We start from the raw sequence: 72,089 nt of genomic DNA, 5'->3' as shown, positions 1-72,089 counted from the left end.
CCGGCGCGCGCAGTGCTCTACGTGAGAGATCACTCTCTTGACTCCTCTCTTGTGTCCGTGTTTGCACGTCGTGTCTTTTTAGCTATATATATCTACCAGCTATAGCTCAGCTATATGTTATTCTAAGTTTTTCATTGCCTTTACTCCTATATATTTATTTATCGATTTACTCGAGTAAAAATGAAAGAAAACAGTATACTAACGCATCGATATATTTTACTTATCTATGTTATTTATCAATGCAAGTGCACTAGGTCCAAGACTCCACGAATCCAGCGAGTTTTCAGCAACATTTCTTTCTGTAGCCCTATCGCCTCTATATAGTCAAACCTGGTAACACTGTGTCCATTTGGACAGAGCGTATTCAGTTACTCGAAAAAGCGGTGAGCCGTGATGTCACCTCGCCCTTGACCAGGTCGACGCACCGAAACAGCCAGCACATTCCCAGTGTAAGAAGAAAGTGGACGGAATGTACAGAAACAGGAACTTGTCAAGTGTGAACTTGCATTTGAATGTGTACAAGATGTTTGAGAACGATGCAGGGAATGCGTACCGACCTTCACAGATGCGTTAGACGGGCGGCCGCATTAAGCCTAATTCGATGGCTAACGCGATCAGAGTTCATGCACGGCCTCCGAGATGTGCGCCCAAAAACGGATCTCTTGGGGCTGCGCTCGTTGCGTTGAAGCGCATTCCATCCTTCTCACTTGTGTCGAGACCTGTGAAAGCATCGTGACGTCAGAATGGCATTGGAGAAGAAACGGGAAGAGCGGGCGCGCTGCTCGCCGAGCTCCGGACAATCAGCGGCAGCTGAAATTGACAGTCCATTACATGGACACATCGAAAAGAGCACTCCCGCTTAAGAGGTGTATTTCATGTTCAGATTCCCCGTTCATGTTTAAAGAAAAGAGAAACGCCGGCGCGCCCTAGTTATTGCGTGGCGGCGGGATCACTCTCGGGCCTTTTTGCGGCGTGCGCAAAAACAGGCGGCGGCGGCGGCGGCGCGCAGGTCTAGGTTGGAGTAGAGTCACTGGAAAATTTCAGAGTACCGCAAAGGTAGGCTGCACGCGGGCAACATTGGGCGGCGGCGGCCATATCCCTTCCGGACCGTCCGGAGCGTTGGTAGCGTGTGTTGAGAAGTGACCGATCTTTTCCCCTCGATGCCGTGTTACGCTCGGCGTAACTGCAATATGTGTGTGTGTGTTTCTTCAAAAGGATATCAGAAGTGATTTCGAGTCATCGACAGTCATGAATTGACTGCGCGGTAAGCGGTGTAGCTAATGAAACGTGCGGCGAATGTTGCCATGCGCTCGCGAACTCTCTTCGTGGCTTCATCGGTCTCTTTTCGTTTCACGGCCGGGTGTGTTCGAAAGGTCCGGAGCTGTATGGTTGCATTAGCGTAATGACCGTACGAGATGCCCTTTATTTCGACACTCGGTAAACGTTGACTGTTTGCGCTAGCTTTGCAGTCGGTGTTCAGGTTCACTTCATAGCGCATTCGAGAACATTATCGAACATCGAGAACATTCAGCAATCTGATCGCTGACGCATGCCTTACTTGCGCACCATGCTTGCTGTTCAGCTGGGTGTTATCTGTAATAGAAGTGGTGTGTGTAAGGTAAGTGGAAGTTGTGCGTGAAGTATTTGTCTCAGTTCGAAACGCCAGCAGCCGAACGCACGGGCGAATCGGCGTGTGGTAGGTAAGGTGCATTTTATTTTGCGAATACATTGTCATTTCCTAACAGATACGTAGAAAATAGGCCATCAAAAATGCTTGACGTCGCTACTCAGTTGTTTCATTTCCTATTTTCTGTCTCCTTAATATTCCCAACGTTACAGTGCATTTGCAAATATTTTGCCGTGTTCCGACAAAGTTTTTTTTGGGCGTTGCCAGCGCGTAAACAGCTAGGGTTCGGTTTCTGCACTGCTTTTAGTTTCATAATGCACTCTTGTTAAAACTTCCTCGGCACAGTGCTTTATGTTATTTTGATCAGAAATAGCACATGCCAAAAAATTTTGAACGCGCATGCTACTGCAACACAGTATATACGAGCTAGGGCTCGCATGAAATTGATTCCCTCAATACGTGGGAGGATAAGTCGTTTTTTTTTTCTTTTTTACTGTGACCATTTCTCACCCACTAAACAGTATTGTAAGGGTGTGCTCGGCGCAATGCAGCATTAGCAACATTTTTTTAAAATAAAATACGCTTAATAACATTGCTTTATATCAAGTTTATCAACAGAGTTCCACGCTTCAGTTTTGCGCAGTGGCAAATGATCACGCGACAATTGCCTTCAAGGTATACAGGAAACAGTTATTATTTTAATAAGTCTTCGATTTCGCTCTCGCGCGTGACACACTTATAACTCGACATGTATGCACAATCTGTTCAACAGATCGAGATATAAACAGCCAAGCAAATAGAAAGGTATGTAGTATGTAGTTTTCAATATCGCTGAACATAGCGAACCGTAAAGGTGAAGTATCCTGTTGCATGGCATCTTTTCCAGCAAAGTTTGTGTAGTTCACTGCAGAAAGGAGTGTTCTTCGAGGGGGGCGAATTCATTCCGCGGCCAACTATGCAGTCACGTACAACGACGCTCTTTGACGTTAATGTTTCCCACACGGAATTCAAAAATATACGAAATTCCCGGAGTTGCTCACCAGAAACGTTCGGTTACTGGTGAGCTACTCTCTGGCATCTGCATGAGGCGTTCAAAAAGCGACGAAGTACTTCTAGGGACCGTGGCACTGCTAAATGTCCGGCCGCGCTCTGCATTCAACGCGCCTGCACCCAAAGCGCTTGGAAGGGATATGGCGGCGAGAGGTCTCGTGATGCGAGTAAGCCAATCGCGTCGGCGGCGGCGCGCGGAAAACAGATGCGATACTCTGAAATTTTTCTAGTTACTCTAGGTTGGAGGGGCGGGACTCTTTAGGATGGAGTATGCGTGTCTTGAGATATGGCCCGCGTCAAAATTTCAGATGATACTATCACCTTGATTGTAGGGCCGGACATTACCAAAGCAATGGCAACCTCTTCAGCAACTCTAATATCGGTAGAGTGAATGCCGTGCTCCAGCCGCGGTGTGGGGCCAGGGCCGCCAGTGTAGATTGATGCGGGATGCCGGGAGGCGTCGGTGTCGGAGGTACCTGCGAAACGTTTCTGTAGTTGGCGCGCACGGTCGGCCCTGCGATTCGCGTGACGTTCAGCGTGCATGCGTTTGGGAAGTGAAGGAATACGGAGGCTGAGCCGTCGAGCTGTCGGTAGGTCATGGCAAGTGGTGGCTGCCCGCGAAGGAATGAGCCCAATTTGGTGCAATACAGCGCGCGCGTGAGTGAAAGGCACTGGTACTGGGTCGTAAGGGTAGCTTCGATTAGCTCCTTAATCGTGTTAGACACCCAAAGGGCCATAAGTTTGGGGGTAGAAGTGGACATATATAGGGGGTCCTGAGGTGGCGTCGTACGCTTTACGAAGAGAAGCATCGAGGCGATCGAGATCAGCGCATGCAACGCGGAGGTCCACGTGAGTCATGCGTGGTGCAGACGAAGGCCTGCACCAGCCGAAGAAGGTTGGATCAGCGCATGGCTGCATGTTTGGCGGCAACCTGCTAGTGGAGGCGCCTAATTTGGCTGGCAGATTGGTCGATCCGCTGAAGAGCGGTCAAGTTGCCACCGTTGGCCTGTAAATGCAGTCCGAGGATGTGGATCTGATCCGTGTGAGGTATTTGCATCCACTGTACTTGGAGGCTGAGAGAGACCTCTTTAGATTTGCGTCCCGATGGTGGAATAACAATGTGCTCCGACTTGGTTGCCGAGCAGGACAGGCCAACCGTAGAGCCATAGCTGCCCACGCGGTCGATGCTTATTTGTAGGATTTCTTCGATTTGGCCGTCACTAGCTAGGTAATTCACAAGGTGAGGTCATCAGCATATATTTGGAATGTCAGGCAGCACGACGCTTTCACGCTTTCCAGGCCCAAACTACCAACTGCGCCTCTCGCTCTCACGAATCTGAGCGCGACGCAACTTAGCGGATTGCCAAGGACTCAACGGAGTCGGATCAAAATGCTAGGCGGACGTATGAGTGTCAATACGGGTGCATCAATTTAGAAAGCTCTCGCCGCGGCCCAATAGCAATACACCCTGCGTGAATTGCATTTCTTACCATCCAACACTGCCGCAGCTTTTTCTGTGGAGGCACGTTTCACTTTCGTGTTTAAAGAAGGAATGAATGATTACTTTTGTAAATGTTATGAAATATGAGCTAGTCAATGCGTAAATAATTATAATCAACAGAATTGCTACAGTGAGCCAAGTAAGTATTTAATCTGTAGTGCAACTTATTCTACATGTGCGTTAACAGGTTCTGTGTGTGAGAGGGAAGCTAAAGGCAGAGCCATTTGCCTAGGTTCAGGAATCAAAGAGAGACGTCGTGTGCCGCATACGAGGTTTCACATACGCATTGGTTGTCGTCATCCTCAGAATCGTCCATGGGGACGACCACTTTCTCGTTTTTACTACAAACTAAACAGTTCAGTGTATTGTAGCCACGCTGAATATCGCAGAAGGTTCATCGGTTAGAAAAAAGACGTTTGTGTGGGAACGTACCGCCATAGGGATGAGACCTGTAGCTTGGCATATGTGTACACTTACAAAATATGACGACCGGCGGCTTAAACGCGAGGCATCCAGTTCTTGTATACCCCTTCGAGTGTCTGCAACATAGTAGTAAGAGCACACCAAGAGCGTCAACCAGTCTCGGCAATTTGCCGGTCAAGCATTCGATATTCTCGCCCTAGCGGATGCGATGTCACGGAGAAAAAAACGATGGTTCCTTCCAAGTTCCCCCGGAACAGCTGTCTTCGAACTTCTTTGGGGGGAGGGGGATGAACCTGAACCGCGAATTGAGAAAGAGTTTGAGCGTGCGCTCATTTGAAGGGTCTATCGAAGGAAACGGCGCTGAGGAAAGAGGAATGCTAAACACCAGCAACTGGTTTTATTATGCGTGCACAAATATATATCTTGGAAATACGGTTAAGCACAGACTGAATAGCAACAACGCGGCTTACCTCATTCGCGTGCAATTCATCGAGTTACATGCATGCGGGGCGAAGCATGCATCTCGAGATGAACGAGAGAGGCCAGACTGCAGCGCCACACGTCGTCGCGAGAAAGTATTTATAAATCGGACCTTCCCTTCGTCTATAAAAGGACACAGCGCCGCATGCGAGGAGGAGAACACCTGGTTCCCTTCGAAGCGAGGTTGAACAAGCGAGGCGCTTTCTAAAATAAGCGTCTTGATAAGCGCGCCTCATGCAGTCGACGGCGCGAGTGTACACAGGTGCACCGCAACTGGCGTAGTACATCGCAAGCTCATTCGCATTGGTTTGTCCAATTTAATCTGCTGTTCGTGACCCTGGCCTCGGCCAATCGAGGCCCACGGTTGCGCTTTGCCAAAAGACACCTCCTGGCGTAATGCATGACGTAAAAGCCGAGCTTGCTTCCAATTTATCCTATATCAAATTGAGATAATTCGCCTGATCGTTGCCTGGCTTCTTGATGAACATTTCTGAAGAATACTGGCAGTACTTAGACTCAACCGTGTCAGATATTCGTTGCCTCGTCGATGATGCGCTAAAAGCCGCTAACCAGTTTCTTTTCTGCAGTTACACATAGCGGAATTGCGAATTGATGAAAGAGTTATTAACAAATAATTTATTGGTACGCTCGAAGTTTATACGTTGCCGAGAAAAGGACATTTAGCAGAAATGCCAAGGATGTATACAACAGCATAAATAATAAGGTAATACGTGTAATACAAAGCAAGATGCAAGCGTGACGGAGTGCTGGAATGACTGAACATTTTGTGAAAAAGACAAAGGTGAGCGGTTCCATGACAAGTGCAAAGCATGCAAACATCTTGGTCAGTTTGAAATACTGCCAGTGCGTTGGTAATTCCATGCCATAACTGCCATTGCCTCAAGAATTTAGGCATATGCGCATTGGGGGGCAGTCCTCCCCCGCTTATCATCTGGGGAGGGGGGGTGGGTGCGCCACTTCTGCCGCCTACCTTTGCTTGATGTAGCCTTTCACGCCGGTGTTTAATGTGCAGGGTTATGGCCATGCATGTTTTTTGACGATAATGCCTGCCGCAGAACCCTTGTCACAGATCTTGGAGGCTCGCATGAAGGAGCTGGAATGAGACGATGATATGGCGCACAAAGCTTTGTCACACTCAGAAAACCATATAAAAACGTACACCACACTTCGAATGTAGCTTAACACAAGAAATACAAGTTGCTAATAATAATAATAATTGTTGGGGCTTAATGTCCCAAAACAACGATATTATTATGAGGGACGCCGTAGTAGAGGGCTCCTGGGGTTCTTAACCGAGCACCTAAACACGGGCCTCAAGCATTTTCGCCTCCATCGAAAATGCGGCCGCCGCAGCCGGGATTCGACCCCGCGATCTTCGGGTCGGCGGGCGAGCACAAATACATATTTCTAAATGCGGACTTGTATAAAACCAACAATCGGTCCTATAACGCTAATCTAGCCACTGTGTGGCAACGCCCTCCTCACAATCGCGGGTCGGATCGAATACGCTTACGTCCGACTGTGTCCTCGATGAAGCCCGGTATGGGCCGCGTCTCGTTCGCGGCCGCTGTTTCTGGCAATCCTGACGACGTCGTCGTCCGTGTCCCAGCCCAACAAACTGCCTGTAATGTCGCCGAAGCGTGTCTCCCGGAAATCGATGACGTGGCCTTAGGCTCAGTCAGTTAGGCCTAGCGACTGGTTTGGCCGCCGCTTCCATCGAGTGCCTTTGCTTAAGCCACAACGTGGCGCTCCGGGGACTGTCGCTGGCCGGACTCTGAAGGGGGTCTCTGCTGCTGGGGAACTGCCGCGCGTGGTTGCAGCACATCTGAGGAGCCACGCCCGAGCGTCGTCGAGACTGACGCCTCGAGAGCGCCAGCGTCACGGCCTCCGGCACCGAGCACCCGTTGCTCCCGTCGCCAGTCCAGGGACCAGATTCCTTGACGGGAGCCGCGCAGACAATTTTCTTTACTCCCGGTCAAGGCGCGGGTCGCGTACCCCAAGCGATGGTGATGATGATTTCCTCACTCTGAAAGGGGGATGGGCCAAGAACCGGGTGGCAGGATCTTCAATTAAAGACCTATGAAGCTAAAAACAAACACTGGGACTTTAGACTAAAATAAGACATAGCGCATAAATGAAAATGCTAAACGAGCAAACGGCGAGACTGTATCAGATGTGGTTTAGGACGAATATAATGACGGGTTCGGAACCAGTGAATAAATAAACATACACTAACATAGTAATCTTTTTGTTTCATTTATCTAATGAAACACAGCAGAGCAGACATCCCTGTGACTATAATCTAATCTAGTGCCGCCAAATAATAAAATTACTGCAACAATTATTTGCAATCCTAACTTTTGAAGTGGAGCGACAAGGTATGTTTTTCTCTGATTAGAATAACGGCGACAGAATAAAAGGAAATGGTCTATTGTTTCTATTTCCTTGCAAAACTAACACAACGGTGACGCCTTGAGTCCAGCTTTATGTAAACAATAATTCAATTGCGGAATTCTACAGCGTCATGTGGTATCAGTAACTTCTAACTGCCGAAATACACACCATTGTTTATTTCAGCAAAATCTTGGATCTATGAAATCTCTGACTTTGTCCAATGATAATTTGCCTATTTCATTGTGCAACCAAGTATTTCTAAACCTTAATGCTGTCGCGCAAGCCGTATGAGATAAAATTGGGATAAGGGGTCCGCTTAGAAATAATGTGGCCAGAGAGTGGCTAATGAGTCCGCCATCTTATTTATATATATTCCGAGGTGGCCTGCTACCCATAGCAACTGAATTTTACTGGCGAATCACCTTAGGGTCTCGGCGTATCGCCGGGCATCGTCGTCTCCTGTCCATTTGCTTGAGCGCAAGAGAAGGCGGCACCGCCTCAGCGCTCGCCGTGTGACGAGAGAGAGCGAACGGCGCGCGTTGACTATGGAAACGCTCTTTCTGCGATGAACGCTGAACTACCAGCTCGCGAGGAACGAGAACATGCTCTCGCCCTCGAGAGACAACGCCGACGCAGGCAGCGTCTGCCAGCGAGTTTCTTGATCGAAAAAACCGACTGCTCGCGCTGCGCAACCGTTCACCGGCCACCCCGTTTGTATAGGCACTGGATCTTGACCTGCAATGCAGTGCAGGTGGGGAGATTTCCCTTGTGCGTAGTCGAACAATAAAGATTCGCAGCATGCACGTTAACTAAAAGCGAGCTGCTGGTCTCTGTGTCTAACCTTTCGTCTGTCTCTCATTGCCCATTGGCAGTGATCTTTCTGTGGGAAACACCGGCGCACACCGCATGGCTCGCCCCTCCACAGGTTTCACGTTAGTGGAGCTGAATATTTCTTTACGCTCTAGCGTTTAAGTTACCAATGCCTGTTGTAGCCATTCCTAGGAAGACATAAACTGCCAGTCACCTGTGGCGCACACCCGCTTACCGTGGCCCGTGGTCGTGGCGCATGTCGCTTACCGTGGCCTGTGGTATACGGGTATGTGCCACAAATGTCTGAAGGAAAGGGTTTGAAGACGTACGCGACAGGATTTCTTGATCAGTGCGCACGCGCGCTGTTCGACTGCTTCTTCTTTTTTGCAAGGTTGCCGGTATGAGATGAAACATGCTAATGAGTGGTAAATTTGTTGCTGTATAGAGTGCAGAACATACTGAAAGAGAATCTGTTGTTATAACTGCTTCTGATTCGCTTGAAGGAAGTTTGCGTAGTGCTAGAACAATAGCAAATAATTCTGCTATATGAATACATTGTGTATAATCTGGAAGTCGAACCGAAAAAGACCAGTCAAGGGAAGAAAATGCCTACCCCAGCCTTTTCGTTTGATAGGGATGCATCACTCGCAATTATATTTTTTATTGTCAGGTACCAAAGTAATGTTGTAACTGATCATTTAAATATCGAAATTGCATTTGTTTCGCGTTAGAAGAGTAAATATTATCAAATTATATGTGAAGGTTTGAATTAAGTGTACTTGTTGAGCCAATATGTTTGACTTTTACGTTCAGTAATTCTAGCAGCGCTTGAACGAATATAATCTGTGAGGTGTGTAATCGCGTATCCCGGCCGCGGCGGCTGCATTTTCGATGGAGGCGAAAATGTTTGAGGCCCGTGTACTTAGATTTAGGTGCACGTTAAAGAACCCCAGGTGGTCGAAATTTCCGGAGCCCTCCACTACGGCGTCTCTCATAATCATATCGTGGCTTTGGGACGTTAAACCCCAGATATTATTATTATTATTATTAGGTGTGCAATCGCGACCAATGTCTTTCAAAAAAAAATCTGAGTTCCGCCGCAACGGCTAAGCAATGAATGCGATACCAACAAATTGGAATGTAACGCGAAGAACAGAAAGCAGCTCGAAATTTCCAGCAAAAAGAACAACGAAAAGAACACACACAGGACGAGCGCGAACTATCATGCGTCGCAGCTCGACACTTGAAGCGCGCTGCTCAAACATAAAGCAGGACTCACGAAACGAACGCACAGGTACACACAGCACGAGCGCGAACTAACAACTGTCACATTTGTTACTTATTTCTGTTTGAACAGCGCGCTCCTTTCGCAAACGCGGCCTCTGCAGTGAGCGTAGTGACCTTCGTACGCTCTGTAATTTCAGCGCGGACATCGCGAGGAAAGCACAAGACATAGAACCCACCCCCATCCCCCGAGATAAGCGCGCGCGCAGGCGACCATGCCCTATAGGGCGAAGAGCATAGGAGTGGCGGGAAGCGCGCATGCAACGCCTTGAGCGGGGCGACGACCTTTAAAGCGCGCCCCGCGCGCACTTCGCGCGATATCGCTGGTGACCAAGAAAGCATGCTGAAGTAAATGGTGTATATAAATAACTCGCCGTTAGCATGCTGAAGGACGCATTTCTCGTGGCCGAGCCGTCTAACGCCACGCGCTGCGGAGGTCGTCCGTTTTATTCGTCGCTTCGGAAAAAAATTTTTGTGAATTATATATATATATATATATATATATATATATATATATATATATATATATATATATATATATATATATATATATATATATATATATATATATATATATATATATATATATATATATATATATATATATACGGGCCCTGACGCAGACGGGAAAAACCAGCTGAGAAAGAGTGTCATATAACTGCTATCGCAATAAGATAACCTCGGTATTTTAATACAAAACTTAAAAATGATTGTCCCTGAGGCGAATTGTATATCTTTAAGAATGTTCGAGCGGTATTTCTAATCTATTTTACAAAGATGGTATTCGCGTTTCCATATGCAACGCATTGTTTGCAACAGACTTGGGAAGTCCAAGGTACATGCGGGAAGCTTCCCCGTCTTCCTCGTGCCACACTTTTCGTCCTTCTGCGCATGTTGTATTCCAAGGACTGTTTACTCCGAGAACAGCCTTCGACGGCAGCTGCCCTATTGTGGGTGAGCGCCATCTACGTGGACAGCGGAGAATGCGTCGAAGATCCGTGCATCCGAGCAAGAACGTCACCGTCTGCAGGCCGGACATGCGTGCAGAGCAGATACACCTTCGCTGCTAACCCTGTCCCCGTGTGAACGCCCCAAGAGATTTTATAGAATTGTGTACTCCGAGCTAGACCGAACATGTTCCAGTGCGGTGTTGTTATTCGGGAATTTTTTCTGTCGTAGTGGGAAAGCGCCGGGAGGAATAACAGTCGCTACGGGCAGATATGGGACGATAGTTTCTTTTACAACATTTTCACTAAGACGGTGAACGGGGTCACGAGAACACAAGTGGCGAACCAGTAAGAACTATAGCGGAGTATAACGTTGGGCGAGTTGGCGCGTAGCCTAGGAGGAAGAGGACGAGTAAGAAGTCGTGCTCCTCCCGTTCTGTAAGGTTCATACCGTCACCCTCGGGCGGAGAAAGCACCGTCTCGGTGCGGCGTCCGGTACGGGCTTCGAGTGGACTGCATGAACGATGTCGGTGCGGATGAATACAGTGGTGCGACTTGATAGGCTACGTCGGTCACCTGGCCGTATACACAGTATAGGCCGGTGTAAGGGAATAGCAGCTTTCGGGAAAGTCCAACATGGAGCAATCTGCATGTTCAAGCTACTTGGTAATTCACGATTTCCCCGTTAACGCAAGAAACTTCCAAAACAAGGGATGAAACGAATGCGACACACACAAGGGCTAACTTCCAACTAAATTTAATGTTCGGACAGTTCATTGTAATGGTAACCGCGCGCCTGCGCCCCTCCGCTTCCAACAATCACGAAACCTTAAAGTGATAACTAGTCAGCTAACAAGATAAAGGAAGCAGCTACATTCAAAACTGAAAACGTATGCAGAATATTTCACCGGTCGCTATCACATGCTACACCTAGATCGACAGTGACAACTTCGGCAACGCACCGCCACGTAGCTTTGCGAACCCTGCCCCCCTCATCCCCCCCCCCCTTCCCTCGAACATTATAAGAATGCTCCTTGAGGCGGTCGTTCAGGCAACGCTCGGTCGTTAGGAATGACTGCAAACCTATTGCTTTGATTTTGCAGTTTCCTCGGTCCTTTGTCTAGCAACAATACTACCGAGACCTCTTTCTCTTCTTTTTTTTTAAATTAGGGTGCAACACTTCAGCCAGTGCTGGGCAGTATCGAAGATACATGTATCTTAGATACTATCGTAGATACTCTTTGGGTATCTTGTATCTGTATCGCGATACGTCTCGCAAGACGAGTATCTGTACTTGTATTTCCGATACATTCAATAATGTATCGTGTATCTTAAGATACAAGATACTCCTATAGGAACACCACCGTACTAAACAATAATCGCTGACTCAACTCTGTTTCTCAAGCTGGTACTGGTGTCACTAAACCGCCTGAATAAAACTATGGGCCTTGACATAATTTTATTTTTCCGCCAGAGTCCACCAGTGAGGGCAGGCGATGAGGTGTGCGCGTCCGCTTCGGTGTAGCAGAGCAACATGACAGCGCTCGCGTAGTCTCGACAGAACAAGCGTGCGAACGTCTATGCTTAGCTCACGTGCCTACCTTTCGCTTTCTCAAATTTTTAAAAATTTTTACTTGGGCCAGTGCAATGACGCTTACCCTTGTCCACTGTCCAGCGCCACGTATATACCACAATACGGGCGGTGATTATCGCGCAAATTCTGATGACGCTCTCCTGCGTAGTGCTTCGTTACGAAATCTGAAGCAGATGGTTGCCTTGCGTCTCGTGGCTTTCACGCCTCAGTGATTTGAAGGATTTTGTGGATGTAAGTTCGACTTACATGCGATTGACTTATGTGCAAATAAGGTCCTAGCTATAGTACCACTAGTACCGATGCTAGATCTAATAGATCAAGTGTTTACCTAACAGGAGATACATATCTTCGTGTACCGTGTATCCTTTTCTTCCTGCTATCTTTGTTCAAAGAGTTTTTGAAATTATAATTTGATTGTTAGCACAAGTGCTTCCTTAGTTCTCCTTCTCTTGCATCCCGTACATTACCTAGGGCTCCGAACTTTTTTTGTCGGCCTCGTCACAGCAATATGTCTTTTGTAATGTGCTGCCAAAATAAGCTCTCTGCTTTATTCTTACTTTGAACTGTATGCTTTATTTCTGCTACTGCTTACACATTAATATCTCACTTGGGTTTACTGTTCTGCCAAGGCGATTTTGAAAATAAATATGTAATTATGCGGCTGCGCACTGAGTATACAACACCATACATGCTGCTAACTGCTTAGTAAAACAGCGAGATTGAGTTTGCATTATAATAATGGAAATAATTAGGAGCCATCTTAAAGTTGTTAGGAAGAGTATTCGAGAAACATTGCTATGCCAAGTGATCCGTTTTAAATGCGAAGCATTTCTTAGCGAACCTTTGGCACTTTGAGCGTTTCTATCTATCTATCTATCTATCTATCTATCTATCTATCTATCTATCTATCTATCTATCTATCTATCTATCTATCTATCTATCTATCTATCTATCTATCTATCTATCTATCTATCTATCTATCTATCTATCTATCTATCTTATCTATCTATCTATCTATCTATCTATCTATCTATCTATCTATCTATCTATCTATCTATCTATCTATCTATCTATCTATCTATCTATCTATCTATCTATCTATCTATCTATCTATCTATCTATCTATCTATCTATCTATCTATCTATCTATCTATCTATCTATCTATCTAGCCGCCTACGTCTGGGTGCTCTCATGATCGCCTCCTTAACTTGATGTAGACCAAAATTGGCATGGAAGGGTAAGATGACCTGACGAATATGACTGTCGGGTCATGACGAATAACGTGAAAATCCTGTCGCGTACGTTGTCAAACCTTTTGCTCCAGACACGTGTGGCACATAACCGTTTACCACAGGCCGCTGTGTACGGGTATGCGCCACAGGTGATTGAAAGTTTACATGTGGCCAGGAACGACGAGATCAGACATCGGAAATTTAAATGCGAGAGCGTGAAGAAAAAGCGACATCGGCAGCGTTGAAGTGAAAGAATAAAAACGCCAGGAGTGCGCGGAAAGCGCAGCACAGTCACAGCGAAAGCTGGAAGAGCGGCATTTCTAGAGCCCATTGTAAACTCTCTTGGGGCTACTAATACAAGTACACTAGCAAGGTACCTACTACGCCATAAATCACAATATTTGTGAAGTTGGGAAGCACCTACAGCGCCATTATTCGTCATTGTGCGCAGAAGCGACGTTTCAGCTACACATATGTAAGGCATTATGTGCACTTTGTTTACGTGACGACTGACGACGATGAAGAATTGTGGCTCAGCCCTTTGTAATGGGTTGGAAGCTTTAAACGGCTCACTAGTTACGTAATTAGCTTTGTGTGATGCCTGGTCGCTATTTCACTCTCCCACCATGCAATAAACATACGTTGACGTGAGAAAGAGATACAGAGATAGGGGGAAGAACTTTATTGAGACCCTGAGGAAATGGATGATGGGCTTATGGGCTTCCTTGGCAACCAATGCAAGTGCACTTGCGAGGAACCCACTACACTATAAATCGTCATAATTTCTGTAAAGTAGGGAAGCAGCCACTATGCCATTTTTCGTCATTCAACGGAGAGCCGTGGTACCCGCTAAAAACATGTAAGGCATTATGCGCACTTTGTTGGTGTTGTGCCTGATGACGATGAAGAATAATTGCAGAGCCCCTTTGAATGGGTAGGAAGCATCCAACAGCCCACTCGTTGCGCAATTCGCATTGTGTGACGCCTGGTTACAGAATTCGCATTGTGTGGTGCGTGGTTGTTATTTCACTCTTCTACCACACCAAATTACATATGTTAATGTGGTTCCTTCCGGACGTGAAGCCTGTATAGCGTCTTTTTCCAAGGTAGTTCCAAGCACCGGCATGGCTCCGAGGTACAACACTGGGCTCCCACACAGAGGGCCCAGGTTCGAACCCCGTTCTATCCTGGAAATTTTTTCTGATTTCCTTTTTTTTTTTTCTTATTTCGAGCGATAGTGGTTACGGACACCGGCAGCGGCGGCGGCGGCGGACAACTACGGCGCCAAAAACGGCCGTTGAAATGATCTCGTATCGTAGGAGAGGAGAAACATCTGGCGTCTTTCGTTAAGCAGCTGGCGTCTTTTCGTTTTGCTTTAGAAACATCTGGCGTCTTTTCGTTTTGCTTTTAGAAAACATCTGGCGTCTTTCGTTGGTTTATTCCATCAATCAACGGCGTTTTGAACAAAAGTTTTATTGTTTAATCACGCACAGGAGAAATCTCATCAGGCACTGCCTTGGAGGTAAACAATGGCTGCTAATGGGAATGAAAGACAGAAGAAGTCGGCTTTTAGCTAACACTTACACTTCTACTTCTACTAACGTTTCCTACTGGAACATGCCAATGGCTGCTAATGGGGAATGAGAGACAGAAGAATTCGGCTTTTAGTTAACGCGCACGCAGCGAATTTTTTATTGTTCAACAACGCACAGGAGAAATCTCCCACCGGCACCACCTTGGAGGTCAAGATCTGGTACTAGCGTTAAGACTGGTTACGCACTACGACGGGGACGAACGGGTGCTCCTTTAAGGAGCTTCGCCCGTAAAAAAAATCCTGGAACGACGCAGACCCAACGCGAAGGATGCCCGTTAAATCCTGTGTGGACAGAGCTGGATAGCGCATTTTTTTATTTTGGAATAGTGCCGCCTCGGAGTGTAAAATACCTTCTCGAAGGTACAGAATAGACACTCCTACGGCCGTGAGCCTACAGAATCCCTCAAGTCTGCTATATGCGCTTTATTTTGTCTTTCTTGCTCGTTGAACTGCGCATCACTATAGTCAGTTCGCGATGTGAAAAAACATTTGCCTCGCGTACTATTTCCGAGCCGAAATACGGCCTGGCGATTAATGTATAGAAAACAAAGACTTTGCGCTCTGGCATCATCGATGGGTCTTAAATTAATAATTATCACTCGCAAATGTCTTGTCTGAAAAGAGCGAGGCGGTGTTTAAAGAAGAATGCGGCCAAATCTCATACAAAAGCAAATATTATTTCTCTGTGGCTGACGCCATCGACGCATAATAATTTTTCGTCCTTATCGTTGTTTATTGTCCCTATCATTCGTTATTCATTATCAATTGTCCTTATTATTATTTATTTTTGTATTTTCGGAGCCTCAACTAAGGCCACTGCACGGACTCTGCGAGGCTTGTTTCTGTGGAATTCGGAGTAACGGTTCCAACAAACTCACTAGCAAAGAGCGTCTTATAACAAACTTTCCACAACATCGCCGAATAGTTGCGTGTTTAAACATTGACGATGTCTCATAATGAACTCAAGTAAAACATAAAGAATCAGCTTGAACGTGCAAGTAATGGACACAGTGCTGGGCGAGTCAGAACATAATAAGACGAACACCAGCGAAGTACAGGCATACACAAGAAAAAAATTCCAGCCAATTTCGCGACTGCTGGACGCGCCGTCAAAGCCGTCGCCTCTATCATCAGGCATTACATCTTGCTCCTAAGTTTCCGCAAGCTTTGCACTCAGGATTTGTTAGGTTAAGCCATGTGGAACCCGCGTGACACTATGCTCATTCACCGCCGCGCAGTACCGCTACGGTAGTGTTCTAGTGCGGCGGCTGTGGTCCATCGCACCCGCCCATTCGCCCAGAACGCGTATTACTGTCACAGCTGCGCTGGAACTCAAGCAGCGTTTCAAACGCTGGTGCTGTGCATGACATGCACTGGCGCGCTCCACCGCGGTCTCGTACTATTGCACTCGTACCACCTTCAGTCGCACCTCCTTTCCGCCATCCACCACGTGACCTCCTTTCCTTTCCCCCTGGTCACGCGACCTGTTTTAGTCGTTTAGTTTCCTACAATTACCCAGAGGAAACTCTGGCGCTGCGATCGCTCAGCCACCATGGGAATTGTGGGTAGTAGTAGTACACGGATTTGCCTAATCTTCGTGCTTACGGCTTCGAACGCACTTGTGGTTTTGTTTATTGCTGTGTTTTGGCGTTCGTTTCGGATAAAAGAATGGACCGTTGTGAACTTCGTGGCCCGATTTGAATTAGTGAGCCTAAAGAGGTTAAGGGGGTGAAGTGGAACTGCTGGACGTTTGCTGAACTTGGTCTTGCGACAGAGCGGCTGCAGGCCACACGGCGCCAAACGGAGCCGAAAGAACCAAGTTTAGACAAATCCGTGTACTACCCATCATTCCCATGCAGGCTAAAGCGCCATGTGTTGCAGCTCCCATAGACGCTTGCGCCAGAGTTCCTTCTATTGTATCTATAGGAAACTCTATGGTTTTAGCAAAGCGCGGGCGACACGGGTGCCGCAAAGACAGCCTCGCTGTAATGCAGGGCACAATGGCGGAGTAGCCATTAATTTCACTACTCGAAAGGCTCTCACCTAGCACACGCACTAGCACGAAGCGGTATCGTAAAGCCATAATTTTTTAGAAGTGGGGCTCCTAAATGCTGACGCATTCACATTGCTAGATGAGAACGCTTCGCGCGTGTCATTTTTCTTCTTTGTCTGGAAGGCTTCAGAAGAATGGCGCGCGTTTGGCGCCGGCGAAGTATTGTCACCGGGATGAAAACACATCTACTGCAATGATGGGCACATCCACACATGCTTTGGGAGTGCGGGTCGCTCGGCCCGACTTACAGCAAGGCCGAATGGGATGCACTTCTGCGCAGCCAAAACCGTCAAGACAAAATCCTGGCCGTCCAGTGCGCCCGCGACAGGGCCGTTAAGCCAGACCTGCCGGTGCCCGCGTGGGAGTAGCCGCGTGACGCGGGGCAACCTCCGCGTCGACGCTGGACTCTAATACAGTTGTACTCACTCACTCACTCATCTTAACACAGCGCACACACACGAACACAGAAGAATAAGGAACCGACGACACGAGCGCTGAGTCGTCGGTTCCTTATTCTTCTGTGTTCGTGTGTGCGCGCTGTGTTAAGATGAAGATTTACCAACTTGCCCAAATAGCCACCTTACTCACTCACTCACCTGCGTGCACCTTGTTTTTCTCTTCTGCTGCTGGACACACTCCCGGACTCACCTGCGGAGGGTGTTGTCATTAGAAAAAAAAATTACATGCCTGATCCCTCCGTCACAGGAATCGGTATTCGCCTTGAGATCTTTGAGTGGCGCCCTCTCGCGCGTGACGTCACCCGCGGGGACTCGGGTGCCGCTCTGCGCGCGTGCGCTCGCTATGTGAAGGCTGCTAGACGTTGTCGGCCGGTCTGTCCTGCTCAAGTTAATGAAACATTAGTTGGCAAGTTCATAAAACAACTTGCAATGAATGTTCAAGCAAAGTGATACGCGAAATCGAGCGGAGTTGCCGTCAGGAGCACGCTCAGTGTCGGTTACTTCTGGTGTCGTCTGCTAGCCATCAATTTTTACGCCTGCATGTATGGCGAGGACTTCATATCTTGACTGTTCTATGGCCTCGGTGCGCTCATAATGACTTGCCGACCCGTCTTCGATCACTGACTGCAGCTTTTAGGCTTCGGCTTCCGTGTCTGCGTTGTAGCGCAATGTTTGTATACAGCGTGCTGCGCGTGTTCGGTTGGAAAGCCTGCTCCGTCAGTTAAGTTCTGTTGTTCAGAGTTTTGAGCATATGAGGAACGACGTGTGGTGTCATTCAAATAAATGAAGTGATCGTTACAGGCAACGACCTTTGATTAGATTCAAGTCTTCGGCAGCTGCTGTATAAGCGCGTCGTAAGTATCAAAATAAAAAAGGAATAGAAAGGTTGAGAGCACGAGGAAAAAGGGAATGTACGACGGTGATATGAAATACTAACAGGTTATGCGGAGTTCTTTTATGCAACATATTTTAATATAATAATAATATGTGGGGTTTTACGTCCCAAAACCATGATATGATTATGAGAGACGCCATAGTGGAGGACTCCGGAAATTTAGACCACCTTTTATGCAACATATTTTAATCCCTACGTTGATAAATCGACGTTTTCTGACTTGTTCAAGGTCGTCTAAAAGTATGCTGAACAGAATTGTTGTAATCATACTAACGTAGATAAATACAATGCTTTCGCATCGGAATGTCGTAATAAGATTTATTTGGAATAAAATAATGTAAATCACAACGGTCGACCGCTCATGGGACGTGGTGCGACCACTCTACCAAAAAAACTCACAGGGTCCCTTACGCATTTGCCTAAGACGACTCGAAGGCGAAATCCATCTTCTTTTTGTTCAGTCGATGTATTGTTTGCTCCCCCGCCCCTCTCCGAAAGCTTTCTGGACCTAACGTGGTTTTGCACTACCTCCAAGATCGGAGACATTTACGAGCTTTGTACACTTCACCTGCTTTCGCGCTGCCTGCGTGATCGGTGGGCCGATCACGGAGGCAGTGCAAAGGGACGATGTCGTGTGATGTCGTCATCATGTGGCGTCACGTGATGTGATATGGTGACGTCATCACGTGATGATTTTTTTGCATCGTTCGCGTTGACGCCGCCGACGCGAGACGCTGACAGTCAATTTTCGCGTTTGATGAGGAATATAAGGCTTTAGCCTGGAAATATTCATTCTCGTTACAGCGTGGTAAAGAATAGCAGTGATCAGCCAAACGGGTCAAAAGAATGGCAGGAAAGAGCGCTCTTCCTACTCTTCCTGGTCCCTTACGCCGCATTTTCCTACTGTTTACCAAGCTGTACTATCGGTGTCAAATGAAGCACGAACAGCAGAGAGCATTGCCCAAGCATTAGGAACTGTGTAGTGCGCGCCGTCCTGTCATCGCGATTGACACGCGCGTGCTCCGATTAGGCAGCCCTGCGCGATCGAAACTATGAATGTGGCTCGCGAGCGGCAAACCGCATGAGTGTATCTATCTCTAATCATAAGGGTGCGAACTGTACCACGCGCACCACTGCTGGCGTTTCATTCTGCGCTGATAGTACGTGTAACACGTTTTAATGCCCATCCAGCTCGGCCAATCCACGCTAGTTGTCCGCAATAATCCTCTGGTCGGAGAACTTATCAATTTTATTTTGTCGTTAAACATTTTGTGCGCACAGGTCCACATGACTAGAATTGGGAATGAAGTGGGAATTTTCATTCAACTCAAGTGTGTTTACAGAGCACAAACTTTTGCGAATAAGCCCTAAAATTGATCGCGCTTCGTTTACAAAGCAGCGTGGACTCTCGTTAACTCCCTTGGCGAGACGTTTGCGGTTTCACGTAAAATATTTCAACGCCATCCAGGCCAGTGAGTTACGCTACTAACTCGGGGCACGATCCTGACCGCGATGGCTGTGGATATAGCGGGTGTTCAAACTTAAGCTTTATTGTTTTGTTAAAATTCAGCGCTGGGAAGAACGTGAAAACCACCTTTGCAGATATGTTATGTATCCAGGGGGACACAAAGTGAGACAATAATTATCGCTGTCAGCCGCCCGATTAAGGAAGATTGAATAATGAACTTTTTAATGAGTGCAGCAAGCGGACATGTTTATATTGAACAGTTGGAGGCAGTCGCGTTTCTACGCAGTTTCACTTGGAAGAAATCATCTAGCATGTCTGTGTTCCGAAATATCCCACTGCAAATTTTAATTGCGCCTTGCGTGATTACGCATGCAAGACCCGGAGGATCAGCGCAATGTTCCGCCCTGATGTGACGAGCAGTCATTGCTTGCTATCGCCGGCCGGTAGCAAAAGGGTAACCGCTATCGTCTTTGCCTATGCCTTCGACCCATTGTCAGATTAAACGCCGCACGCAACTGCCGCGGCACATCGGGGAGGAGCTTTGCGCCAGTGCTCACTCTCTTGCATGCGTAATCATGCAAACGAAATTAAACTTTGCAGCAGGATATCCCGCGGCACAGACATGCTAGAACAATTCTTCCAAGTGGAACTGCGTAGAAACGCGACTGCCTCCAACTTTTCAATATAAACATGTCCGCTTGCTGCACTCTTTAAAAAGTTCACTATTCAATTTTAGTTATTTGGGCTACTGACAGCGATCATTATTGTCTCACTTTGTGTCCCCCTGGATACATAACTTATCTTCAAAGGTGGTTTTCACGTGCCTCCCAGTGTTGAATTTTAAGAAAACCATAAATGTTAATGTTGAACACCCGGTATAGAAGATACCTTAAATGCAATTGTTTTTTGACATCCTGTAATGCTGGCTCCCCACCTGTAGAACTATCACTAGAAGAAAATACAGCTAGTAGTCGAGGAACGGCGTGCGACACGAGCGAACTATAACGAAAACGCTGCTGTTCTAGCCAGAGCCTAGCAGACGACAAAAGCCCAATCACCCAGACTGCGTCACCGGAGCGCCGTTCGCAGCGCCGCCATCGGTGGCGCGCGAGGCGAATAACACGAAAGTGGAACGTGTCTTCACAGAGGTATCTGAGCGTTTATTGAGCATTGATATATGAGAGCTTGTGCAATGTCTATTGGTGTTTGGTAGCTATAGCACCGTCAAATACAAAGAAGGACGCACGAAACGAACGCACAAATGCACTCAGGACGAGCGCGAACTAACAACTGTCACGGTTGTTACTTTTTGTGTTTGAGCAGCGCGCTCCTTTCGCAAACCCGGCCGCTGCCGCGAGCTAAGGAGCGAAGTGACCTTCGTGCGCTTTGTAACTTCAACGCAACCTTTGCGGTGAACGCACAAGACGCACAAACCGCCCCCATCACGAGATAAGCGCGCGCGCACGGGCGACCATGCCCTGCAGGGCAAAGTGTTGCTGCTATAAGCAGGAGGCGCGCGCGCATCGCAACGAGCGGGGCGACGTAAGCGCGACGACCTTTTAAGCAAAGTGAGGTATTGAGCTAGTTGGTTTTTCATGATTACAAAAACTGCGCTACAGTTACTGCGAAATACGAACTTGGGGGGGGGGGGGGGGCGACACGAAACGAAGTGGACACTACAAGCGCAAACTGTCAACTGAATTTTATTGAACAAAACCTAGAGGTAAGAAGACATCTAGGAAAGGGCAAGATCAGTTTACGGAGAGGGTAGGGGGGCGGCAATCTTGCTGCATTGTCTTCATGTGCTCGTAATCACCCATTCACCTCATCGCAATCACCCCACGTGGAGCACATGAAGACAATGCAGCAAAATTTGCGCCCCCCTACCCTCTCCGTAAACTGATCTTTCCATTTCCTGGATGTCTCCTTACCTTCAAGTTTTGTTCAGTAAAATTCAGTTGATAGTTTGCGCTTGTAGTGTCGTGTCCCCCCCCCCCCTAACTTCGTATTTCGCAGTAACTGTAGCGCAGTTTTTATAACCTTTTAAGCGTGCCCTTCGCGCGCTTCGTACCGTCTCGCTGGTGATAACGAGAACACGCTGAAGTGTCACCAAGCTCTAAGCACCGCCAGCAGTAAATGGTATATATAAATAGCCCACTGTTAGTGTGTTGAAGAACGTACGCTCTGTGGCCGAGTCGTTTAGCGCTGCGCGCTGTGGAACGAGGGGTCGTGGATTCGATTCGCAGCTACGCAACTACTTCTTGCAGTTTTTTCTTCGCCATTTGTTAGTGTACATTTTACAACGTCATATCCGTGACGGAAATACGTCAGTGAAGTCTTGGTGGACCCCGGCATGAAACACTTCCGTGTTAAAAAAAGAATATTTTTAGAAATTGCTTGTGATCGCATAATCTTTGTCCTACTACATCATGTAATTGTGGTACTAAAATAGGTAATCGACTAATATTTCACAGGGATACATGCTAATTCATTCTTGTTTACCAGCTGTGCATGAATCTTGATTCCTCGCGCAAGCAATGTCCACCGCTTGGAGTAATGGAGCTGAACAGCTACAATTATATTTGTCGCAGTGTATATTCAAGGTTTTTGCATGTAGCGTTGGCAAAGATGCTTTGATGGTTGTTCTTTCGTTCACCTATGGCGGACGAATGAACAACCATCAAATCATCAGTCAGCTGAAAACCTCCGTGTTTGCGGCTCGCTTCTCGGTTAGGTAGGATTACTTTCTTCCATCAAAGGACCGACGTGAAGGCGTCGACGCTCGGCCTTCTGAGGTTCACCTACGTGAATTTCTAAAAAAAAAGAAAGTGTGTCCAGGATGCGCACTCACAGGGGGCCAACGCGCGCAGACAGCTGTTTAGACGCGCGCCCTCTTTAACATCCAGGACCCAGGAGACGATGGAGGTCTTCCATCGGCGCGTATGACGAGCCTAATGAGATGCGCCTCCTGCGAAGCTGCATCTGATGCGCACGATCAGCGGTAGCACGAGTGCCGCGCGCGACCGGGCATTCATTAGCAGCCGCTTAGACGAGAGTTTTCGACTATACGCCCTCCGCAGGTCACAATCGCTTCTAGAAGAGGGCGCTATTCAATGCCTTCCGTGCATTGATATAGAGGGCCACGCACAACACATTGCATGGTGTGTGTGTATATATATATATATATATATATATATATATATATATATATATATATATATATATATATAGTAGTGGGAAAAGAATCACGCGGACCCCGATAGAATAAGGAATGAAGAAAGAAACTACGACTTTCGTTGGTTTGGCACTGTATATTTTCACTAACGTTTCGTCTGGTGGACCAGACTTTGTCAAAAGTCTTGTCCACCAGACGTCAAAAGTCCGGTGGACCAGACTTTTGACAAAGTCTGGTCCACCAGACGAAACGTTAGTGAAAATATACAGTGCCAAACCAACGAAAGTCGTAGTTTCTTTCTTCATTCCCTATATATATATATATATATATATATGTATATATATATATATATATATATATATATATATATATATATATATATAAAATGTACCGAGTGCCGCAAACTCTCTACTCGAATAGTTTGCAGTTCCTTCTTTGCAGTCCGGTCGTAAAGTAAAGAAAGTGGCGCTGGATGCAGGCAGGCATACGAGAGCGCAAGCCCCTCGCTTCAATTTCTGCATGCACCGAAGCAATGCCGCAATATTCAGCGAATGATGAGTGAGTCAGGCGAGCTTAGTGTCAAACCGACTTCTGTGCGCAGCGTTGTTGTTGTCTGAATATCGTGTTCTACTATTTGTAACATTGCCACTATCACACGTCCGTCCAATTTTCGGCGGGAAATGAGCAGACGGAGCGGATGGATATTTGCCATCCGTGCCACATTTTCCACGTGTGAAAAAAAGGGCACCAATCTTGTGCAGACTTCACTGACGTCTTCTGCCAAGGTTGGTAATATTAACAGAGCAGCATCTGTTGGGCCAACATACAACGCTCGTTTCATTTCCTTCCGCAGCCAGGCGACGAAAGCACGTGGCTGCCCACTCGAAAATTGCTGCGCAGCCCAGCGGAAGTAGCTGGCTTCTCCCTCGGTGGTGACGTCTTTCCGTTTCCGCGCTTTAATCACTTCCCTCGTCGTCGCTTCCAGTCCGACGGCGAGAGTATCCGTGTCACTCGAAATTAGGCGAGCTCGTTTCATCGCGGCAACGCTTACGTGGTCGTTTTCTCGGATGAGTGCGCTTCCTCCTCGCAGCTTCCGTGATTATGAGTCCTCTCTCTTTCTCTATGGCCAGCCAAGCTGATGCCGACGTTGTAACATGCCGTTGCCAGCAGGAAACTTTGCACATTGGCGCTAAGCCTTCACATTAATTAGTTATCAAACGTCTCGATGGAGATGCTGGTTTGTGCGACGTTCGCAAGGTCTCGATTCCTCGTTGAAGGATCTCGTTACTTGCTAACTCAAGCATAGTCTCAATATCTTACATCTTGAAAAGAAAGGCTAATCGATCGCGAGAAAGAGAATGTCCCAACGCAGCCGCGCTCTTTAGGGAGGGTGAGAGATAGAAATGCAAAGTTTAATTATACAGGTGCTTAATTATATGTGGACCTGGCTTGGGGTTGTAGCTTGGTGGTACCGGGTGGTAACGCTGGCATATAGAGTGGTTACATAGACGCATTAATAGCAGAAATAATGAAACAAACATGATTCCGACTCGGTCCGAAAGAATTGAAGGCACAGTTAAGAAAAAAATTGGCCTTCATTTCGCCCTGCGATCGTGAATGGCCAGCGAAGCTGTATCAAACTACACACATGCTGATGGGGGTTACGTTTTATTATTACTTTAGAGTAACGATAGCGATAATCGCTTCGTGGTCGTTCTGGTAGACCGTGATTAGTTCCGCAACCATTTTCAGCAAGACGAATTCGTTCCTTTCGTCGAGCACTGGATTCACGCTGTACTGGTGTTCTTAATTTCCGTGGTATATCCTTGGCAGTCTAAGAATAAACTGAATCAGTTGCTAGACGGGTCTCCCTTCTATATATGAAAGTGGGAAACCCACGCGGGGAGAAGGAGGGGCCGTTTGACGTCATTCGAAGCCCTCGTGTGAAGTGCAAAGCAGCTGAACCGAATCTTTACCGGATTCGCGTGGTAGGGTGTTCCCATTGCTCACAGGCGCCTTCTCATGCATCATGCGGTTTTTATGCTTGTTTGCTTTTCTTTATGAAAACAGATACTAAGCTCCACGCTGTATGCCTGATTGCAAAGAATGACGCCTTCAGTTGTTCAAGGTCCCCTGAACCACCCAGAGGTCGAAATTTAGTTGTAACAGTTGTGTACCAGTCTAGAGCGAACGCTAGCGGAGTTACACGCGTTTGCGCGTTTCGCTCTTTCTTTCGCTGCGCTTCGTTCGTCGGCTGGTCTGTCCACCTCTCCGAACGCCCTTCCTCAGCGTCCGAAGTTAAAACGCAAGGAGCGAGCGCATCTGTTTGCAGCAGGAGAGTCTGTGGTAAGTAGTGGGACTTGCCCAATTCCTGTGGCACATACGCACCATAGGAGTTTTGTGCTGACGCCACAGAATTTTCATGCCATTGCTAAATATCGTCAAAGCTTGCAAAGCGTCCAGCCCGTCTTCTGCCATTTCTGAGGCAAGGTGTAACTTTAAGCACCTTCTGCGAACATGTCTAGGGCTAGCCATAAACCTGGACAGGCCCTTAAAGGGGCCCTCCGGCACTTTTCCAAGTAATCAGTGAATGACGTCACTGTCGGAGTTTATTGGGGCTAAAGCCTTGTACGTCTTTTGAGTCGAAATGTCTGTCGTAGTTTGCGCCTCGGTAAAAACGTCAAGACCGACTCACGCATGCAGGGGACGCAGTCATTCGCTTAGCTATGTAGCTTCTGACTCCCATGCCGTTGTGTTCACTGACTCACAAAACGCCATTCGCAACCCGAATAATGGATTCTTTCACAAACTAGGATTGTCATGACTTACTGGGCCTCAGTCATCTGTTTCCCCGGTCACCTGGAACCACCATGGGAAACCAAGTCTCTCATAGGCATGCCCGAGGTCTCTTTTGGGCGTCTCCCCCCGAAGACTGTGCAGGGTGCCATGACTTCTTAGTTTCAATGTCGTAACCCGCGCCGCTTAGGAAGATCATAGAAGCGTATCCAACGCCACATAGATCCCTTATTGGCATGCAAGAGAACACCTTTAAGAGATAGCAAACAAACGCATATCCAACATGAGCTACGTTACACTTGTGGTACCCCCCGCTATACTCACCGACGGACCGGCACTGTGGAGAGGTAGCTAGCTTTTACCCCATGACGTGGGCATGAAGATGACTTTTAAAGGGACTGTCTACCGCTCGGAAAAAAATTTTCTGATTGGGGTGAAAATGAAAAAAATCGTTCGTCTCATCGGCGGCAACGAGCATGCTTTTGTCCCATAACAAAGGAATTATATTTTTAATTTGATGTGGAAAATCGTGAAACAGTGACCGTTAGCGTCACCCAACAGCGATGTGGGCAATCTCTGGTAGGACAACAAATTCTCGCAGGTAGAATAATTTTGCTTAAAAACAAACCTGTATGACTTGAAATTGTATTTTGCCCACTTGAGGCAACCTGCGGGCCCTCCGCGCTGGTTGTACTGTGCCGCTGTATTGTTGTTAGGATGTTGCGCCAGCAGTGCCAAAATAAACGTATAGACTGCGATTACAGCAAAACAAGTGTTCTGTAATCGTATAATAAGGCTTTATTTAACCGCTAGCGCGCTGAAAACGACTGTTACATTCATTGCAGTAGTGTTCAGCGAAAATAAGGTAATTCTACAGAAATCACATGTGCTTTCGGTTTTAATCTTTACTGGCACTACAATCATCATCACGTCCACCAACCAGTGTTGTGGCATGTTTCACGCCAATGGAAGAAGACCGAACGTAGATCGAAAAATTCTGTTTTCAAAAATTTCTACTCACTTTGCAGAGAAACCGCTGCAAGGTTGGACACTTCAGACGGTGCGCTTTCTATTGCGGTACAAAACAGAAAAGCTATGAAGGATGGTAGACAGTCCCTTTAAGGGCTCGTTATTCTTTGCTGAACACAATGTTAATGAGAATTAACAGACAATAATGCCAAGGAAAGTATAGGGGGTGTTATTTGTAGCAATTAGGATATAAATGTGAAGAAAGTAAAGTGGACGAAAAGATAACTTGCCGCCGGCAGGGACCGAACCTGCGACCTTCGAATAACGCGTCCGATGCTCTACCACTGAGCTACGGCGGCAGTCATGCTCTCATCCACTTTATGGGGTATATATGTGCATTTAAACCTAGCAGTGTTAGTCAGCGCCGATCGCAGCCATGGCGGCGAGTGACACTCTTTTCTGCCTGTTGGCGTCACGTAGCACGTGATCTTTTTACGAGCCGGCAGCTGACCAATAATCCCTCGCATACTACCTGAAGGCACCAAGTCTGCCAGAACGAGACCCTCGCTATGAATGAAGGAAAGAAGATTACTCTTAAAGGCTCGTTTTTCTTTGTTAGGCAGAATACTACTGAGAATTAACAGACAATATAGATATAGATAGACAATATAGATAACTTGTCCCTGCCGGCGGCAAGTTATCTTTTCGTCCACTTTACTTTCTTCACATTTATATCCTAATTGCTACAAATAAAACCCCCTATACTTTCCTTGGCATTATTGTCTGTTAATTCTCATTATTATGATGTGGGCGTGCGAGTTCAACTCCAATTCAACTTTGTTTTTACGAGAGGGCTAGATATTACTGTATTATGTGAAGAACGGCTACGGCAGCCGCTTGACCGCGCGTGTAAAGAGCTGTGGTTGGTATCTATAGTTGCAGTTTACAAGATTTATGACTAAGAGTTGTGACAGGACTGAAAGAGAGGTGATTGAAGCTCTCTATATTGATAAGAAGATCGAGACCAGTGACTGCTTCGAACCAGAACGGTTTATTAGAAGAAGTGAAGTAGCATGCGCTCGCGCCACGGAGAAGTCTTCTTTCTCCTTCTTCTGGTGTCTTGATGATGATATTTGATATATATCAATCAACAAGGTTCGCAGTGTATCAGCAAGCCGTCTATATCATTACTGGATAAAGAAGTGTCATTCTTGGTGGGTCATTTGGCCATTGCATAATGTTATATCTTGCAGGAGATTGTGAGCATGCACGCGCAACAGCTTTTGATGTTTTCGTGATGTTGATGGTGCGCATGTTTCGGTAGTGTGGTTACTTATATATGCCTTTATTCGGCAACGAATAAACCCAGTTGATAGTTGGCGCCTGTCCTGTGTACTGTGTTCTTCGTCTGCTTAATGGCTATAGGTGTTTCAATGTATGACCAACTAGCTCAAACCAAACCTTTACTACAACTCCAATGTTGACCCACTCCAAAGCCCTAGGAAGGGCAGGGGAGGCCATTCTGATCAGTGATGACCATGGCCGCCAGCAGTGGCTGGTGGACAGGGGCGTAGCCAAGGGGGGGGGGGGGTCGGGGGGTTCAACCCCCCCCCCCCCCCCGAAATATTTCAGTTTTGCTTGCGTATATAGGCACGCACACATACAAACGCACGCACGAACATACATAAAGTATGGTTGAACCCTCCCCGAAAAAAATTTCTGGCTACGCCCCTGCTGGTGGAGAATGGCCAAGCAGCAGTCACAACCAGTGGGCTGCGAGACTGGGCTGAACACGCTAGATTCAATCATGACCGGACTCTCTCGCGCGACTCCCCAGTCTGGCTATGGTTCTGAGTAAATAAAGATGTTAACACGATAGCGTTAAAGAGCGCGTTTCGCAGAAATTCCGGAATCGTTGGTTGTGGGCGCAAAATCAGTGTTGTCCGTGCGCGAAAGTTGGAGATAGATGCCAGGACATGGCAAGCAGGTGCTCCACCACAAAGCCACGCCGGTGCTTGAATCTGTTTCGAAAGCCCTAGAAGAATGTCATGCAGTGTGACGAGTCTCCTTAACGAATGTCATTCTGCGTGGCAAAGGCTACAGTCACGCCAGGCGTCAAAACATGTGAATTGCGCAAGTAGTAGTTTGCTTGAAGGCCCACCAATGATAAAGCGCACATGCGTAATTAATCATAATTATCAGCAACAGCATCAACAAAGTGCTCAGCCGCGTAATTGCGCGTGTTGCCTTACGGACGCGTTGCGGGTAATTCGCTCATTCGCAGAAGGAAGAATTATGATGTAGTCGGCACTTCACAACAGTACTGCCAGTAGGCATTCCAGTATAGGATAGCCAAGCGAAGTTGCGATTGAGAAGGGGATGCGAACGGGCCCAAACTACGCTATCACGTTCTGCTCTTGAAGGCGAGGCTCAGGCGTTCTCCAAGTTTCTTTCAGGCAATGCCGCCAATACGATTATAAAACACACACACACACACACGCACACGCACACGCACACACACACACACACACACACACACACACACACACACACACACACACACACACACACACACACACACACACACACACACACACACACACACACACACACACACACACACACACACACACATGCCCGCGCGCGCCAAGATAACAAACATCACAGTTTTGCCGCAAGGGCGAAGCAATGAATGCGATATAGCAACAAATAGTAATGTTAGGCGAAGTAAATATAGCAGCTAACTTTCCTTTTGGAATATCTCGCATAACTCTACAAAACACTGGTGTACAAAAATACGGCCGCACTTCTCTTATTATTTTCAGTTTTATTGATTGATTTAATATTTTTGAAAGTTTACACGGGGCAGAAAAAAGTTATCGCGAACTACTACATCAATGTTGTATTTTCTGCCCCGTGTAAAAGTTCGAAAACGTGCTACCTCGCTTCTAATAGGAGCAGCATGCAGTGTACCAGGAGGCATGCCACTCAGTTTACGGTATGTGCGATCAACGTTGTGTACTAAAGTGGTGGATGTTTTAACGAAAGGGCGAGAGCGCACACTTTGTCAATTAAGAATAGCGCTGGTGGCCAGCTCGCAGAGCATTGTAAAAGGTCTGGATGCATCCTACAATTTACATGCACGGCGTTCCTCAAGCATTCGCATGACACAACAGAAAGAGACATTGTAGAAGCTTTTCATATCCTCAAGACGCGTGCTAAATGCATCAGTCTGCCCTTCTATCAGACTCTCTGCCAAGTAATTTGCCTTCCCAGAAGGTTATGTGTAGTGTTACGTTATTTGGCGTTCTAGCATCGTTTCTCAGGGTGGTGTGGTTTTTGTTCATCCCGCGCTTTCTTTTTAAGCGAAAGCCTGAGATGCCTCGTCAAGCGCGAAAATTGATCGGCGTCGCGCGTCGGCGTGCCCCGTCGGCGGCGTCAACGCGAGGAATGCGAAAAATCATCATCACGTCACAGATTGTCAAAATTTGTGACGTCATTATGACGTCATTGTTACATCACAATGACGTCACGTCACATCATGACGTCATTATATGACATCTTGGCTTGGTCAAAGGTGGGTCGATCGCGGAGACAGTGCAAAACCAGGCGAGGTGCAGAGAGCTTTCGGGGGGTGGCGGGGCGGCAGGATCGACCGAGAAGAAAAAGAAGGTCGCCTTTCAGTCGTCTTTGGTCAGTGCATAAGGGACCCTGTGAGCCTTTGTTTACTGACGCTGTTCCGTGTGGTTTAAGCATTATTAGTGGCTTGTTGTTGTTTTCCTGTTTACTGAAGCGGCGCTGTGTTGTCTAAGCTTTGTTATTGGTTTTCCGTGCAGTCTTTCGAAAACGTTTTTAATTACGCGTTTCCTTGGTTAAGTATGTTATTGGTCTTCTCTACTTTTATAGGTGTTCTAACCCAGTTTTTGACTCGTGGGTTTGTTTGTTTTCTACGTCAGTAGGCTTTTGTTTTTATGGTTTGTTTGGCCTCGTTGGCGCTTGCTTCCTTTTGGGTTGTCGATGTTTCGTCTTCAGTGAGTTTGCGCGTGTGCCACTTTAAGCAGGTTTAATGCAAAAGTAGGGTGATGCAATAATCTTGAACGCTTTATACAGCCTTTGTGTGCTAGGCATTGGTGCGTGGCCATAATTTGGTGTTTATGGTGAAGTGTCGACACCATCGGTTGACTAGAAGAATAAAAAGTTGAAGTTGAAGTTGAAGTTGACTATGTCACGAATGTGATCACCCTTGCTGGCTGCTGTTATAAATTTTCACGTTGCTTCAATAAACCATGCTTGAAAAATGAGCACCTGCGTCTTCTGTTTGCGTCCCCCGTTTCTTTAGCTCTGCTTTGTTCCGCATCAAGCATGAACCAGCTTGCCCGAATACACGTCTCACTAACCGACAACCACAAAAGAGTAGCCAGAAGATGCCAAGTAGATGTGGTTTTCCTGCCCCAGAGTAACTGGCTAGGCCGTCAATCTAGGTACCAAAGAAAATCGAGCTCAACCAGGCCAAGAACAACTTTGTTTTTTTGCGCTTAAAGGGTGGGGTACTCCCTACCTCTATCCTCCAGTAGGAGGCACAGTACTCACGGAGTGAAACGCGAAAATTTAGGGCCAAGTTATGCACGCACTTTCGTTTTCAGCGTCCACGGTTCCTGTCATATTGGCGTGATTTTTGCTCTAGCACTTACATCAGAGCCAACATTACGTTTAGCGACATGACGTGGTTATCTGGGACAATTGCTCGTATCAGCCGTTACAATAAAAATAAAAAAAAACATTGCGGATCCCTCCGTCATAGGAATCGGTATAACGCGAAAATAAACCGTGTCTTCATAGAAGTAGTTGATCGTTTATTGCGTAGTGATATATGAGAGCTTGTACAATGTATGTTGGTGCTTGGCAGCTATAGCACCGTTTGACGTGGATGCACCCACGTTGACGCCTGGTGGCACATCTCCGTCCCACCGTCCCAACGACTAACACCCATGATCATGATTTAACCGAGTGGTAGCTGAAGTTGCTAACATGTACCTGGTGTAGCGAGTGAGAGAGTACGAGAGAGACGTCGTGACAGCGGCCGACGTGGCCGTGCCGAGATCTCGCCACCGTTTATTTGGGAGGCGAACGACCCTAGCGGAGCGTTGGCGGCTGCAGGCGTCCCGACCGCCAGGAGCGACAGCTCGTTCTCAACTGCTCGCGCCTCGAGCTCTGAGCAAGGAGGTTAAAAAAATTCTGGAGTGGAAGCTCCCGCAACGCCTTGCCAGCAGAAGTGAAGCCAGCTTTTGCCCACCAAAGAGCTCGAAAACATGCTCTTTTCTGGTTGTGCCTACTTAGAGATCAAGTCGCGTTAACGTGTTTGTGTAAATAATACGTTAATAAAAAAATAGAAGATCGTTGTTGCCGACAAAAGTAACCCGCCGAACGGAGTATTGGCGATTGATCTCCATTAAAATTTGCCATGACCTTGAGGCTTACTATCGAAAACTGGTAACACAAAGACGCACTTGGAGCAGTATCTGACCCGTAAAAGTCGCCGTGTTGAACTCGTACGGCGTGCGTGGAAAACGCTCGCTTTCCTTCGCCAAACGCCGATGATTTATCGTGCCCCTACTAAGATGGCGGGCGTAGCCGCCATCTTTTGGTGGGCACGGCGTCACTATTGCGCAATAATCGCCACTCCAGCTATTTTTTTAACCTCCTTGGCTCTGAGCATGAGCTGCGCGAGAGGCGCGGCGCGTAAGTGGTAAAAAACGATGATGATGATTGTGGGGGATGACGACGCCGCTCCACCTCGACACAGCATATCGGGAAGTAGAATTGAAAACTGGGCAAGTTGGTAACGATTCATGGCTGGTCGACGTAAACAGCGCAGAAGATGAAGACAGAGTAAAGGAGGGACACAACACGGGCGCTGATTTTCAACTGAAAATTTTAATGAAGAAACACCAAACATATACATTTTTTGCGCTTGCTCTCACAAGGCAAGGAAAAAAGGAAAACAACACTTCTGTGTGGCACGAGGCAACTTATCCTAACACCGTTAGCTGTTACAATAATCTAAAAAAGATATTTCCTTATCATGGAGGGCAATTGACTGCTGACTGACGCAATTTTGCCCTGCCTTTTGGATTCTGCGGGCCTCGCATATTTCCCTTGTCAGCTGGTCCCGGTGGCGGAAAAGAACCCTCGTTCTCGAAAATTCTGGCGTACACCCGCAGTCCCGGCAGTGTATGGCCAAGTGTGTCACGGGCACTGAACCCCCAAGGGAATTTTGGTGCTCCCTTAGTCTCGTATTTACCCAACGCACCGTCTGACCAATATAAAAGTTTCCGCACGCGATGGGTATGTTGTATACAACTCCAATGGCACATGGTACGAACATATTCTTGTGCTTAATGGGGCATGCATTGTTCACCAACGGGCCTTCTTCGGCGCGTTTCCTCACCGCCGCGCCAACATTGGCGACCTTATTCTTGGCCGCGAAAACTACTGCAATACCATAGCGTGAACCCACCTTCTTTAGCCTATGAGACAATTGGTGAATGTAAGGTAAAACGACGAATTTCTTCTTTTGCTTTTCTTTGGTTGGTGCTGGGTTACCTTTTAGGTCACTCTTCAAATTTAGCATACGCTTATCGCAAGCTAGCAAAACAACACCTTCCGGATAACTAGCTTCTTTTAGCCTCTGGATTTGTGATTGTACGCTCGCTTGCATCTTATGATCACATGACTTAGTTAATGCAGACTTCAGATGGAAAAGGAAAAAAAAATGTATATGTTTGGTGTTTCTTCATTAAAATTTTCAGTTGAAAGTCAGCGCTCGTATTGTGTCCCCCCTTTACTCTGTCTTCGTCTTTTGCGCTCTTTACATCGACCAGCCATATCGGGAATCCTGCGCAAAGATGGCATCAACAAGCACATAATAAACACTGGTACTCGACATGCACTCCTTCAAAGCGTCGTCACTTGAGGAGGGCAAGGTGAGCGCTCCTGAGTAATAGGGTAACGTATGTATGCATACACTACCACACTGTGCTCCGGCAACTCGGGAGGCAGAGGTTCGTTGCTTGAGCCGCGAACGCGCGAAGGCGGAACTTCCCGCTGGCGTCTGGCTCGCTCTGCCAAGGCCGTCGACATCGTTGCCTTTCTGCTGCTCTTAATGCAGCAGTTTTATTAGCTGTCGCACTCGAAGAAGAAGACGGCGGAGAAACACCGTTCGTGCATGGGGAAGCTGCACTACTCCGACAACGAGCCGTCATACGCTAACACGAAGCTAAGGGCAAAGAACGTAACTGCGTCTAGGGCGACTCGATGCTAACACGGTCAGCGTTCCTAGCTGGCATCGAGACGCCCTAACTGCGTCATCGCCGAATCGCTCCCTATCAGCGCTCGTTAGTGTCACGACGCAGTACTTCACTTCACCGCTCCCAGACGGCGGCACCACCCCGCCCCACTAACCATGAGCACCGTGCGAGAGAATACATATTAGGCGCGCTTGTGGAGCCTAGTGCATGTGCGCCGGCAACTATCGTCGCGGATCGGGAGGCTCGATTCGCGGTGACGGAACTTTTTCTTCTGGTTTTTCTTTGTCCTCCGTTAGCGTATATTTCACCAGCGTGATATCCGTGAGGGAAATACGTCACTGGAAGCTTGGTGGACCCCGGCATAATACACTTTCGTGTTAAAAATCATGTCGTGTTTCAATCCGTGAGCGCTGTACATCGGTCATGCGGGTCGGTGTTTGAATGAGCGGCTAAAGGAGCACGCTTACAGCGTTTCTTCGGTGGCATCTGGCCACCTTGGTATTCATTGCCGAGATAGTGGCTGCGTTCCCGACTTCCTGCGTTATGTTGTGGTCAAGTGTCATCGAGATCAGTTGATATGCAAAAATTCGGAGGCTTTCAGAAATGGCTAGTCTAGCAGCGCGCGCGTCAGCAGGCCTTCGATAGCTTTATTCGACCAAGAAATTGACTTCCTGCGGCACGTTCCTGCGCATAATGTTGATTACAGGGGACTTTGTTATTGTTTTCGTCATTATTGTCGTTTCTTCCTTGCGTTGATATGCCGCTCAGCTATGGTATATTGCGCAGTTGTTACAAATAAAACTTATTTTAAGTGAGCGCTGTTGTCGGTGTCCTTTTTTAGTTGTCTTTAGCGCTGTTTTAATTTCAAGTATGTCGTATGAACTCGCCCTCGCATCAACTTTAGGTGATTAAATACACATATTCGAGTGTCAATACCATCGTTAGAGTTTTCAGGCGAATAAGCAATTTTTTTTTAGTGCATTGGCAACTAATTTCTGTAATGCCAAACGCCTTCCTCGCCCCTCAACAGTCCTAGAAGCAATCTTTCTTTTTTTTTTTTAAATGGCTACTGCAAAATGGCAGGACGTAAGCCTTATAAAAATTTCAAGTATTGAAGGAATGCGAGCGAGGCCTGTTGGAAAGGGTATATCACACATATTAACAAAGCTTATTTTTACCCTGACGTTCTAAAGCGTAAAATCGCTTTAACCCTGTAAAACCCAGTGTATCATATATGATACATTAAAAATAATGCCTCAAAAGAGGTAATAAGCCCGTCAAAGCTTCATGGAAAAGCCATTATTGCATATTTAACATGTTATAATGAAGTTACACTAAGTTATTCATTTAATCAAATTAATTAATTAATTTTAATTAAGCGTATTAAGTTATGATCGAAATAAAATTTCACCCTTTTTTTATTCTTGGAATGAACTCTACACGAAGAGTAAATATAGTGAGTGTTGTTTCACAATTTTTCTGAAGGCAGAACGCCTTTTGGGCATTACAGGGTTAATAGTCAGCTATTGTAGACTGAAAGCTTCTTGCCTTTCGTTACTCGGGAGGCTGTCTACTCAGGAGACTACAAGTAAAACTGAAAAAGGGATGCGATTACAAAGAGCAGCTAGACGGAGCGAAAGAATACTTTGCGCGGTCGATGAGCCGATGAAAAAAAGTTTTCTGACTTTTCAGTCTAATTTCTACAATAAGCTTATGCCTTATCATGGTATCTCCAGCAGGCAGCAGTATTCTTATGGAATAAAATGTATGTCACTCTTTAAAAACCAATCGGGAACTAGATTACTTGTACAATTATGTGTCTTCTCCCTGGGTAACGTGCTACTGGCCACTCTTATCGAAAGTGAGCAGACGGCAGTGTTCGTTGAACTAAATCGCAAGATCCTTAGGTCATTTATCGCTTTTTCTGTGCTTTAAGGAATTGAGCCTCGTATAAGATACAATGACAAAAATAAAATATCTGCGGCGGTTCAAAGTACGGGATTATTTCCACTAATCTCCAGAGGGCGCTGCTAAGAACTTTAAGTTGAGGCGCTGTGTACGGGGCAATCTGAAGATCAAACAGAAGCGTGGCAAAAGAGGAGAATTACTGGACAACGAAAAGCTTTTTCAAGAACTCCTCTGAGTTGGATCAGGACTGTACAAGTATTTTCTGCTAAGGTATAGAACGGGAGAAAACCAGTAAAATTTCGCTGAGCTCATAAACCACACAGGACAATACCCCCACGCACTGTGGGAATCCAAGTTATGCGAAGCGAAGAGCTCCCGCATTGTTTTGCTTGGAGCGAAGATTTAGGAGGTGGATCAATGCCTTCGTGCAAGGGGACGTGTGTACGACACGGCCTTACCGGCACATCGACTGCACTGTGAGGCCTAAAGGATTCGGCCTTCGCCAGCTGCCTGGAAGCAAACGTGCGCGAGTGGCCATTTTCCGTGCGCCATATGACGGAGCCAAGTTGCAAACAGGGCGAGGGTAAGCGCCAACCCACAAAACGCGCTCAGCTGGGCTGTTACTTCTTATAGGAGTGCAGTTCACACGGACAGGCAGCTTGAACAGGTGAAATATTTTGCTCGCATTTTATGTTCCCAAGACAAAAGTCAGTGGCGTTCCCACGCACCAGATGGTGCTAGGGGCGGCGGTGCTTTACTGTCCTTGAATATTCGTAATACTCCCAGAGGAACACCGCGGTGGTTGCTTGCGTTGTTTCATAGTTTATGCCAGAGGCGGCACTTATCGTCGCCTCGCAAGTTTCTTGCTTTTTGGCCTGCTTGCAGAACCGCTGCTATGGTTCGCCTTGTATGTCGGCAGCCTGTCGTAGCTAACGTGACTGTCTACCCGGTACGCATTGGTGCCTACGCTGTTTAGAAAATCGTCGGCGCAAAACAAGAACGAGGACGAAGTAGTAACACGGACAAGCGCACTACTACTTCGCGTGTTACTACTTCGTCCTCGTTCTTGTTTTGCGCCAACGATTTTCTAACCAGCTATGCACCAACTAGCCCGACAGCATACGTTTTGAGCCTACTCTGTTCGATCTCGAGGCCAATACTCGGCACTCATAGCGTTCGGGAGAGTGTACGAACTGGAGGATATATACATAAGGGTGCATGCACAGAAAAAAAAGAAAACAAGCGTCGTTAATCTTATGGGTGTCAGCCACAATTCTGTGACACGCAAATCCTTGAAAGAAGCGCAAGAAATACAAGTCGTGGGAATTTACAAGCATTGTCATTAAAAAGAAGCACAAATGTGTCAGTGAGCCTTCATTGTTTGCTGTGGATGCTTAATTCATGAAAGCCCTGAAAAAAGGAAGGTACTGCTAAAGACAAACGGCAATTAACCGTTTAGATCGAACGTGTTGTCTCATGAACGACACAATATTGCTGCTGCTTATCGGATGTTGCAGTGAAGTACATTACAAAATAATGAAAAGAAAAAATTGCGGGGCAGTTTTCACTAATTGGCGCGAAGCTTAGAACAGCGAAGCACGGGCCCGTCGCCGCTCGTACTCCCCTTCACCCGCACGTCTGGCTTCGAGATGCGCGGCTACCTCCTAGGTCTCTATTTCTCTTTCTCATTCTTTCTGTGCTACGCCTTACTCTCTCCCGTCCTTCTTTCCCTCCTCCTTCGTCCCTCCTTCTCACGCTCACTTCCTTTTCCCACGCCCTTGCTACACTCTGCTACAGGGGCGTAGGCAGAAATTTTTTTCGGGGGGGGGGGGCACCTCCTTGATCTGTAGTGGGGACGAGCAGGCAGATGTGGTCGAGTGTCGTTTTCTGCTCTGTATGCTATGGCAAAAAAAAAATTCGGGGGGGGGGTGGGGGCACGGGCCCGGTGTGCCCTAACGTGGCTACGCCCCTGCTGTGCTATACAAGGGTATGCTATGCTCTGCTAGCGTGCCTGGATAGCCGAGGGATGAGGACGCTCGCCTTCGGATCGAGGGTACGCAATTTAGAATCCCGCCTCGTGAAGAATTTTTTTTTCGGCAAGAATGTTTCTTTTTCTTTATATTTTTCTTTTGTCTGTTTCTCTCTGACAAAAATTTGAAGGCACAAGAACGATGGAAAGAACGTTGCATCCACATTGAACAAAGTATCAGGATTACACCTGCCTTCGCACTGCATGTCCTGCGCATGCGCACCCCGTTTTTCGAAACCAGGGTGCTTGGGAAAAGACGAAACCAGGTGGCCAGAGAATTGTAGGAGGCTTTTTGTATAAATAAGAAGGGCGCCCAGTGTGTTAGTGTGCCGTCTTTGAATTTATATCGCAATGAATTGCACTTTTTAGACAAGTCTTGATAACTAAAGGTAGTTTATCGTTTTCTTACGGTGATTATCAGTGTGACTCGCATGCGTCTGAAGTTACCTGGGATGCAATGTTCTTTCCAATAAATCAGTTAGTTGACACCAGTGCTGTCATTTCTTGTCGTCGTTCCTTTGTGCCTTAAAATTTTTGTCACACCATTTGCCAACTAGCCCACGAACGAGTTTCAGTCTGTTTCTCTTTCTTTCTCCATCTGTCTCTCTCTGCACTCGTTGTCAGGGTTATTACAGGCCACGCCGTAGCGGTGAGTAGTGGGTACTGCCCAAATTCTGTGGCAGATACCCGTTCATGATGATGATAGTTTTCGGGCATGGTCACAGACTCCACACATTTTACGCCGAGCTAGAACCGCTTCGCTGTTAAAATTTTGGGCTGAAGGGTGCTATCGGCGTCAAATCAAACCCGAAGAGCGGCAAGCACTCACAGTGCGCGCCCTCTAGTCATCACCGTGGACAGACGCTCGCATCCGGTTCGGCAGCAGTGCGCATATATGCGCTCCTGTCCATGGTGCTAACTGCACTGCCCTGCACTATACCACTGCGAATGCTTACCGCTGTTAGGCTTTCATTTGACGCCGATTGTACAATCGCGGTTCCGTGCCAACGCGGCAAGGTATTGCCACGTGCGTTTCTTATTATCACTTTTGCTGTATTCGGTTTTCGCCCACAAAGACTGTCGGCAACGCTCGGCGCAAACCGCGCCTCATTGTTCGAGAAGCTTCGCGATGATTGTAGATCGTTTTGTTAAGGTTGCGCGCAAGACGCGAACACTCGAGCTTATTGTAGAGATTGCGCGACAACCAGAGATAACGCTGGAATATGATACGGCACATGCATAAATGCCGACGCGCTGCACCACTTGTCAGTTGATCGACGGTCGATGCTCTGTTCGCCGCCATCAGTGTATTGCTGTAGGTTGACTTTCAGTTTCCCGCCACAAGTTCGGCCAAATAAAGAGTTTCATCTGTGACGTGCTGACTGCTGCCTTCGTCAACGTCACGACCACGTGACATCTGGTGGAGGTGCTGCTTCATGATCCGGACGCCACCGCGGGGCGCTGACCCAAGCCCAAGCCGCGACGAGGGCGACGGCAAGGAAAACGCGGATCGTCGAACAAGCCGCAGGCAGAAGGGACTGCAGCCAGAGCACGGGCTCCTTCCCGAAAAAACCAGGCAGCCGCAGATCCCAACATCGACCACAGCGACGATGAGCGACCCCGTGCAGCCTGTGCCGATCCTTCTTCGGCAGCCCAAGGAGCCGCCAAGCTTCCGCGGATCGTCGTTCGAAGACCCGGAAAGCTGGCTGGAAGCACGACCGCATCACCCTTTTCAATGCCTGGGCCAGTGAAGACTACGGCATGTCTACTTCGCCTTGGAGGACGCAGCGAGAACATGGTTCGAGAACCAAGAACGAACCCTGACAACATGGGACGTTTTTCGCACCAGGTTCCTGGCAACATTCACCAGCGTCGTCCGCAAGGAGAGGGCCGAGGCTTTGCTCGAAACCCGCGTGCAGCTGCCAAACGAAAACGTGGCGCTTTTCACAGAAGAAATGACGAGACTGTTCCGCCACGCAGACCCTGACGTGCCCGAGGAGAAGAAAGTTTGCTTCCTCATGTGAGGAACCGAGCAGGAGCTGTTCTCGGGACTGATAAGAAACCCACCCAAGACCATCCAAGAATTCCTCGAGGAGGCAACAACCATCGAGAAGACGCTCGAGACGCGCACCCGGCAGTACAATCGCCGCGCATTTAAAGGCAGCGTAGCTGTTCATGCCTTCGGCTCCGATGACTTGCACGAGACTATCCGAGCAATCGTGCAAGAGGAGTTGCGAAAAATTCTACCTTCACCGCAACCCCAATTAGATTTCATCGCCGATGTCGTGCGCCAGGAGATCCTGCAGTCACTGGGCGCGCCTCAGCTAGCAGAGCCGTAGCCGCAAGCTATGAGGTATGCTGCTGCAGCCCGCCGTCATGCTTCTCCTCCACGCCCACGCCAAGACGCCACACTGCCGTGGTGCCGTTGCCAGACGCCACCGACGCCATCACTACCGACGCCCTACCGTCCTCCTGTCGCCCAGCGCTATGCCCCGTGCTACGCGCCAAGGAAGACCCACGTTTGGCGCGCCCCTGACGACCGCTCGCTCTGCTACCACTGCGGGGAGGTCGGCCACACGTACCGCCGCTGCCAGTACCGACAGATGGGGCTACGCGGTTTCGCCATCAACGCACCACGCCCGCAGCCAGGCGAACGGCCGCGCGACATCGACGACTACCTCACCGGAACACAGTGGCAAGAACGACGACCTTCCCACTCGCCGTCGCCCTGCCGCTACATGTCACCGCACCGCCGGCAGTACATTGGCTCAAACTGGGGCCGGTCGCCTAGCCCGTATCCGGAAAACTAAGGGCAGCAACCGATGGAGGTGCGGTTGCCGTACAACGAACTACTGAAGATCCTCCGCCGCCGACGACCTCGCCGCGACGAAACTTTCAGAACACGACGCGAACCAGACAGACCCCTGACGACGAAATCTCGCGGACCGAAGAGGACCCGACGACGCATTATGGAAGCAGCGGAACAAACCGATGCAGGTGTGATCAGACGCCGCGACCCAACCGCAACGCAAGACGACGAACTAGCGACCTCGACGTTCTCATCGACGGCCACAACGTCACCGCTCTCGTCGATACTGGAGCCGACTATTGCGTCATCAGTGGGTCCTTCGCCACCTAGTTGAAGAAAGTTAAGACTGCTTGGGAAAGCCCCGAAATCCGTACCGCTGGAGGCCACCTAATAACGCCGTCTGGAGTCTGCACAGCAAGAGCCACAATCAATAATCGCATGTATCCTGCGAGCTTCGTAACCTTGCAACACTGCTCCAGGGACGTCATACTTGGCATGGACTTCTTAAACCATCACAGCGCCGTCATCGACCTAAGAACCAAGTCGATAACCCTATCGTCGGACAAAACGACACCGCCGGATACGACACCGCCGGATACGCCGAACACTGGGCTCCCACGCAGAGGGTCCAGGTTCGAACCTCGTTCCATCCCACATATTTTTTCTTTTTTTTATTTCGCGCGATAGTGGTTACGGAGACCGGCGGTGGTGGCGGCGGCGGCGGACAATTATGGCGCAAAAAAACGACCCTTGTTGTGATCTCATGGCAGCTTTCGCTGTAAAATTTGGAGAGGGGCGAAGCATGTAGGGAAGGGTGTTTCAGCTCCACTAACGTGAAACATGTGGAGGGGCGAAGCTTGCAGTGTGCGCCGGTGTTTGCCGCAGCAAAATTACTGCTAATGGGCAATGAGAGACAGGAGAAAGATTATAGTCGGCGACAATTTTTCTTGGCAGCACTGTGACAGCTACAGAACCGAAGCTCATGCCTGCTACCGCGCCAGAAAATAGTACTTAAGTTTACTGGTAATTTTCTCATTTGCCTTGCTGAAAGAAATGCTGCTTTATTTATCATAAGACTCAAACAGTTGCGGGAAGTCGTAGGTAAAATACAGTTATTGTTCACTTTGCAAGAATGCCTTTTCTTTCCATGTTTAGACAGCACCACCTTTTCAGCACGCTGGTTTTCCGAAGTAAACATGGCGTCCATGACGTAGTTGGTCAGTGTGTTGCCGCAAACGCGCTGTTTAGTTCTCCAAGAAAAATATACTCGTAATATGACACTAACATGTACATTGAACAATTGTAGTGTTTCTCCCATTCACATTTTTCGTGCATATAATTTTCCAAACGCCTGAACGATGCGAGCGAGCAAAACCGAAATCAGCGGCAAGCTGCCGTACTACTTGTGGAGCAACATAACGTGCGGAAGCACGTTCGTGTTGCTCCGTAGCCTTCGCTCCACTGTCAAGATAAGTTGTCGCCGAGTATAGACACAGAGACCCGCAGTTCGCTTTTAGTTAACGTGCACGCTGCGAATCTTTATGGTTCAACTACGCACAAGAGAAATCTCCCACCTGCACTACATTGCAGGTCAAGATCCAGTGCTTATATATACGGGGTGTGCGGTGAACGGTTGTGCAGCGCGAGCAGTCGGTCTTTTAAATGGGAATGCATTTCTTAGTCGGGCTATGTCAGGCGTCCGGCGTTGTCCGCGGCGCCCTCTCCCATAGCAACAGCTGCGGGCGCGCGCACTTATCCTCGCCCCTAGCAACCGGAGCATGTGGTGCGAGAGAGTGTAGGAGAGGGTAGGTGGAGTGCTTCTCCGCTTCTTCTCGCGCTGTTCGCTCGCTCTCCTCCATGCGCCCCACTCTCCCGTCCGCTCGAGCCTCACTCTCGACCGTTCGCTGGCTGGGCGCCTCTCAAGGCGATGGCAGAAGTCGGTGAAGGCGAATGTCTGACGGCAATGGTACCCTCTCTCGGCGCAAGAAATGCATTCGCATTTCCTCACGATTCCCTTCGGGGAGGTGGGGGCATTTTTCTCTCTTCTATCCGCTTTTTCTATGTCTTTTGGTCCGCTGTTTATTTCTATTTATTAACACGAAAGTGTTTTATGCCGGGGTCCACCGAGACTTCAGTGACGTATTTCCGTCACGGAAATGACGTCGAAAAAATATACACAATCAGATGGCAAAGAAAAAAGGTACCGTCAACGGGCATCGAACCTGCGACCGCTCGGTCCGCAGCAACAGATGCCGGGCACGCTATCCACTGCGCCACGGTCTTTTTTTTTTTCTTTATTGTCACTGCGCCACGGTCACAGACTCTGGAGGCTTCACGAACGCGCCTTTTATATCTACCACTCTCCCGGTCGGCTGGGTGGTGTTGACCTCTGGGAGTGGTAAGGTAAAGTAATTCGTCATTGCTCTGGCCTCCGCGACTAGCACCTGCAACGCGTTACGCGTTCGTCCCATTCGGCGCGTTTTCAATAGAAGTTGAATTTTGTCAATGCCTTAACACACCGCGAGGTGGCCACCTTTGCCCAAGCGTCGTAAAAGCGTCGGCCTCGCTCAGCATTAGCTAATACAAACCAAAAATAGCTATACGACGCGCGCCTGCCTCGTCTGGCTGTAGCCCCGCGTTCCCCGTCGTCGCGCTTGCCCGAGAAAAATCGCGGCTGCGCTACCGGAGCGACACGACGCGCTTTGCGTTTCCCTCTAGTCCGGCCGTGGGTGTTCAATCACATTTTAACAGTCCGCGGGATGGCGAAGAATCTTTGCGTCCAATATGCGACGCTCTTCTGGCTATCACACCTCGTTCTCTGATTACGCTTTCACCGTTAACTACTACAGCTACCACAAGGGTTTGTTTAATCATTTAACATGGACGTTAGTCGTCGGGATGGAGATGTGCCACCAATCATCAAAGTGGGTGCATACACGTTAAACGGCGCCATTAGCTGCCAGACATCAATATACATTGTGCAAACTCTCATGTCAATATACAGTAAGCATTCAGTTACTTCTGTAAGGGCACGTTTTACTTTTAGGGGCGAAGCTCCTTAAGGCGGCACCCGTTCGCCCCTCGTAGTAGTGCGTAACCAGTCGTAACGCTAGTACCAGATCTTGACCTCCAAGGTGGTGCCGGTGGGAGATTTCTCCTGTGCGTTGTTGAACAATAAAAAATTCGCAGCGTGCGCGTTAACTAAAAGCCGAATTCTTCTGTCTCTCATTCCCCATTAGCAGCCATTGGCATGTTCCAGTAGGAAACGTTAGTAGAAGTAGAAGTGTAAGTGTTAGCTAAAAGCGGACTTCTTCTGTGTCTCATTCCCATTAGCAGCCATTGTTTACCTCCAAGGTAGTGCCTGGTGAGATTTCTCCTGTGCGCGAATAAACAATAAAAATTTTGTTCAAAATGCCGTTGATTGATGAAATAAACCAACGAAAGACGCCAGATGTTTTCTAAAAGCAAAACGAAAGAACGCCAGATGTTTCTAAAGCAGAACGAAAAGACGCCAGCTGCTTAACGAGAGACGCCAGATGTTTTCTAAAGCAATGGTTTTCTAAACAATGAAAATTCACAGCGTACATGTAAAATTAAAGTGAGCTGCAAGTCGTCATAACTCATCGAACCTTTAGTATAAACGCGCCCGATCTCACGTCGGTGATGATGTACTGGGCAGAATTCACGGAAGATTCACGGTTTACCGATGAACCTCCGCAGCTTCGCCCACTCATCATCGTTCACTCCGTGGATATGCTGTGATTTTTTAATCGAGAAACTCGCTAGCATACACTGCCTGCGTCGGCGTTGTCTCTCGCGGGTGAGGGCGCGTTCTCGTGCTTTGCGAGCTGGTAGTTCAGCGTTCATCGCAGAAAGAGCGTTTCCATAGTCAACGCGCGCTGTTCGCTCTCTTCGCCACACGCTGAGCGCTGAGGCGGTGGCGCCCTCTCTTGCGCTCAAGCAAATGGACCGTCACGGCAGTAGATGACCATGCACGCCGCGACAGCAGACGACGACGACGATGCACGCCGGCACCCTAAGGTGCTTCGGCCCTAAATTTACAACATTACGATAGGGAAACCACTGAATGTGAACTCCACAATTCAGGTGTATCATACAGAGAGCTATGTTATATGAAACGTTGCAAGCGATGAAACTACTATTCAGATATTTAGAGAGAATCGGTCAACTAGACAAACTTTAATGGCACCTTGAAAGCACGTAATAAGTCACTGTCAGCAGACGTCCCCGCTCAAGAGACAAGAAACTCAGTTTGTGTTTTTACCTCTTTTTTATTTTATTTTAACTTTTTATATATTTTTTTCCATATCTCTCTCTCTCTCTTCGTGTCTTTCAGTCCCCAATCCCCTTCCCCACGCAGAGTAGCAAGTCAGCGAATTTACACGCACCGGCTAAATTCTCTGCCTTTCAATAAAGAGCTCTCTCTCTCTCCATATATGAACACGGAAACGTTCTCGTCGCTTAGATTCACACACTGTATTGGATCTGGCCTGGTGTTCATTGTACTTTTTCCTATTCTTCCTGCATTATGATTGGTGGTTGTTGTAATGGTAGTGATAATTATTGTTTTTACCTTTGTGCTTACGCGATAATGGATGATGTCTGTGGTTGTTGCGTAACTGCAGCAGTGGATCGGAGTGGACATGGATGAAGTAGAGAGAGAGAGAAACAACTTCAGTGAAGAAGTTTAATGTTTGACGCAAGCCCGTCTGGTCGGGATGATACATGGTGAAGGTAGAAAACCCCGAGGCACTGCGCCTGCCAAAGTGAAAATTAAAATACACAGAAATACATTTCGGCTCCCACACGGGAGCCTTGTTCACAAGTGAAATGAAAAAATGAAAAACATGTGTCAAGCAATTCGCCTTATGTACGCTTGACTATATCACGCAGGCAGCGCGCATACACTGACGATAGATTACCATCGCTCCTGTTGAGAGTGCGTGGTGTTGTCTGTATCACGAGCGACTCAAGATGAAGACGCCGTGACAGTCATTTTTCTCTAGCGAGAACACGTGCCTTCCCCCAGTCGAATGCGAGTCCACCTGACGCATGCTCAGCCAAAGCACTGGATTTCACTGTCACAAACGAGCGCGTCAATAAAGCGCGCATAGCGGCTTTCAAACGGTAGCGGAATAGTACGGCGCCCGACGCTCGCCCAAGAAGCGCGAACAACAACAACAAAAAACAAGTATCAAAAGACGCCGACGCGCCGCATCCTTCTTGCCCACTAGCAGTCTCAGATAAAACGCCCGGCAAAGCCTGGATCTTTCTAGAGGGAAAGGATGACGCAACGCCGAGCGACGCCGCCGCGAGTAGAACCGGCTAGAGAAATCTCGAACTTTTCCTAGCTTTGGCTGTGCTGCACGCCGGAGAACGCTCCCGACGCTTCTAGAACCCGGGAGAGAGGAGATAAAAGCGTGTAACGACGACCCGCGAGCACTGAGTGAGTCAGTCGGTCCGGAGATGGTGAAGTTATGCTGAGTGTGGCTCCGTCAGCCAAAGAAGACGTGTTTATGATGTTGTGCGGTCAGTCGATCGTCGATCTGGAAGAATGGGATGACGACGCCGTGTGAGCCGTGACAAGTTACGACGACGGGAGGAACGCAACGACAGACAGCGCTGGAGTTGGCGTGAGTGTTTCCTAGAAGAGAAGCATTCAAGTACCGTCCAAGAATTGTAGACTGGATACGCCTTTGAATATTCAGAACTTTAAGTGTTCTTGAATAGTTGTAATGCATGAGATTGCATTTGTAGCGCGTGTTCTGTTCGTTTAGTTCCCGTTGTGTTAACACCATCTGTATTAGATTGTGAAGTTGTAACTGGTACTAGCCGAGTGTGCATGTGTTTGTGATGTGGTACTGCCTTAACTGAGTATATATTTAGTTTCTGTTATCGACTCTCGGCTCTAACTGGGTCTTCGAACCACACCCGGCGTTCGCTGGCGCACTAAAAGGACCAACTCTAAATTGTCCGCGCTTTCGTGGTGCACTTTCGGAGGGCCGAGTCGCCATCCCTTGTAATCTGCCCGGCTATTGCCATCTCTATTAACGGGGTCAGTGACATTCACATTTCCTTTCATCACGTCATAATTCTGCTGCTTAAGCCGCCATTCAAACTCACCAGTTTCACCAATATATACGTCGTCACAATCAGCGCATGGGACAGCGTACACCACACCCGGGAACTTCACTTTGGGTAGTCTGTCCTTCACATTCATGAGTGATTGTCGCAGTTTCTGGTCTGGAACATGGGCCACCTGAACGTTGTAGGAACGCAGAACACGGCTTAGGGCTTCGCTTATGGAAGAGATATACGGTACCTCCGCGCGCTTTTTGCCAGAGGCAGCACAGGGCAATTGCGGACGTGCCATTTGTCGTTCGCCAGCGTTCAAGAAGGAATGTTACTGTGCGCAAGTGCCTAGTCACATGGTAGTTTTTATTGCGATAGCAATTATATGGACCTTCTCGGCGAGTTTTTGCCATCGGCGCCACCGTGCCGTGTATATATACGTGTTGTACTTTCATCGGAAATCTTGCGTTGAAGCCATAGACCACTTCGCTAGCTGCAGCAGCTGTGTTTGCTACAGGGGTGAGCTTTTAGCCTTTCTTCGTATGGCATACCAATTTATTGCTAACACATTCATTACTATGCCTGTGCGGCGAAACTTTTTTAAGATTTCTAATTTTTTCAGATCTCGCACACCTTATTAGAAGCCCAGGAAACGTAACGCCAGAGTAGCTATTTTTACAAGAATGACCCATTTGTGCACTAATTAATAATAAGCTCTGTAATTTCTTCACAGAAGATGTTGAGTTAAAAGCAGTAGCTCAAAATTTGGCTAAATGATTTTAAGGCGAGAGCCTTAAGTGGCTCTGTTGGCGCTCCCCTTCGCGAGACCTTGCGACACCGCGAGCAGTCGGCGTGCGTAGAGGGAGTGGCTTGCTGCGACGTAATCACGAGACGGCATTATGATGTGATAGATCGCCGAAATTTGTGACGTCACATATGGACATCTTCACATGAAACCGTCGCGTGGTCGAAGGTGGGCCGATCCCTGAGGTAGTGCAGCACCACGTTACGTCCAGAAAGCTTTGGGTTGCGGGAGGATGAATGCATTCGACTGAGAGAAAAAGAAGATGGTCTTCTTAATCGAATGGACCCTGTGAATTTGTCTCACCTTGGCTAATCGTTAAGGAATCCTGTGAATAGGCCAAGACGACAGTAAACAATACCAAGTTGTTTGCACTGTCGTTATGCGCACATGGGTTTTATTCTACAGCGCAGATGTTAGGCGCCCGTTCCTGCGTTGAGCGGCGTCGCCGTTGGCGTCGGCGTAACCGATAGAGCGAACGAGGACGGAAGCGAGGGAACGCGGAGTCTGTCGATATCACGAAGCACTGGCGTCTAACCTCTCTTTCTTCCTCCGTCACGCGCGCTGGCCCCTCGGTCGGAGCCCGTGCGCATGTAAGAGTGGCACGTGCACTGCGGCTGGCTTTGCTTGACGTAACGGGACTGTCGGCGTTTCGCATAGTCCGCGACGCCTGCAATGCACAGAGTGGTGTGCGTAGCCCTCGAGTGCTGGCAGTTTCTATGGCAATGTGTAATGAATGTTACATTGCTACAACTGCGATTAGCCAAAACTTCAAATGCAGTTGGCGTTGCCCCAACACGAAGCTGCGCTCAGAATTCGCGTGAGGCAGTGTCGTAATCATCGGCGAATATTAAATGCGAAGCATTTCTTAGCGAACTTCTGCGACTTTGAGCGTATCTATCTATCTATCTATCTATATAGCCGCCTACGACTTTGTGCTCTCCTGGTCGCTTGGTTCATCGAATGTGCACCAAAACTGGTATGGCGTAACATGACTGTATGACGAACATAAATGACAAGTCATAACATGAAAATCATGACACGCATGTCATGTACAGCATGATTTACATGCTACGCTCATGCTGCGCTGGTGGCCGTTTCGCTAGTTTGATATACACCAAAATTGGTATCTTGCGACATGACTGTGTGACGAACATAAATAACACGAGTTAACATGAGAATCATGACAGGCATGTCATGTACAGCATGACTTACGTGCCAAGCTCATGGTGCGCTGGCGGCCGTTTCGCTAGCTTTACATACACCAAAATTGGTATCTGGCGACGTGACTGTGTAACGAACATAAATAACACGAGTTAACATGAAAATCATGACACGCATGTCATGTACAGCATGACTTACGTGCCACGCTCATGGAGCGCTGGCGGCAGTTTCGCTAGCTTGATCTACCCCGAAATCGGTATTGCGCGACCTGACTGTGTGAAGAACATAAAAAGACGAGTTAACATGAAAATCATGACACGCATGTCATGTACAGCATGACTTACGTGCCACGCTCATGCGGCGCTGGCGGCGGTTTCGCTAGATTTATATACATCAAAATTGGTATCTTGTGACGTGACTGTGTGACGAACATAAAAACACGAGTTAACATGACAATCATGACACGCATGTCATGTACAGCATGACTTACGTGCCACGCTCATGGGGCGCTGGCGGCGGTTTCGCTAGATTTATATACACCAAAATTGGTATCTTGTGACGTGACTGTGTAACGAACATAAATAACACGAGTTAACATGAAAATCATGACACGCATGTCATGTACAGCATGACTTACGTACCACGCTCATGGGGCGCTGGCGGCGGTTTCGCTAGCTTGATCTACCCCGAAATTGGTATTGCGCGACGTGACTGTGTAACGAACAGAAATAACACGAGTTAACATGAAAATCATGACACGCATGTCATGTACAGCATGACTTACGTGCCACGCTCATGGGGCGCTGGCGGCGGTTTCGCTAGATTTATATACATCAAAATTGGTATCTTGTGACGTGACTGTGTGACGAACATAAAAACACGAGTTAACATGACAATCATGACACGCATGTCATGTACAGCATGACTTACGTGCCACGCTCATGGGGCGCTGGCGGCGGTTTCGCTAGCTTGATCTACCCCGAAATTGGTATTGCGCGACGTGACTGTGTAACGAACAGAAATAACACGATTTAACATGAAAATCATGACACGCATGTCATGTACAGCATGACTTACGTGCCACGCTCATGGGGCGCTGGCGGCGGTTTCGCTAGGTTTATATACATCAAAATTGGTATCTTGTGACGTGACTGTGTGACGAACATAAAAACACGAGTTAACATGACAATCATGACACGCATGTCATGTACAGCATGACTTACGTGCCACGCTCATGGGGCGCTGGCTGCGGTATCGCTAGATTTATATACACCAAAATTGGTATCTTGGGACGTGACTGTGTAACGAACATAAATAACACGAGTTAACGTGAAAATCATGACACGCATCTCATGTACAGCATGACTTACGTGCCACGCTCATTGAGCGCTGGCGGCCATTTCGCTAGCTTGATCTACCCCGAAATTGGTGTTGCGCGACGTGACTGTGTGGCGAACATAAAAACACGAGTTAACATGAAAATCATGACACGCATGTCACGTACAGCATGACTTACGTGCCCCGCTCATGGGGCGCTGGCGGCCGTTTCGCTAGCTTGATCTACCCCGAAATTGGTATTGCGCGACGTGACTATGTGACGAACATAATAACGCTAGTTAACATGAAAATAATGACATGCATGTCATGTACAGCATGACTTACGTGCCACGATCATGGCACGCTGGCGGCCGTTTCGCTAGCTTGATCTACCCCGGAATTGGTTTTGCGCGACGTGACTGTGTGACGAACATAAAAACACGAGTTAACATGAAAATCATGACACGCATGTCATCTACAGCATGACTTACGTGCCACGCTCATGGGGTGCTGGCGGCCGTTTCTCTGGTTTGATCGACCCCGAAGTTGGTATTGCGCGACGTTACTGTGTGACGGACATAAATAATAGGAGTTAACATGAAAACAATGACATACAAGACGATATATGCAGCTCTTTGCTGGCTGCTTCGCATTACATCGATTCCCAGAACGCGTGGGATCTGCCGGCTTTTTTTTTAAAGCTTTTCCCAAGCTGAAAACTCTGTATATCGTATCGTGTACCTAATCAGAATCGCATGAGATTAAATGGATATGCAAAAGAAGCGTATTGCGATCCCGAGATGATTGTGGTGAAAGTTATTTAGTTTTGCTCATGCGGTGTTGGCGCATCTTGTACTTAAGGGACTCACTGGTGCCATCCTCTCCTTATGGAACTCCGCTGCTTCTCTATAAGCTCCGCTTTGTTTCCGGCACCTTTTTAGTTTGGCTGGCATGTACAAGAAGCAAGCGACAGAGGTGAGAACACACGAAACGAGCACATGCTTATTATAAAAAACAATTTTCTTGGTACCTGAAGTGCCGCAGAGTTTGCTGGGCATATGTTTTAGCTGTCTGGTAGAACAAATAACGGCCTCAAAAGATAACCTGCTTAGGGACGCCTGGATTTGGACCAACAAATACGAGTAATCACGGCCAATAAGCTGCGCAAGTCGGCTATTCAGCACCTTGACGGAGAAGGTCTGAGCAGCATTCGTCTAAGTTAATAGCATTTTAGTGCAGGAACCAAGGACAGCGCGACATACAATATGGACAAACAGCAACGGCTGACCAAAGGCGTGTTTGACGAGCTCTGACTGTATTCCTCATTCGATATAAGCGACAAGAACTTTATGGCCTGAGCAGTGATTGCCGTGCTCTTTTTGTGGCGTATTTAAGCGTGCCTACACCTTCATGTACCTCATGACTCGTTTTAATTGCGCGCAAACTAGTCCTTCCTGAACGCCTCTGGCTAATTAGAGGGCGTAGGCGCGCAAGCGGCCTGGCTCTGACGTCATTTCTTTTGCTGATGTTTTACAGCAACTGGCGCGCAGGGACGGTCGGTGCACTGAAGCCAAGGGAATAGCAGCAAGCGTGATGGACGGGGCCGTAGCGGAAGAGCGCCTGAAGCTTGTCGCCGGCAAATAGGAAATCGAAGCGGTCCTTTGGTATTCCGGCCTTGTTCCCTGCGGCAAGAGGGAGCGTGCTCAGGTAGCAGAATAGAGCGGCCGCATGGGAGGTTGTTTCTCGGGCGATACATAAAGTTCACGTGCCTGGACTCCACCGAATGAAGCACTCGGGCGAAGCGGCTTTTGAGCGCCGTCTGCGCAAGGATCCCGTGCACGCCCACAACGCCAGCGCAATCCGGGGGCGCATGTTCTGCGCACGCGAGGATTGTGAGAACTCATTCGTGCAGACAATGTGATCGCGTGCCGCGCGTCAGAAGGAGAAAGCTAGCTGCTGCGGGACCATGGCGATCTCGTTCTGGTCGTTGTGATAGATCGCTGACGAAGAATTTATTTATATCCACTGATAGTGCCTTGTCTGGCTGTAAGTGGGATAGAACGAGATAATCGGTGGTAAATACGTGTCGAGATAAGCATACACACACATGAATCAATAAAAACACCGATCGAATCAAACAGAGAGCTTTCAGATGTGATAATTGAGATTCAGCTATCTAAAAGTACTGCAGACCTACCGAGTCCATGAATGTGAGACAGCGTATACATTCTGCCTTAACAGCAAAATGCCTAGAGATCATTGGAGGAAATCGCAAATACAAAAAATAAAGAGGTTCACCGAAAGTAGGACTCATTTCAGCATGTCGATTCCGTGGAAACTGTTTTGCATATGTGAGTCCTGCGCTTCTCGTAGGAAGAAAGTGAACGTTGATCTAAACATCTGCGTAATTGAAGATAAAATGTTTCGGCAGACGAAGGAATTTTCTATAATATTTTAACAGAAAGCACTCTGGTTTTCTTGATAAGTAAAGCAGGGAACTTCCTAGGTCTGTCTTATATACCATGCCAAGTCACTAATGCACGTCACTTGCAGTTTAAGAGTACCCAACCAACGAGGCATTCTTCAGTGCCGCAAATGTATTACTGCCAGTATAATTTTATTTTATTTTTATGTGGAAGGCCGTTTATTGATAACGACCGGCAAGTACATGATAGCGTCCCAAGTAATTTGATATGGCACAATTTACATGACGCATTTGACGATCACGAAAATTCCTGCCAGGTGGTGTAGTGCCTCGAAGTGACGACACGAATCACGTGATGGCAACATCACGGGGAGTACCAGTGCTGCATTTAACACGTGCGCCTCTACTTTGCCGCAACCGAAACGCGCAGCTGGGTCAAGGGAGTGACATGCCCATAGAGCCAATGGGGACGAAAATTTGGACGCGATGGTAGCGCCGTCTGGATTCTTACGGTAGTTTAAAAATAATTGAAAAATGTTGTCTTGCTGTCAACAGAAATACTTTTTATTACCTTTCACATGCAATTTAGTTTTAAGAATTCTGAGTATTGTCTTTAAAATTTTAGCTCTGTATCAAATGAAATATTTTTCAAAAAGACAAGGGCGCTTTAATATGGCGGCTGGCGTTCCGCATAGCAGACGATGCCGTCGTCGTCAACATACCGCCGGCTTGGCTGGGTTATAGAGTTTCCTATAGATATACTAGAGGGAACTATGGCGCCAGTGTGTATGGGAGCTTCACTGCAAACGGGTTTGAGCCTTTTAGGAAGTGTTGGGCTCGTTGCGCAGCGTGCATCGTAAAGGTTCTACGCAAAACCCCCTCCAAAAGGAGGTTTTATTTACATTTTTTGTTAAGGGAGTGATTGGATAGAACAGAGTCTTTAGGAGGTACTTTTGGTGTTTCTGCTTCTTTTAAAGGCTTTTAAAAGCTCCTTTTATAGGCGGTCCCAGAGCGGTCGCGAGAAAAAAAAACATTTCAAGCACTATATTAGCGTTTCACGAACAATTTCTGCTATTATTCATCGCGAGAACATATTAGAAAATGGAGACCAATGCGCAGTTGTGACATTTGCATACGCACGACACTGGAATTGAACTCGCGACCACACGCACTGCAAGCAAACACCATAACCATTTCACTACACCGCCGCCAATTCCTTGCGTGGCTTTTTGTGGGCTTATATATGTACCAATGTATGTACAAAGCGGCTGGTAACTAGTGATGCAGAACTATCGATGGTACTATCGATACTATCGATAGGTGAGTTACTATCGAACTATCGATGGTGAAAAATACTATCGATAGCGCTATCGATAGTAAAAAATTCGATGGTACTATCGATAGTATAAAATCAACAGCACGGACTCACTGCAGAATACACTGGTTCCCCGCGCGCGTGGTACAAAGTGGAGCCGAAGGAGCAGGCTGAAGGGCAGGAAAGTTGACATGCTTGTGTTCTTCACCAGAGTGATTTGCTGACCCATGATCATAAAGTCAAACTGTTCAGCTGTAGCGGAAAGGAAGCCTTTACATGTGGTGGGACTGCGCGGCTTCAAATTAATATTGCATTTTATGATTTCAGAATAAAAAAAAATAACAAGAAGTTAATTTTATGGTGTAACTGATTGCTTTTTTTATACGAATATATTAATGGATATATTCCGCCATTTTCACTGCGGAAATAATTAATTTCTCTGCTAAAAATTGCTCATAAATTAAGCGAAGCTGGCAGTAGACTATACCAAATATTTTGGCAATATGGCCAGCCAGCAACCGCATCATTATTCACACCACTATCTATAGTATATTCACGTGGTTGTGATGCTGAAGAAGGCTGCAGCAAGAGTGGGAAATACGGAGCTCTTTATTTGGGCGAACTTGTGCCCAGAAAACCAACTCAAAATACAAGCGATACACCCTGCGCACTGATAGCGGTGGGAGCAATCGTCAGCCGTTCAGTAATCTGATCATAGGTGGAACGCGTTGTTCTTTATACGCCAGTCATCAAACCTACCCGAGTTATCACTGGTGCTCGCGTAAGCTCTCGGATAAACTTGACTATTCGCGTCCGGCGCTTAATCTTAACAGAATGATCTCAAGCAATCGTGAAGCTTCTCAAACATTACCGCGCGGTCTGCGTCAAACGTTGCTAACAGTCTTTGTGGGTGAAACCCTAATACGTCACAACGAAGCAATAAACACGCGTGGCAGTAATCTCGCTATAGTTTAATTATTTTACTTATTTATTTATTTATTTATGAATACTGTCAACCCTCATAGAGGGTCATAACAGAGGGGACAATACAATAACATACATAAAAAAATGTACAAGGTACATAAAGATGCGTAATATTTGGCACTTCACAATGAAAACAGGTATTTCCATAAGTTACAATTAAAAAAATAACAATTCAAAATTATCTGACATTTTTCAAAATATTTGCAATGAGCATGAGGTCGCTTACATCAGTTGGCACTGAACAAAAATCACATTGAACAATCTCGTAAATGCGCCTCAACAGCATTTTCGAAGTCAAATATTGACGGCGGTACTACCCCGCCGTTAATAGTTTGTCGATAGTAGCACTATCGATAGGTTGTTTACTCTATCGATAGTTTCAGAAAAACTATCGATACTATCGATAGTTCTGCATCACTACTGGTAACCCGTCGGCGGAACTCCGAACTTCTGTTCCTGTACAATCGGCGTGTGTCTGCGCTTGAGTAAGGTCGACACCTCATTTGTGGGGCGTCATTCAGGCCGACGTAAACAGTTTCGGCTCTGAATTCGTCAGTTCATGATAAACAGAAGGGCGCGATAATACAGTACACAAAGAAGACCATGGACACGGGACCGGTTCGTCGTGTCGTGCCGCTAGAAAAATTATAAACGTGTATCCTCTCGAGTGCTTCTCCATTTGTCGACAATGCTTCGCTCACCCGAAATTCGTGAATACCAGCGCGACAAAGGTATCTTAAGACGACCGAACGTATGTGCGTTCCATAAGCGCATGCTGTGGAGCAATTCTCGTTAATTCTGCCCCCGCGAGCTGAACGCGTCAAGAGGCGGCAGCGTGCTCTGAGCTGTTCGAAGACCGCCTGCGTTCGCATATGAAAATCACACACGCAGATGTCAGAGTTACAAGGACATTGCAACGCGCCTACATTAAGTGCGTTAATGAGCGCGTACAGCCGCGAGCTGCACGCGGGGGCAGCAGCGCGCTCTGAGCAGCTGAACGCTCATCTATTTCCGCAATTAGCGCTTATTCGAAATGCACGCTTTAGCGCGGCATGCAGTGATTCTCTATAACGCATGTTCAGTATTTATTTGCTTTCATACTCGAATACTAGCTACATTTCTTACTAATTAGCTTTTATTGTTAAGCATCACACCACCGCGTTAAAGCGAATGCCTAACGCGAGCCCCAAGGTCAAGGACAACCTCCCCAAGTTTACCAGTGACAGGTCTCCCACAAAACAAAGAAGTTAGTGTACTTGCAATTCTTTCTTGTGAACGTCCATGTGTACGTGGCCCTCCCCTTGCACAGATGATGTAGTACGCATTAAAAAAATGCATTACCGTTTTCCTCATTGAAACAGCTGTTCTTGAGAAAATATGGGTATTTTGAACTACATAATCACAGCAGAAGAGAGGTTGTCTTGCCTGCAATTCAGAATTTCACACTCATAACACAGAAACACGAGGACTGTAGCAAATATGCAACTGGAAAAACTCTATCATATGTGCACTCCCTCGTCCACCTGCACATTATGTTAAACTTTCTTTATACAACAGGCACCTTCAGTTATGCTACTATTGATGAAAGATCATCCAATCTGCGTTAGAATACTGTGATTACTTTCTGCCTAACTTTCTGTTGCCTATCTCTCTTCTACAATGTGTCAGAATGTGTGAATCATCTGTTCAGTGTATTTGGTAATAAAACACAAGCAGTTACATTAACCAGGTAGTGTTTTAGCAACTTGTTTTGCAAGCAAAAGTCTATTTGTTCAATTTGCTTCCACGGCAAGTAGTCATACTTCAATTGAAACAAGAATCGGTGGTTGCAATATTTTATTGGAATCAAAATATAGCAGTTTTCATGCCAATATAACGATATAGGTATATATTTCCATCGTCGTGCACAGAACCTACTCCCAATACTGAACCCGTGGAACAACATATATAGTACAGCCTAAGCACTATACACATTTCACAGCAGTAAAGCAACACAAAACCAGGGCGTAAAATCTCACCATAATGCACACTGACGTGCGCACTTCACCGTGCCAGTATGTAAGTACAATCCAAAGAAACAGGCTGCCCAAGGAACTTGGTGTCAGCCTACACATGAAGGCACTAAATTAGTACAATAAGGCTAGCATCACTTTTGGGAAATATGAAACCCTGTAGACAGGCAGTTGTACAGATTTTTGTTGCATTAGTTTGCCCTATGGCATCAAAAAATGTCACACATGATTTTGTTCTTCAGTTTCCTGCGCAAAAGCCCAAAATACACCGGTCGTGTTGCTGTAGGTCCAGTAACCAAGATGCATAAAAGCCTTCAGCAATGCCCACAAAATGACAAGATTGGCTTCATATATTGCTGTACATATTTACTCACAGACACCTGGAAGCCATCGTAAATTTCTAGAAGTGTGCTTGGGAACTTAATTGTCGGCACTTCTATTATGCATAACTAGTACAGATGTTTCAATGTTTTCATGCCAGCTAGTGTCATCTGTAACTCAAAAGTTCTTCATCTTTAATTCATAATTTAATGGCTTCTGCATAATTACCACAGTGAAAATAATCCATGTACCATGGCTGCAACGTCAACTTGGAATTAGGCAATCAGATGCACTGAATAAAAAATTTCCTATAAATGGGCTGGTCCCTTTGCACACTGAATCCTAGGACTTGATATGCCATGGGGATGAATAAAAATTGATCACACATGTATAGAGGCTGTAAAACACTCAGGAGTTAAGTTCATAGGTAAGAAAAACGCGAAAACGAAACCACAACACATAGTAATGAAGGGGACGGGAGGACACACTACTAAAAAGTGAAGTTGAACATCTGCTTGGCTTTTTTAGTCATGTTCATGCACTTTCTGTAAATGTGTGATTGTTTAGTCTTGTAATTTTTCCATACTGTGCGCCTATATCTTCCTCTGGTTTTCGATTAAACTTCATTTGCTAGTAGCACACTGTCCTGTCTGCCCCCTTCATTCCTCTGTGAATGTGTGATTGTATAATCTTGTAATTTTTACAGCGAGAGATGTTATGAGATCACAACAAGGGCCGTTTTTGGCGCCGTAGTTGTCCGCCACCGCCGCCGCCGCCGGTGTCCGTAACCACTATCGCGCGAAAAAAAAAACTAAATAAGAAAAAATATCTGGGATAGAACGAGGTTCGAACCTGGGCCCTCTGCGCGGAATCCCAGTATTGTACCTCAAAGCCACGCCGGTTTTTTTCCTTTATTGCCTGTCTTTGGCCCACATAAACAATATACATATTTACAGATAATTACACAACACAATCAAAAACATTGTTAAAAACGATCGCTCAAATGTTGTGGCCGCGCATGTGTTAAAATGCATTCTTTGAAGTACTGGGTAGGCACTCGTGCATCTGCATTAACGTGCCTGACTGCCGTTCTGGATTTCCAGACGCTATGAAGAGCCGTAAGCATTATCAGGTCGAATGGGGTACCGTCGTCACTTTGTATTGGCAAATAGCAAATCCTATGTGCATCAAGGGGAAAATCTTTTTTTGAATGTGCGCTGGAGCACATCCCAAAGAAAAACAACATCCCAACAGTTCAGGAATACATGCTCAATTGTCTCCTCCTTTCTGCATAATATGCAATGCGTGCCCCAATGAACATGAAACCCCTTTTCAGCCATCCATGATTTCACAGTCAGCGTACCGGTGTGTAACTTAAGAAATTCTTAACACCTGGCAGTATTAGCATCGCCTTGACGCGCTTTATTACAGTGTGGCCATGGCCTACATTGTAGAGGGACCGATACAAAGGCACTGGTAGAAACATATCACATAGGTCCTTGTACAGCTTTTTACGTTTGACTTCACTCAAGTACTCAAGTGAAAACCGCGCTGACAAAAACCTAGGAAAGCACAACTTCGCGAAGAAAACCATAAACACCATCGGGCCCACTGCCAGTTGAGACAACCATGTTAGGCAAGTGTTGCCCCAGGCGAAGTTGACAGACAGTGCGAAGGAATGGGTTGTTAACGTCCCTAGAGAAATAAACCCGATTGACCACCTTTCTCAACAAAAAATGCGACAAGCCCAGTCCTCCATTCCGCACTCAAAGAACTAAATTGGTTCGACTTGATCTTTCCCAAGACGATGCCCACACACGGCAAAAGCCACGCCGGTGCTTGAAACTGCTTTCCAAAAAGACCCTATACAGGCTTCATGTCGGGAAGGAACCACAATAACATATATAACGCAGTGTGGTAGAAGAATAAAATAACAACCAGGCGTCACATAACGCGAATTCTGGAACCAGGCGTCACACAATGCGAATTGCGCAACGAGTGGGTTGTTCAATGCTTCCAACGCATTGCAAAGACCTCTGTCACAGTCACAACATCAACAACGTGCACATGATGCCTTACAGGTGTTTAGCGGGTACCACGGTTCTCTGCAGAATGACGAAAAATTGCGTAGTGGCTGCTTCCCTACTTTAAAAAAATTATGCTGAGTTATAGGGACGTGGGTTCCTCGCAAGTGAACTTCTGTATGTTGCCAAGGGAGCCCATAAGGTTCCGATGATCCATTTCCTTAGGCTCTCACTAAAGTTAGTTCCCTCTCTCTCCCCCTTTCTCACACTGACGTATGTCATAAAGCGTGGTGGGAGAGTTAAATAACGACCGGGCGTCACACAATGCGAATCACGTAACTAGTGGGTCGTTTAAAGCTTCTAACCCATTACAAAGGGCTCAGCCATAATTCTTCATCGTCATGAACCGTCGCATAAAGAAACTGCACATATTTCCTTACAGATGGCACCTCGCTTCTCCGCAGAATGATGATTAATGCCGTGGTGGGTGCTTCCCAACTTCACCAAAATTATGAGTTGTGGCGTAGTGGGTACGTTGCTAGTGTACTTGTATTAGTAGCCACAAGAGAGTTTTCAACGGGCTCCTTGGTGCTTGGACCGACCACAACTACGCTTGACAGTACCGGGGATTGATGATGATGAGAGCCCCGATGCCGATGAGAGCCCCGCCTCAAGAAGGCAGAGCTCTCATCGCCAGCTTTGAAGCAGATGACTCTACTCATGCTGCACGAAGATTACAAAGATCATGTTATACTTTTCACGGATCGCTCGAAAACTGTTGGAGGATCTGCAGGAGCTGTGATCTTCCCAGCAAGAGCCGAAAACATACACTTTCGAACGTCACACAAGACAACATCGACAGCCGTGGAGCTCGCGGCACTCCGCAGTGCACTCCGCAGGATTGATCGAGAAGCGCCACAAAAATGGGGCATTTTTACTGATTCGAAACCAGCTCTGCAATGTCTTCGAACTGCTCTACGTCGTGGGGCTCAAGACCAACTGGTGCTGGAAATAAGACAACTGTACCATCAACTAATAGACGAAGGACATGCTATAACTTTTCAGTGGTTGCCAGGCCACTGCGGCATCATCGGTAACGAGCATGCCGACGATGCAGCTAAGAATGCTCACGAAAATGGCGTGATGGAACCTATCCCACTATCAAGAAGCTACGCAGCAGCACAGATTAATACGCTTGCGCATGATGTCGCGAGGTCTATGTGGAACAGGCCCGGTTTTCTCCACACCCGTCTTCACCGCCTGGATCCATGCCTACGACTCAGTATACCATCTGGCCTGCCCCGATCCGAGACGACCCTTCTCTGCCGCATTGGTTTGGGGTGTCTTTTACGAACGCCTTTGCGTGCCGCATCGGAATGACAGACAGCGCTGCATGTGACCATTGCGGCAATGACGAAACCATTGAACACATATTATGTCAGTGCCCTCAGTACAGCTCTGAGAGACAGTTCCTCTCAGTAGTGTTTGCTCGCCTCGACGACCAGCCGCTTTCTGAGCAGTTAATCTTGGAATGTCGGAAAGATCGAGCTTCACGCCAGAAAGCAACGAAGGCGCTGATGAAGTTTCTGCGAGCGACCCGCCTCGTTGAACGATTGTGACACTCTTGTGTGTGTGTTTGTGCTTCCCTCCCTCCCTATCCCATTCCTCTCTTTCTTACTTTTCTGTCTCTCCTTACCCCTTCCCCAGTGCAGGGTAGCAAACCAGATATGTTTTCTGGTTAACCTCCCTGCCTTTCCGCATTACATTTCTCTCTCTCTCTCTCAACGGGCTCTAGAAATGCCGCTCTTCCAGCTTTTGCTGTGCCTGTGCTGCGCTTTCCGCGCAGGCCTAAACAACGTGATTCAACAATCTGGGTCAGCAGACTCAACAGCTGACTTATATCAATGCGATTAAATTAGCCTTGCACATTTCCTAATGGCTAAGAATATGCACAGGTAATGTAACCTTGGCAAGTATGTGAGCAATGAAGTTGCATTCCTTCCATGCCGTTGAATTGCCGTTCATTCTTTTCCGTTTTACTGATTTCTGGTTTTCATTGTTTTCACTAGCGCAAATGTTCACCCTTTTTGATTTTGTCACTTTGCAGATCGCGTTTGTGTTTTTCCTTTGAATGTGCAAATGTTTCTTCAGCTTTGTCTTTCCTTTTCCTTTTTGTATGCGTATGTGTTTTGCGTATGCGTATGTTTCAAGGTACAGTGCTTATGTACCTTAATATGCGATTTCAGGTGACGGGCAGAGTGCGCAATGCAAACTTGTTCCCGAAAAGTCTTCTCACTTGCTCATAATATGTGCTTCAGTGGGTTCTCACAGTTGCATGGCGGCAGAAGGATGTCCAGTGTAGTTCGGTGTATCCAAGGTAGATGCTGCAAAACGAGAGCGCACGGTCTTGCCACGTGTCAATGCGCGCAAATCGACACCATGACGAAGGATCAAAACAAACAAATGAAGTTTGAGAACAGAATAAGTAGAAAACAAGGTTGTCCTTTATGCACATTTCGTCACGTGACAATGTGATAACCGTGGCCTTTTGGTGTAGTGTATATTCCCTGAAAGCATTATGCCTCATTCATGCTTTATTACACGCAATGAAATTATATCGTGCAAACAAGTTTTTCAGGGTGCACTTGTGGGTCGATTCACTGGTCCTGTGAAGCATGAGTTATATTCACAGGAGTTCCGAAACACACATCACACATCATTGCTATCTGAGTTTAATGACTTTTAAATACGAAGCAATTCTTAGTGAAATTCTGCGACTTTCAGCGTATCTACCTATCTTTCTAGCCGCCTACGACTGATTGCTCGTGTGGTCGTTTCGTTAATGGGATGCATGCTAAAATTGGTGTGGCATGACATGACTGTATGAAGAACATAAATGATGGGTCATAACTTGAAAATCATGATGTGTATTTGATGAACTGCATGATTTACACGTCACTCCCTTGGTTGTATGACGCACATAAATGACAGTTTCTAACGTGCAAATCATAACACGCTTGTCAAGTATGGCGTGATTTAGACAACATGGTCTCGGGGCGCTTGCGGCTCTTTCGCCTGCTTAATATAGACCAAAATTAGTATTGCGCAGCATGACTGTACGACCAACATAAATGACAGCTGGTAACATGAAAATAATATCATGCATGTCATGTACAGCATGATATACACGCCACGCTCATGGTGTGCTCGCGACCGGTTCGCTAGCTTGACATATACCAAAATGATTGTTCGACGAACATAAATGACAGCTGGTAGCATGGAAACAATGACATTCGTGCCATGCATGGCATGGGTTACTTGCCACGCTCATGGCGCGCTCGCGGACATTTCACAATTGCTTGACATGCCGATTTTTTATTTTAGTGCTTTTCATTGCACTTTTCACGCGACTCAATGTGCAGAAAGACATCTACAGGTGCATGAGTGACGATAAGGCCGCGAAAAGGGAGAGAACATCAGTATTACCATTTTTTGTTCCTGACTGTGCCGAGCACGCAGGGTGTCCATCATCTGCTTAGTAATACACAGCGGCACGCCCGCTTGAGTCGACGGGCCGTCGCGATTATCGCACTCGCAGTGCAGCATGTTGCACTGTCGTCAAACTAAGGTCCCTAGATAAAACAAGTTTTCAAGGTAGCGACACCCTTCCTTTTCCTCCTCGCTTATTTGCCTGGAGCGCCCCCAAGAAGGGTCAAAGCGTGCATAAAAAAGGGAATGTTTGTGTTCAGTTTATTATGGCGGATAGAAATATTTATAGCAAATGAAAAGTAAATGAGACGTAGGATAAAAGGTTACTTAGTTGAATACAAGCGGTACAACATAAGAAGAAACGTGATGTGTGTTACCCACTGGCAACGTTGTTATAGTTTTATATTTCACACCATTATCCATGGCGTCTCGCATCGTACGTCGTAGTTCGTCCCGGTTCGTCCAGTTCTCCGAATGTGTTTTGCTCGTGAATATGATGTGGCACAGTTAACGTGCCTCTTTTTGGATCCTGTGATCCTGACTGACCACAGGGCAGCACCTTGTTGTGACGTTGTGACGAGTGATCATAGCCGCTTGTGCGCACACAGGCAAAAGCCGTGGCCAGACTAGAACGAACGCTTGACTAGCAGCATTGCGATGACAGTTTTTTATGCAAAAATACATCCATTTTCGCAATCATGATGCCATGTAATCGTGGTGCATGTTTTATTATCTGGGTGACTACGGAAGAGACCGCGGCACCGCAATGCGGGTGCACGCAACTTAACGACAAGTGGGGTTCTACCAGTTTGGTGTCCCGAAGTGATGAACATTGCGACGATGTCGTCGCCCTACCATCAGCGGCAAGTACCAGAAACAGACTTAAAAAGCGTTGGCACAGCGTCGCGTTTGAACCTGCTTACGCCGCGTTCAAGAGCAAGTGACTCGAACTGGTCTGGCATGAAATGTCCCTGAAAGTGCAGCCACTTCAGCTGTATTCAACTGTATGTGCATACGCACAAATATTTGTAACGAGTTTCACGTACTAGACGCGCGTTAGACGCGCGTTCTGTAGCGTTTCAACAAAAGGCGACAAATCAACTCGCCTCGCACAGCCGCGTCTACGGCGTTGCACGGAAGTCCTCGCGTCAAATGTTTTCTAGCCACACTTCACGGCGTGCCCTATTCCGGATACCACGAGGTATGTTGTAGAGGGAAAAACCACCTTCTGTTTTGTTGCTGCAGCCGACATCACAGTACTTGACATATTCAAAATTCACGGCGAAGCATGTTCGGCCGACTAGGCGTCAACTGGAACGCTCCTCTTCTACAGCTTGTCTTGGATACGATTTCGTCTTTCGTCGCGGCAAGAATCCGACTGGAACCATATGCACATGCGCACTCGTTTTGAACCTTTTGCTTTATAATAAATATCACCACCATCCACTAACAGCATCACGTGCAACGAATTCACCAATCACAGACGCAAATGATGTAGAAAAGGAAGGGTAGGCGCGAGAGTGAGGAGGAAGGCGCAAAGAGCAATGAGTGTCGCTACCTTGAAAACTTTTTTTATCTAGGGACCTTACGTCAAACCACGCATTTCACATCCAGCGGCGAGAACACAGTGAGGCTGCAGGCACAAAACGCGCACACACGGCCGACTCAGCTGAGCACTTGAGAAGTGGCGTTCACAAGGCCAAGGTACAATCGCGCCGCCGCGGGCAATTCGGAACTTCAACCGCTTCAACGACTCTCTCCTCGCGTTTATTTCTTGTTTCCTATTTTTTCTTTCGCGCGCGCATGCGTCGCGAAGCTTTGTCCCATTCCATTTCGGTAGCGTCTCGTCCGCTTGTGGCCTGAATGTCCAACGAGACTGAATGTCCAATAGTGGACATTCAGTCTCGTTGGACATTCCGTCTCGGTTGGACATTCAGTTAAAATATAAGACGGTGGCGCAAAATGGGACAAGCACGAAACAGCAAGAAGAGACGTATACAAGCGCACTTTTGCGCCACCGTCTTATATTTTAACTATGCACCAACTAGCCCAGCAACAAATTTTATTGGACATTCAGTCTCGTTGGACATTCCGTCTCGGTTGGAGATTCAGTCTCGTTGGACGTTCCGTCCCGGTCGCAAATTTCGTTTTTCCGTTTTCGTTCCACACATCCCAATATTTGCTCAGAAAGAAGCTCAGAAAAAAAATGAGCGGTTCGCAGCCGATGGCCTGATGCTCTCTTGACTGGCCCGGTGCAGCGGAGCTGCAGGTCACCGCTCATTGCACGTCACTCTAATGTGGTGTGACGTCACTAAAACTTTCGTTACGCTTCCTGCGCAGTGACGTCGGTGTCAGTCGCGCTAGCCATGGGTCTCGATCGTGAGAATGAGCATTTATACAGACTTTGGAAGTGAATTAAAATATATTCTAAACGTTTGCTGCGTGCAACACAGTGATTCCACTCCTGCGCCAACTGCGCCAAAGTGCGCCAAATTGTATTTACTGCGCCATCCTGATAATATCGACGAAAATTGCGCCATACTGCGCCAGAGGTGGGTTTGGAGGCGTCTATCACCGGCAATCGCACCGCAGGCGCGTCAAAACATGTGCGCCTTCATCTTGGGGCCGTAAAAGTCACAACTACGGACCAAGAATTATTCCGCTGAATAAACAGCGTTCGCGCATGCGTGCCGAGTAAGCCATGACGACATGCACGGTGCCGACGCAGCTTCTGTTCTGCAAGTCGGCTTGGCAGCAAAACGCGCTCTCGGCAGAGGCTCGTGACGTCTAATCTAATCGGTAGCGTGAAAGTGTGGCGGCGATTCATCGGCAGACGTCGTCTGCTCCAGAAACGCTGCTGATAGCTCGTTTCAGGCGTCGCACGACACGTAATGAAAGCAATGTTCAGTAATAACTACACGCGTGCCGCTAAAATGTCTGTCACTTCTGTTTCTGGACACCGCGGAATGAAATCTGTGATCACTAGCAATAGACATACGGAACATTATTGAATTTTCCGTGCTTCACGTCTATGGAAGAGCACGTGAACGATGGGAACGTATTGGCATTTTTCCTCAGATATACTTTATCCATGCATCTTCATCCAGAAATACGTTTTCGTAATTCCTTCCACCAGCACATCCGGGTTTGTAACCACTCTGCGGTAAATACCTATTAAAAAGGCCCTGCCCTTTCGAGCTCGTGAGTGCTAAGGTTCCGATTCGAATTTTTTGCTTGCTTTTTTCAAAGAAAGTCACAGTTTCACCCCAAGGGTGAAGCAGTGAATGTGATAGCAAGAGTCCGATCTTGCGTAACTCTACAAAACGCTGGTGTAAGAGAATGAGGCCGCTCCAGGGAGAGATGCTGGTTTTGCACAGTCTGTTCGCGTTGAGAGCGCAGCACGCAAAAGCGTATACGAGCCGCTCACTGATGGCTGCCGAGATAGCGCGCGGGCCAGCGATCGCCACCGCGCCCTTAGAACCAAAGTTCAAAGCTGCTGCTCGAGCAGCGACCCCCCCCCCCCTTTGCGTCTTTTCATGCTCGTGCAAGAGGGGCGGGGCGTTTCCTCTCTGCTTCGACGGCAGGCCTGCCGAGCGGGGTGATGTTATCGCATGCGCCCTCCGAGCGAATGAGATGGGCCGGCTCGTTTGATCTCTACGTCAGCCGCGTTCGTCGGCCCCGCTCGCGCGCTTTTACTCGCGGTTGAACATGCTCTGCGCGGGGGGATGTTATCAATTTGGACTTTTATACGGGACATGACGGCAAAAATCCGTCGAGAGTGTCCGTATAATTGCTATTGCAATAAAATGCCATCTCATTAATAAAAACATGCCTCCTGGTCGGAGCAGCCGCCATTGCGTCTTAATATGCGCAGCTGTCCATAGCAGGGCCGTCGCTGACGGCCCACTGCGAAGCGGCTACGCCATGTTACACGTCCGCCCCTCGCTTTCCAGGGTCCATAGCTGACGATTAAAAAAAACTGAGTTTCTCTTAAGGTCGAAGCAACGAATGCGATACCAACAATTTGTATGTATTGTTATACGAAGTAAGGCTAGCAGCTAACTCTTTTGGATCCGATCTCGCATAACTCAACAAAACGCTGGTTTAAGGCATATCGCCGCTCCACGAACCGAAGCGGTTTCCTGCTGCGAGTTTTCTAAGTGCAAAGTAAGCGTTGAGAGCACAGCATGTTTACGAGACGTCTCCTGCTGCCTCGAGATAGCGCGCGCGCCAGCGACTGCGCCCTTCGAGCGATGCAGTCCTCCCCCACCCCTCCCCTGGCGTCCCTTCATGCTCCTTACGAGAGACGGGCGGGGTGTTTCCTCTCATTTGATGAGCAATCGACGGCAGGCCCGTACGCGGGGAGATGTTATCGCATGATAGCCGCGTTCGTCGCCAGCGCTCGCGAGCTTTTACCTGTGGGTAGAATGCGCGGGCTGATGTTATCAACTTGGACTTTATACGGAAAATAACGGTGACGGCAAAAACCCACCGAGTGTCCGTATAATTGCAATCACAATAAAAAAAATTAAAAGAAATTTGAGGAGCCATTCTACTCTGTGAAGTGAATGATAAGCGAAGCTATCTCGCGCACGGCACAGAGGTGACACGATGGAGGACAATTTGGTGTGTAAGGCCAGGTTGTTAACGGCCAGGCTGGCAACGTTTAATAAGCGATATTAATGCGAAAGCCTTAGATCTATGCTTCATGAGACACGAAAATTGTAGTAGCACAGCTGCTTGGCCTAGTTGGGAAAGGTTCATTCTTGAGAAGCGCGAAAGAAACACAGGGACTAAGAAGAGATTGAAAATTGACCGTCGGCGCCGTTAATCGATTTATGAAAAGAATAATCATCACATGATGGCGTCATCATGACATCATAGATCGTCAAAACTTGTGACGTCATCATGACGTCATATATACCGTGATGTCACGTGATGACGTCATCATAATGACATCGTCGCTTTGCACTGCTTCCGTGATCGGTGGGCCGATCACGCGCTTTGCTTCTCCAGTGTACCCCAAGATATAAAATTAGCTGCTCCAGAGTGCTCCCAGATGCAAAATTATCTGCTCCGAAGTGCTCCAAGATGGAAATTTTTGCTGCTCCAAAGCGCTCCGAAATGGAAATTTTGCTGCTCCAAGAATTGCTCCAAGATGGAAATTTTTGCTGCTCCAAGATTTGCTCTAAATCGGAAGTCCTTGGTAGCATCACTGGACACTTCGTGCTGAGCGTCCTTGCTTACAGAGGAAGCCTACAGCAAGCTTTTTATAGCCTCAAAATTTGGTGACACCACCTCTTTAACGGCCTAGTCTTTCCTAGACCGGCCCGCGGTTCTCTTGTAGCCGAAATGCCATGACATGTTTTCGTCGAGGTAGTGAAAACTAAAACTAATATCCCGCACTGCAGCATGATTCATAATCATTTCGTGGTTCTGGTGCGTAAAACCCAAGAATTTCATTTTAAAGGAAAATTTTGTTCCCTAGCTTCTTCGACCCACATTCTTTAAGAGAAAAGAATTGTTCGAGGGGCTCGTAGAAAGCCAACAATCAAGCCAAGGAAAGCATAGGTGCGTTATTTGTTGTTTTTAACTGTGGTGTAACGAATATAGCCTAAATTGAAAGGACTCTTTCTTTCGGTGGGAATCGAACCCACAACTTTTGCATTACGCGTCTGATGCTCTAATAACTTAAGTTACGACGGAGGGCGCTCCCTCGTCCACTTTGTTGGGTATTTACGTGAGTCTGATCCCTGGGAGTGTTAGCCAGCGCAAATCGTTGCCGTAATTATAAGGTTGCGGGTTCGTATCCCACCGACGGAAAAGGTGCTTTTTCGTCCACTTGAATTCCTTTCAATATGGGTTACAATTATTACATCGCAGTTTAAAAAAGAGCAACAAATAATGTCTCCTATGTTTTATTTGGCTTAATTGGCTGTTGGTTCTCTAAGAAATAAGCGAGCTCCTCGAGGAATTCTTCTTTCGCACTTTCATAGCAAGGACTTCGGACTGCCTCGTGACGCTTTCTGGCAAAAATAGTGTTTCACACTCACCGCCTTAGCTACGAGTGGCGCTGGTAACACTCTCAGGCACTAAACGCACATAGATACCGCACAAAGTGGACGAGGGAGCGGCCTCTCTCGTAATCTTTTAAGGGACTGTGATGTCCGATTTATGACAGAGAAAAACAGGAACAGCAAAGTATGCAAACAAACAAAATAAAGCAATAAAGTAACATATCCAACATACATACGAAAACTAAAAATACAAAATAGAAATAAAACTAACAAAACTTGAAATTATGATAAATGCAGTAAAGCGAATACGGAAACAAAAATACGACGCCCGACGCCACAGACAGTCAATATTTGCAAAACACAAAAAAATGCGATCTTGCGTTAGGCTATCTTACCCAATGAATCAGTTGTCTGAGAAATTTCGAACGAGGGCACCTTTATCTCTTCTAAATTGGACATTCCTCCTCGTTGTACATTCCGTCTCGGTTGTACATTCCGTCTCGTTGGACATTCCCTATCGGTTTTACATTCAGTCTCGTTGGACATTCCGTTCGGTTGGACATTCCGTCTCGTTGGACATTCCCTCTCGGTTTTACATTCAGTCTCGTTGTACATTCCGTCTCGGTTGTACATTCCGTCTCGTTGGACATTCCGTCTCGCTGGACATTCCCTCTCGGTTTTACATTCAGTCTCGCTGGACATTCCGTATCAGTTGGACATTCCGTCTCGTTGGACATTCAGGCTCTGAATACGCCTCGTCTGGCTTGCGCTTGAGCTGCCGGTGGCGGGCCGTAGTGGGCCGCAGCCGCCAAGGTCAAAGGGCGCTCTCTCGCTTCCTCTCGAACGCATACAGCACCCGCTCAGAGGGGCCGCTCGAAGAGTCGCATGCATCTCTTTCTCTGAGCTATCTGTGCACGGGATTTTATTCAATGCGCTGAAGAATTGCCGCCTCTAGCCAGTTCGTTACACACAAGCGTATACTGAGTGTGCGTGCGGTGCCGAGTGGCCACATCGAGGGTTCGCAGGCTTTTCCTTTTAGGTTCTTTGTTTATTAAAGATGATAGTCTTTCTTGGGATACTTAATCGGAGAAATTTTGGTCTGTCTGTCTTTCTGTTTGTCGGCACGTCACTCGATTCAGCCACTCGGCCAAAGTTGAACCACTTGCCCAAGGGCCAGCAATCTTGAACTGGTACGGCTGTTCATACTTGTGAACGTTGTCGATCAAAAAGTAAATATCACGCATACCTGAGGCGCAACATCACTAGGTAAGTATTAGGTGGTGTGTTCCTTCAATAGAAAATGCATACATACGTAATTCTAAAGACCCTAGTTTCTTAAGCTGCGCTAAAGGGGGTCGAGCGCCGCCTCCGGATAATAAAGTTCTTTGCTTGCCTGCCTGCCTGCCTGCTGAAAATGCGACTGCGCTGAAACTTGCCTTCCTCCGTGCCCTCTGCACGAGCTCATTGTTGTGTTTCGGTTTCGGTTCTGTATTTCACTGTACGAATGCCATGGGGCGCCGCTCTGGCATTCCTGTTTTACACAGGCGACGTGTAAATAAAAGAGTGTGTGGAGAGTACTCGTTGAGTGTGGACGTTTCTTCTGCTTCAGCGCTTCGCGCCAAACCGCGTGTTCGGGCTGGCTGGCGTCCCCGCCGGTTGCGTTGGTCACCGCCGGTCTTCGCCTGCTGCTGCGCCGGGACTACCAGCCCGCAACACAGCACTCATGTTTCCCGACGTATTGCCAGATGGCGTCCATATCTCACGCAGCGCCACTTCTATCGTCATTAGACGACATTTGCAGCGAAGCACGCAGATGCGCGGCCAATTTTTATTTCTTTCTTTTACTTCCTTCCCCCGCACAGCTGCATACATGCTCGCCAGCACTGAAGGCTATATGGAAAGCTTTGGAAAAAAATACCATCTTCTCAAAGGGAACCCTGATGGGATGCGAAGCAGCAGCGTTGCGCACGGGTGGCGTCACGGGTTGAACGGCGCTAACGCGAGTGCTGCGGTGAGCGCTGGAAGATTCGTTTGAAGCGATGGCTGGCGTAGGTCTTGTCGTTTCTTCAGAGTAGACACGAGCGCTGGACCGGAGCTGGCGCGCGTTTCGCCTTGACTACCACGGCCTTGTGATCGGCGAAGTGCACGCTGAGAGGTTCCTGTAGACATTCGACGTCGAAGTTGGCAAAGACCAGATCGATGCACGTTCCCCTTATCGTGGTGGGTAGTTTCCGTTCCGTCGACACGCACTTCAGCGAGTGCACGTCACGCATGTAATCGATGAGCCATTCTCCTCCTCCTCCGCTGACGTCAACGTTGAAGTCTCCTGCGACTATAAGAGGCGCGCGTCGACACGCCTCGCCGCAATCATTCAGCGTCTCCTCCAGACAGCGCTGAACCTGGTCCTTCGGCAGGTTGGGAGCGAGGTACAGCGCGAGGATCGCGACGTCGCCGACGCGCACGGCAACGCACTCGGAGCAGGAGCGTCTTCGAGAGGTTACGGATCGTTCTTCCAGGTCGACGTTAAACGGGCGTAGCGCACGCCGACTCCGAGCGTAAACGGCGACTCCTCCCGCCGCCAAACATTCCGGTAGCGTTCCGGTAGCGGCAGATGTTGCGGGCGAACGGACGAGGTGGCAGCTGCGGGCGCTGCGGCGAGCGCGCGGCAGGCGAGAGAGAGAGTGACGTCAGCGCGCACTGCGAGGGGAACGTGACGTCAACGCGCAGCTGTGGCGTGACCTACTTGGCACCGCTCCAACACCTGCGGCGAGGGTAGCGCGTTGCGGCGCGTTCGTACGGACGCACGGAGGGACAGCGTTACACAGGCTACTTCGCATCTAATAGAGAAAACATGCCAGAGGAAGTGAGATGCGAGTTTTTAAATGCGAAGCATTTCTTAGCGAACTTCTGCGGCTTTGAGCGTATCTATCTATCTATCTATCTATCTAGCCGCCTACGACTTTGTGCTCTCCTGGCCGTTTCGTTAATCGGATGTATACAAAAATTGATGTGTCATAACATGGCCTTATTACGAACATAAATGACAGGTCATATCATGAAAATCATGACACGCATGTCATGAACAGCATGATTTACATTCCACGACCTCAGGTTCTTGCGGCCGTTCCGATAATTTCATATACACCAAAATTGGTACGGCATGACGAGAATTCATGACGAACATAATGACTGGTCCTAACATGCAAATCATGACGCGCATGTCATTGCAGCATGATTTACATGACATGGTCTCTGGCCGCTCGCGGCCGTTTAAATGAAGGGATATATACGAAAACTGGTA

The sequence above is a fragment of the Rhipicephalus sanguineus genome, chromosome 4 (genome assembly GCF_013339695.2).
Source record: "Rhipicephalus sanguineus isolate Rsan-2018 chromosome 4, BIME_Rsan_1.4, whole genome shotgun sequence".
NCBI lineage: Eukaryota > Metazoa > Arthropoda > Arachnida > Ixodida > Ixodidae > Rhipicephalus > Rhipicephalus sanguineus.
The sequence above is the reverse complement of the archived record's forward strand: the minus strand, read 5'-3'. Positions refer to the sequence as shown.